This window comes from Trachurus trachurus (assembly GCF_905171665.1).
Source record: "Trachurus trachurus genome assembly, chromosome: 11".
NCBI classification, from domain to species: Eukaryota; Metazoa; Chordata; class Actinopteri; order Carangiformes; family Carangidae; genus Trachurus; species Trachurus trachurus.
The window spans coordinates 32,883,596-32,955,684 of record NC_139904.1 but is presented as its reverse complement, the minus strand read 5'-3'; the positions used below and the strand labels follow the sequence as shown (position 1 = coordinate 32,955,684).

The window sequence follows — 72,089 nt, the reverse complement described above, 5'->3', positions numbered from 1 at the left end:
GACTGGTTACCTCGCAACCGGAGGAGGAGGACCACGGGCAACTGCCCCAAAAACATAATGGAGCATCAGCAGCGTGTCGTCTTGGCCTTTTAATAACATTTCCTACACAAAACAGGAAAGCCAGTGGCAAAAAAGAAAGACGCAAACTCAAGCCATGAGTCCACCAGCATTGTGTGGAGGAAGCATCCTCCGCGGGCCATCAGCACCGGGCAGAGCTCCGCAAACAACCCCTAACTAGTCATACGCTGCCCGTTTACTAGAGAAAAAAAAGTCAAACTGTAGGTGTTAGAGCAGTGGTTCTCAACCTTTTTGAGTTGCGACCCCCAATTTAACATGCACTGCAAACACACACACACGCCGGTGTGAACGCATGATGGATAAAGCGCTGCGCTGTCCGCGGTGTTTTTTTTTTTTTTTTTTTGCCTTTTAGTTCTTGATCCCTGCACTGAAAAAATCAATTGGCTTATCAATTAAACTGCTGCTGTAGTTTTGTCTCCATGGCAAATGTTTCGACCTGGAGGTTTTCATCAGGGCAAAAGAACAAAACAAAGTGACGGAGTTTAAATAGATGCGGGTGGCGAGTTGATGCGGTGTCCACACACCCGGGCTGGTTTATGTGACATGCGGGGACCAGTCAGCGCAGGAGCGAGTGGAGCGGATGCAAGCCAATCTCCTTCAACCATGCACGGAAAAGGGGAATGATAAGAAAAGTTTTTCTAATTTAGGCCTATTAAGAAACAATGCCCAGGTCAGCAATGCATCTCTCTCTCTCTCTCTCTCTCTCTCTCTCTCTCTCTCTGTCTCTCTCTCACGGGCAGTGACACGCTCTGTCATTCATTCACATTTCAGCACTGAGACAGCGGACAGCACGCTTGGTCACACATAGGCTAATAATAATAATAATAATGTAGCCTAAACCTAGCCTACTACATTTGTAGCTATAGCACATCCAGGCCAGCCATAAACCAGTCAGCTTGGGCATTTTTTTAAATCGAACTTCAACTAAACACTCGTCTGCCCAAATATTAATAAGAAATTGAACCTCCTCACTACTGCAAGTCAGCCCGCGGTTCATTGTTGACATTGTTGCTGATCAGCTGATGGGATGTTGTTAGGGCCGTTGCTATGGCGCTGTTCCACAGTGCAAAGCGCTGTACCGTTTTAGAATCATGCAATGTGAACACAAACGGCCCAGAAAAAAGAACGCAACAGTTGTATCGGTTTAGTTGCTGAACCGGAACAACTGCAGGTGTGAAAACGCCCTTAATGTGTGTGGTGAGCTGTGTTTGGAATATCGCAGCACACCACACACAATACGATCAAAACTGTTCAATCACAGATTTTTTATCTTCATGTGTGGGGTCTCTCACAGATAATAAATCGGTTGAGATTTATAAAATCTTTATGTGTGTGGCAGTCTTAAGTGAAATTAACACGAACGCTAGCATAAGTTGACGAGTCTCGACAGTACCACAATTATATTAACGTTACTTACCCAAAACTGCGTCCAGTTCCTCAAAATAAGGGCATTTAATGGCCTCTGCCCCCGTCCTCAAGTTGTTTTTGAGGCAGTCGCGATACTTTTTACGGAGATACTCCAACCTCTCTTTGATTTTCGTCCAGTCGCCGAAATCCTTTGTGGACGGGCACCGGAGCAGGAGGTCACTGTAAATGTTCTGCCATGTGGTTGTGGACCATATTTTCAAACTGTCTCTGGTATTGTGGCTCGCCCCACACAGCTAGCAGCTGCAGCGTTTCTTCCCGGCCCCAATGTCTGTTTTTCCTCCGCGCCGCCATGCTGCTTTCTCACTGCAGAAGCATGGACGTGCACACACGACAATGGGTTGCGACATGCGCGCGGTTTTGACGTCACATCCGGGCTGTGATGTCAGTAAATTTGAGTAAAACACAGACTTCACTAATCCCGTGCGAATGCGCCGCAAGAAACACAGACGTGGGGGGGTAAAAAACAAATGACCAGAGGTCCCCAGGTAATACAAATCCCGTGCGAATAGGGCATAACTGTCTAACTAACTGACAAAATGAGTGACTAAATGGACATTATTTAGCCCAGATTGCAATGACTGGAAAATCAATTTTATAAATTTTTATATACACACACTGTTCGAAAAATAGAAAAATAAAGAGTTGTCTATATTGGTTGCCTATAGGGATGAGCGAGTACAGCATTATCTGTATCTGTATCTGTATCTGTTAACCATATGAATTATCTGTATCTGTATCTGTACTCGGAGTGGGCGGGGCCTAAACCGGAAGTGGGCGGGATTTAACCCAGAAGTGGGTTGGGTTGTCTTGAAATGGGCGAGGCTTTAACCGGTATGTTATTTTAAGCATGCAATTGATATGGGTTGATCAGAAATTGTTATAGTTATTGCTAATTAGAAAACTATTTACAGGACAGCATCAGCATTGAGCTTCAGATCAATGGTTTTAATCACGATAGCAAACAAACTACCTTCAGAGCAAGTTTTGCAACAATGAATACAACACATGCGGTTGCAATTATGAAGGAAAATGAACAATAGTTTTCATACTCAACAACTTTTTTTTTAACTTTAATTTTTTTTTAATGATCAGTGTGATTTTTATTTTTATTTTATTTTATTTCCACACCAGGTGTGTGTGTGTGAGTAAGAGAGAGAGACAGAGACAGCTGAGTGTCAGCTACTCTCTGTGTATCACTCATTATTCTGTATCACTGATCATGAGAGAGAGAGGGGAGGGGGGAGAGAGAGTAGCTTAATTTGTAATTTATACCACTACTATTTTTAATGAAATACAGCTAGGAAGTGTCAGACACTCAGTGCGTGAAGTTAAAAAAAAAATGGTTAGAGCCAGCTGACGGTTCAAAAAAACAAAAAACTCCGACGACCGGCAGAAAGAGAGAGAGAGGGAGAGAGAGAGCGTGTGAAAAAAAAAAATCTCCGACAGGCAGGGACGCAACGCAAGTCGGCACCACGTCTGAACGAACCCACGTTTACCAGAACTCTACTGGTTAATAAGTAAGTAACTGAAGTAATAACAAACCTGAAGCTGAAGAAACCCTAAACATTAAGGGTAAAGACCTGAGTGACTGAGGGAGAGACAGACAGCTGTCAGCTGTTCTGTGTGTGAGTGATCAGAGCGGGACACAGCAACACACCTGCATGTGTGTAGGGGAGGGGCTGTAGCCTATCACAGACGCAGACACAATCAGCTATCCAATGAGGATTTTCATTCAATCTTTTTTTTTTTTTTTTCCGAGCACAGATATTGACTCGTATTACTCGTTTAATACTCGTACTCGGCAAAAGTGCTTTATCCGTACCGGATACTCGTTTCAGCCGAGTATCCGGCTCAACTCTAGTTGCCTAGCAACGACTATTGTTATTTTTTGTAAAGTATGTGAATGTGAAGCATTACTATCCACAAGTTTCCGAACGTCATCTATGGTCAAAACTGGCTTCCGGTTTGCCGGTTTGGTGGAATTTTACGTTTACGTTTCCATGGTTTTCAGGCGTTGTCATAGTTGCGGTAAACGCATGGATCTATTAACGCTGGCTTTTAACACAGATGTCAATTTGTGTGATATCCACTGTTAAAAGCTGCTGCGATGATCCATGCGTTTTACCGATTTTCATTGGGGGAAAAAAAAATTAAAATCCATGCATTTACCGCGGCTACTGAAACCATGGAAACGTAAACATAACATTCCAAAACCGGCAAAACAGGCTACGTTTTTGACGTTCGGAAAAAGGTGGATAGATAGATATCACGTGACGTCACACAGCGGTCGCAGCCGGTCACAGCGCCATCTTGGGTACCGACTGCCAAAGGCAGTCCTATGGGCTGTGACCTAATACATCCATGGCTGTGACATCAAATCTCACAAAAATAGTGGATAAACCTTTTTTTATTACATGGCTCTATTGAATGTTGTATTCCGATAATTTATTGATATTTCTGATATTTATTTACATGTTGATTTTGCATTTAACAGTCTGTTATTCCTGTTTAACAGATCGTTGCTAAGTAAAATACACCGTTGCTAGGGACGCCGCTCTGATCAGCGCAGCACAGAAAAGAGAAACTATGCAGGATATTTACTTTCTGCCTCACTGTAACTCTACTAAGTGTGAGCAGCACGTACGTTCACGTTGCTTTCTTTCGTGAATTGTAAACAAACAGACGCCCCCTCGGTTTTAGCGTCCAGCAGTTTAGCGGCTAATTCAACAGCAGTGATGGATAACTGTACCGGAGAGGCTCCACAACTTCATGAGCTTCATTTGAGGAATAAACGGCAGCTTTTACCTGACGGGAGACCGACGCCTGAGCTACGGTAGCTAACAGCTAGCAGCTAACAGCTAGCAGCTTTTACCTACTTTTCCTCTCTCTCTCCCTCCCTCTCTTATACACGCACAGCCCAGGTTGTCTGTCGTATCTGTTGTAAACCTTGTAATAACAGCTTGTTAAGTACAGTTAAAACTATTGTTGCTTCGGTTTGAGTGTGGATTAATTATTAACGGTTTGTGATAACGTAACTGTGTAGATGGCGTGGATTGTGATGAGAAGGTGTTGCACATATTTTAAGACTTATCTGTGCAAACCATTGTGCAAAACCTGTTTGTTGTGACTTTTTGCGTGATAAGATGATTTGCCGAATTCTTCTTCCATTCCTGCAGCCTTTTGTCTCAATGTTAATGATGGCAAAATGTCCAGATATTTTATTACTTTATGAAAATAAATGTCTGTGAGTTAAAAAAGAAGTGGGCTACGCATTTCTGATTTGATTTGGCTTTTTGTGTATTTGGAGGAGAGACAGTGAGAGCGAGAGAGAGAGAGAGATGAGGAGGTCAGCTGGGTGAGCTAGATTAACTTTTAACGGGAGAGAGAGCGGCGCACCGCGCTGTCAAAGCTTGTCTCAGCAGAAATGGTGTGTGCTTTCAAGGCAAGGCCATCAAAATGAGAAATATCCATATCCAAACTACATCAGGCATCAGTCATTTCTGGTCAGAGAGGATGTGGCTGCACTGAGCTGAATAGAGGTTAACTCAGTGTTCGGTACCCAGCATGGCGGCGGCCAGGTGGAACGCATCGTGACGTCACCTACTGATAAGTATCTATAAAGCGTTTTGAACTGTGTGTCTGGCTGCTTATATAATATGGCTGTATAAATGCCGTCCATTTACCATTTTTGCATTAGAATGAATGGAGGTCAGAATGACCTCTTGGCGGTTCTAGGTAAAATCACTCTTTTTTTTTCTTCTCTTTTATACTAGAATCATGAAAATGCATAGGATGATGTAGAACACACTTTTAGGAAAAGTCATCGACTGGGAGACATAGGGTTTTTGCGCAAACAGAGTTACATGCATTTTAAGAAGCGAGAGAGGTCAAAATGACCTCACGGCGGTTCTAGTGTTAAATGAGGGTTTTGCGCGTGGTAATCGTTTCCACCATGGAGAGTGTGGACAGAGAGCTGGATGGCCACAAACGCAGAATTAAATTGTGATCCGATGGATATATAGATAGAGGGACAAATAAACATATTGTTGAGCTGCAGCAGAAGAAACGAGGGAGATTGTATATGTGGTTGGTAAAACAATAAGAGAACAAAATAAATTTTGGTTTATCATAAAACCTCGGCAAACGGGGAAGTGCTGCTCTGATTGGTGTCTAAACGCACTGACCAGAGGGATCACAGACGGAGTCAAGGCAGCGGTATCGTCTCTCAGTCCCGGTCCCAGAGCTGAGCAGCCAGGTACTGGAGAGGAGGAGAGGAGAGGAGAGGAGAGGAGAGGAGCGTACTGGAGGAGAGAGGTGCGGCGTGACTTTTAACACACCTGAAAAACTGCTACAGTTCACTGGAATGACCCAGACGCGAGGAAATGCAGAGATATAAGAGCTTTTGCCCTCAGTATCTGCAGCCATTTGTGGCAAAGCTGTGCCAGTTAACTCATTGAGTGCCAACCACGTAATTTCTCGTTTTTCGTTCCCATGCGTTGAGTTCCAAAAACGTAATTTCTTGTTTTTTGCTTCTTTTTTAAAATTATGAAACTAGACACTTTTAACACACCTTATGTGTAAATTTGGGGACTCTACGACGAGCAGAACTGAAATAGATGACGATTAAAAACTCATGACAGCTCATGATCTGGAAGTTTTCATCATAACTCGCCGTTTGCAAACGGAGTTGTGCATGTGGATGCAGCAGCTGCTCTGCTCTCACCCTCGAGGCTCCAGCAGCTCAGAGCAGAAACAGGAAGCTCTCAGCCGCCTGTCCCGCCAGGTCTTCATCTGGAGCAACACCGTGTCCTCCCCAAGGTCCTCCCGCGGTAAAATGTGATGATCCCTCGGTCAAAGCAGACCAGCACCACCGACCCGTACCACCCCGATGGTGGTTTTGTGAATATGTGACAGTTGAGGTTCCTGTCACTATGCCTCCAATTGATGATGCGCCCTTGGCTACTTGGCCAAAGGGATGTCCCTTTGGGTGATTGGCAAGCGCGCATGACTCTTACCCGGGAGGTGTGGGTTCAATCCCTGCCCGGGCCCTCTTCACCTTGCCACAAATAGAACAATTGTTGTATATATTTATCTTACACGAGCCCTTTGATCCAGAAATGCGAGTGTCAGAAGAGCGACAGGCACAAACAGAGCACCTTTCATAAAAGATGCTGCATTTCCTTTTCTAGAAAAAAAGGAGGGATTTTGGTGAAACCCAGCCATGTTTAGCTTGACTTTTATCAGGAACAGAGGCACGTAGAAACAAACGGTTTGTGGCCATTTGAAGCATAAAGTTTCACCTTTAAAATGAGCCACAGTATGTGTTGGTGGCAATAATATAGAATACACTATGGCTCTACAAAAATCGTCAAAAATGGTCTAAATTGCCGGTACACTTGACTAAAACTTTGGAAAGGAGCGCGGCACTCAATGAGTTAAGACTTGCCTTTCAAACGTGCAAAATAAAGACACAAAAACTGCCACCGCAATCTGTTTCAGGTTGGAAACTCGACCTGACTGAATTAACAGATGAAAGCGGGGACGGACTGGGACTAAAAAGTAGCAGGACTGTGAGGGTGGATGACTGCATGTCGCTGCTGTGTTTACAGCATGCACTGTGCCGTTGTGGTGATCTGCTTTATTATTTATTTACTTATTAATTTATTTGCGGGTGGGCGGCCTCACTGTCACGCGACCATAACGAAAAACTGAAAACAAACTATCATCTCTCTCAGCCAACCACAATCAGTGAATCAATTATTCACCTCCTTTATGAGGATAACAACCCTCGCCCTCAAAATGACTCCCACTCCCGTTTTTATTTTTTCTCTCATTGAGACTGACTATTTAACTACTTAAATCACAGTAGTATAAACTGATTTGTTGAACTCAGCCTGATGTAAACATTAAAACTCAATATATCCAGTCACACAATCAGCTCCATGTCCCTGTGTGATGTTCAGGGACAGGTCAGGACAGTCGGTGGACAGACAGACAGAGAGCTTTTAGAGGACAGTACACTTTAATGAACATTTCTGTAAGCCAAAGGCTAATTTACAACTGTATCCCCCCGGTGTGATGTTAAAAGGACCTCAGGCCATTATAATTCATAAAACAAGGACACGAAGGTCAAGACATCCATAAAACACAACATATCAATGCAGAGAACAGAATCCATCAGGCAGTAACACTAAATTCAAGACATCCATACAACTACACTATAGAAAACATTTTTTGTCAAATTACAATCTGGTACCATCATACCATGTTCGAAAGTTGCCTAGGAGTTTTCCATATTAGCCTATTGTATATATCGAATTATATACTATTTTGTTAGCCGTCTGTGGCTATCTGCAAGTTATTTAAAAACGTGCAGTATGTTGTTTGGTTGGTTAATCTCTGGCAATGGTTTAAACTTTAAAGTAACCTTTCTCATTGTTGAGGAAATATAGGATGACAACAGCAGAACAGGCAGATTTTCAACCTATTTACAGTTAGTTTAGTTACATACAGTACATACCCACACACACGTGCACACATACACATTCGCATGCATGCAGGCATGCTCGCACACCACGCATGCCTGCATACATGCCACATCCACACATACATATGCAGCACAAAGAGCAAAACCAGTTGCCGAATGTTTAATATATGCCCATTTGCAAGAGAACACTGTCCAGAAACGTAGGGCTAACTGGGATAACTCCTCGAAGGAGGCATAAACTTATTTAATGTTGCTATGAAGGAACAAAAGTGCATTCACATTGTCTGGATCAAGGGAGGTACGCCTCTCCTCGATCAGTCTCCCAGCAACACTGAAAGAACGTTCAGAGGGAGTACTAGTTGCTGGGATTGCCAGCAGCTTCTTGGCAACTGGCACTAGCCCACCTGACATCTCCTGCCAGACACCGAGTAGAGACTGACTGCGGGTCATCTTAGGGTTGTTCTGTAGCATTTGTTTTTTTATTTTATTTTATTTGTTAGGATCCCCATTAGCTGCGCTCTAGAACGCCGCTAGTCTTCCTGGGGTGGGAGCATGTACTGTAGCACCAACTGTCGGCCCGATGCCATCTCTTCTTCACCACCACTGTCCTCCCTCTCCTCTTCAACACAACTGGAAAAGAAGTTGTGAATGTGAAGAACCTCTGTGGTCCCTGTTGGCCCTGCCTCTGGTGGTGTACCTGAAGGGAAAAAAAGACAGATTTTTATAGAACAATGCCGAGTGAGCGAGCGAGTGTGTGTGTGTGTGTGTGTGTGTGTGAGAGAGAGAGAGTGAAAGAAAAACATTTTGTAATTATGTTAAGAATGTTCAGTGAGTGCTGCTTTGCTAGTGCTAGCGCTATTCACCCTCTTCCTCCTCCTCACGAACTCTGACTCTTTCTTCTGGCCCTGTCGTCGTGAGTGCTGCCAGGGTGTTGATTACCTCCTCATACTCCTGTGGGTTGAGAGTTTTCCTCAGGAAACTCCACAGGCAAGGAGAGAGAGCTGTGGCTGCCTTATGATACAGGTGGATTTTGAATTTCAGCTCCACTGCCTGGCCTAACTTTTCTTTCAGCTAGGGGGGGGGGGGGGGGGGGGGGGGTGAAATCAAATGCAATGGTGTCATAATGATATATGCAACATCATTATTGCAGGGCATAGACATTCTCAGGAAGACAGGTATCGTGCAGTTTATTATGATTTTTAAGATGCTTTCCTGGTTATAATGGATTAAGCAATGTTATTGGATGGGACCAAGCTCCTGTTAGATTCAGATTCAGATTCAGCTTTATTTGTCCTTTGCAAGGAAACTTGTTTTCACCCCCGTACGCAACACACAACCTCAAGATACATAAATACATACATTACATTACCCACCCATACACATTAAACAGGAACACACATTTAGCGACGCAATCTATTTAGTTCTGTTATAGCAGAGGGGACGAAGCTTCGGCTGAACTTGACCCTCTTCCAGGTCAGGGACCTGTACCGGCGGCCAGATGGAAGCAGCACAAAGTACGGGTTTAGGGGGTGACTGGGGTCCTGGGTGATGGTGAGTGCTCTGCGTGTTATGGCTATGGTGTTGAGGTCAGAGAGGATGGGGGTGGGGAGGCCAATGATTTTGGCAGCTCTGTGAGTGATTTGTGTCAGTCTTTTTGTGTTGGGGGATGACAACATGTTGAAGAAACAGGAGGAGCAGTAGAGGAGGATGGGCTGAATTATGCTCTTGTATAGTAACAGTAGGAGGTGGGGGGCCACTGAGAGAGCTCTCAGTTTCCTGATGGCAGAGAGTCTTTGTTGGCTGCGTTTATGGATGTCGTGGATGTGTGATTCAAAGGTGAGTTTATTGTCTATGATGAGTCCCAGGTATCTGAAAGTATCTACCACCTGTACGGCTTCTCCGTTGATGCTGATGGGGTTGTGGGTGGGGAAGGGGGTTGACTTGCTTGTGCTGGGGGAGATGATGACCAGTTCTTTGGTTTTGGACACATTGAGGTGCAGATGGTTGTCAGAGCACCACTGTGTGAGGTGAGAAATGGAGTTCTGGTATTCTGTGAGTGAAGTGTCTAAAAGTCCAACTACGACAGTGTCATCTGAGTATTTGAGATATGTGTTTGTGGGTGAGGGGCTGATGCAGTCATTAGTGTAGAGGGTAAACAGGAACGGGCTCAGCACACAGCCCTGTGGGGAACCGGTGTTAGTGATGGCGTATGATGATGTCACGCTGCCCACTCTGGTGGATTGTGGTCTGTTGCTGAGAAAACTGTGAACCCAGTGGATGAGGAGTGATGGGATGTTCAGGTGATGGAGTTTCCTGATCATCAGGTGGCGCTGGACGGTGTTGAAGGCGGAGCTGAAGTCAATGAAGAGAAGTCTGGCGAAATTACCGGGGGTTTCAAGGTGTTGGAGGAGTGAATGAAGGAGGCATGCCACAGCATCCTCTGTCCCCCTCCTCACTTTGTATGCAAACTGGTATGGATCCAAGTGTTGTTCAACAGATGGGAGGATGATGTCAAGAACCAGTTTCTCCAGGCATTTCATCGGAATTGAGGTTAGTGCAACTGGACGGTAGTGGTTGGGCTCTGAGGGGCGGGGTTTCTTGGGCACTGGGATGATGATGGATGTTTTCCACAGGGTAGGTACTGTGGCCGTCCTGTAGGACTCCGAGAAGAGGGAGTGCATGATGGGGGCGAGCTCCGTGGCACACTCCTTCAGCACCCGCCCCTGGATACCGTCTGGCCCTGGGGCCTTGCCAGGTTTACATCGGCCCAGCTGCCGACGTACATCCTCCTCGCTAAAAGGAGCTTGATGCACTGGCTCCGAGAGGGGGAGGGTCTCCAGCAGCGCTTTACACTCCTCTGAACAGTCCATGGTGTCGAAACGGGAATAAAAAGTGTTCAATGACTCAGCAAATGTTGTAGGGTCATTTATTGCAGCTGACTTGGGTTGTGGGTCCAGGCCCGTGAGTGTTCTCACCTTCTGGAAAGCTTGCCGGGTGTTCATGGAGCTGAATTCTAGTTCCAGTTTTTCTTTGTATCTGAGTTTTGCTTTGTAGATTTCATTCTTTATCTGTCGTGTTATGAGTTTAACTGAAACCCAGTCCTGCTGTTGAAATGCCTTCTGCTTTTCCTTAATTAATTTTCCTTAGTTAATACCTGCTACTTGAATTACCTCCAACTACAGTAAAAGTCAGCACTGCACAAATGTATATATTACCTCTTTTACAACCGCACTGTCCTCATCGTGGATCAACAGCCCCCTCAGGAGGGTTGCCTTGGACGGGAGGACGAGGTGAAGGGTAGGTGTCTTGTCAGTGGAGAGGTGCCTCGTAGCCTCATCAAAAGGTTGCAGGAGTTGGATGAGGTCCTCCAGAAGTTCGGAATGTATGTTGTTGAGGAAGCGGAGCTCTCTTCGGTGAAGAAAGATCTTGTGTAGCTTACCAGACTTCAGAGCGTTGTTTATAGATTGAAGCATTAGAAGTCTGGAATTCCACCTTGTCTCTATTGCTTGCTTCAGTGTCTGGTCCGGCTCCTTTTGTAATCTGAAATACATTAAATAGAAACAGTGCACAAGAAACATAAGGCTACAGTGATTACAATACCACTTTCCGAAATAATGATTCAATAAAAAAATATATAGAATTGCTGAAATTAAGCTGTAAATTGCAGCAGCTCATTTTTTATTGCTGATTTCACTTATACTTAAAATGTATTTTAAACAGCTGTCAGACAGGCAGGCCAGACATGACAGGATTTTGTGTCATCTTATCGTACCCTGCTTTTTTAAAGTGTGACACAAGCGTCTTGCAGTCCTTTAACAGCTTGATGTCTCCGCTGTGCAGTGGGTTGTCCTCCTCCAAGTGGTCAAATACATATTTGAGGACCAAGTTTAAGTTTTTATCATACCAAACACCAAAGATAATGTATAAATGAAAATTATGAGCTTACAGGTAAAATAGAAATTATTAGGCAAAAAGGTGAATTTAATTTCAATCTCGGCCTATTTGAATGTACGGCCCCCATGGTGTCTGTTGAGAAAGATTCTGGCCCTTCAACAAATATAGTTGATGACCCCTGCCCTAAAGTCATGTATTTAACAAAAAACCGGGTCCTGGCCCCCTTTGACACAGCGTTCTGCTGCATCTTCGGTGTCCCTTCAGGGCACCAGAGAAACTCCTCGTACGAGGCAAGGTATTTCTCTGTGAAAGGCATGAACAAACAAATGTAGCAAGAAATCACTTTACACACCTGCACACATATAGAATGTGTAATTTCTTACCAAGGGATGCCCCGAAGGAAATAGACCGTAGTCTTGATGCTTTTGATCTACCCTCCATGTATATTTTCAGAGAAGTTTTCATGGACTGAGTCTGGTGAGTGCCTCTGCCCCCTCTGGCTCCTAGGAAATGAAAACATTGTTAACATGTCATAAAATTGCTAAAGATGTCTAAAATTGTTGATGAAGCCAACCATTTCTTACCTTACTCCCGCCTGAGCCCTCACTCAGTACGTTTACATGACACAAAATTCAAAATGGCTGTCTAAACCGGTAGTGACCAGATTTAAACCGCCAGTGGGCCGATTTTGATGGATTTCAATCTGGTCCCTTCCGGTTTAGACAACCATTTTGAATTTTGAAAATGTCAGAAATGGATTCAGCATCATCAATAACCCCTAAAACCACTCCAATATTGCCCAGATCAGCCAAGTCAATTTTGCTGAAATATTGCCCATATAGGCAACTATGCTAATTTATGCTAATTATGTCTGTTGTGCTAATTGCCCAATATATATAAGTTAGCATCCGGCAGTTTCTGAATACTGGGGACCCATACTATATATTTACATAACATAAAACTTTGGGGTACTCAACATTTCCGGGTACTCATTTTTGGCAAGTAGACTACAGAGGTTCGGGCCCTGCTCTGCCTGCTCCTCCTCTTCCTCTCCAAGGTCCAGCTTGCTGACCATAGCAGGCACCGGATTTGATGCCCGCAGGTCAGCAAGCTGGACAATGGCGGACCCTTTTTTTTTTCTTTTTTTTAGAATATTTTATTTTTCAGTTTTCAATTTCAAGATATACATGAAAACACAAACACACCACACGAAAGACCTTCCCCAACCCACCCACAAACTGGAAAGAGAGAGAGGGAGGAAAAAATAAATAGACAAGTAAAATTAATAAATAATGAAAATAGTATTAGTAATAATGATATAAAATTAATTAATTAAAAAAAAAAAACACGGTCGAGAGGCAAGGAAGACAACAGTATGCACTGACAACAAAGAGCTTGCAAAAAAACTACAACCCGTCCACCATAGAAGCTGGCAATGTGTCCATATATGCTAAATAGGGCTGCCACATCTCTGTAAAAGTATTATAGTCATTCCTGAGTGTATATGTAATTTTATATTATATTTATGTATATTTATTTATATTTATATTTATGTAATTTCTGTGGCGTAAGATAGGTTTGATGAAGAAAGTTATAATAAGTCAGCCTGTATCTAGAATTAAGAGTGGCAGTTAGACTTTTTTGACACAATTCAGCCCAGAGCTCTGTACCCATTGTCACACCCAAGTCAGACTCCCATTTCTCCCTTGATTTATGTAAACCTGGTTTTGGAGCATCATCCATCAAGAGGGAGTAGACTTTTGAAATAAGACGGGGTGCGTTACCCTCATGAAGCAGTTTTTCCAGATCGCTGAGCATGGGTAAAGTCATTTCAGATCCCAAAACAGATTTAAGAAATTATCTTAACTGTAAATAATAAAAAAAAGTTTCTACTGGACAGATCATACTTCCTCCTTAGGTCCTCAAAAGACATCAGGCATCCATCCTTATAACAGTCCTCCAAATGATGAATCCCTTTCTGGTGCCACGTTTCCAGGATCTTATTATCCACTGACATAGGTATGAGTTTGTTCTGTTTCAATGGTGTGTAACAGTTCAATTGAACCTTTCAATTAAATCACTACATAAAAAACGCTAAAGGGGTTCTTTAAATAAATGTAATCGGTCAGCGCATAGTCTACATTGTTCTCAGTATCACCCTTTTAAAGTTCAGTTTCAAAGTAAATTCCCCTAATCAACCCCCCCAACATAAAGAGAGAGAAAACCACACAGCAACCGCCTTTCTTGCACTTATGGCTCTTTAGTAAATTATCCCTCAGCCGCCCCAAACAATAATAACCAATACATCAGATTCATCGATCAGTAAAAGGAAAAAAAAGAGTCCATAGTTCACTGTCCACTCCACGAAATTAATCCCGTCTCCTCCCGAATTTCCGTGTCCAAACGAAAGCGATTCCACGGATGAATAATCCACAAAGTATCAAAAATCAAAACCCAAAGTATCAGGAATCAAAACCCCAAAAGTCAAAATTAAACGTTTGCCACCGTGCCGGTACCGGGCTTAGTCCAACCATGCAAAAAAAGAGAGCAATAGTCACAAAATGAAAACGATCTCACCCAGGACCAACGGAGGGAAGAAACGTCTTTGTCCGGCGTCTCGGCCGGCGCCGCGCCGACGGGGAATCCGCTGCCTCCTCACAGCGCTACTACGGCCCCAGTCTGTGCTGTCTGGATCCGGGGTTCTGCAGACTTGGAACACTTGACAAAGGCCGTTTGATAGTCCTGATAAAGCCGCAGACCACTCAGGTGTCTGGCGCTATACCTCTTTCCTCTTTCCCCTTCTCCCCAACAAAGTCTTCCCCCCTAAATAACTTCCGCCCCCGTCACCATGACTCGCGGGCGCTGATTGGCCCAGGTGTACCAGCCCCCCTACGTTGCGTGCGTCAGTGGAGAGCGGAGAAGGCAGGACAGGTTCAACATACAATATGACATGATGTTTCATACACAATCTCAAAAAACACGATCATTAACCGTGGACAACAGTCAATGCCCCTGCCCTTGATTAAGACCCCCCCCTACTGTGGCGGTGTCACAGGTGTCCTGGGTGAAAATATATTTTTTATAGGGGTGTCACGATTCTCCAAATCCTCGATTCGATTTGATTTTCGATTTTAGGGTCACGATTCGATTCGATTCTCGATTTTTTTTCTTTTTCTTACAGCACAGAGGCCTATGCTATTTTCAGACTAGTCTAGTCTACGATCATTGGTTTTATTAATCAAATTTTGTACAGTAAATCTTATTTCAAAAGATGGGATACATATAGGCTAAGTGATGCAATTTCCATAATGTATCACATTGGGCACTAATGGTCACATTCAAATAATTTATTTACAATAAAGGTAACATGCCCCCAAAAATCATGATCCAGGGGCCAAAATTGCCCCCAAGGTTTTGAAACAAATATATTTATATCTGTACATTATCATAATTTTATTTCCATTAATTTACCGTTGTGTCTCATTATTCTCCTGATGTCGGTTTAATGTAATGTACACAAGATTGCGCTGATACGCGAGAGTCATGTGACAGACAGTGGGGCAGAGCTGCAGCTGCTGTGCTGCCATGGACCTGATGATCAGGTCCTGATCAGACTGGCGGTGGCCCACAGATCCCCGGAAAGCCCCCCGCAAATAATAGGCTACGTCGACAAAAAGTGGCAAGTTGCACCTTTTCGTCGGCAGGTTTTTTTTATTTATTTTTTTATCTTATAACGTCTCTCTGCAACATGCGGCTCTCAGTGCTTGTCGGTGTTGTGTAGTTAGAGCTGTGTCTCCCTCCTGTTCCCCAGGTAGGAGGGGGACAATAGCCCACCAGGGCTGGGTGATAAAACGCTATAAATTGTGAAATAACTTTTCTTCGATAGAAATATGAGACGTGGTCGATAGTTTTCATTCATCCATGTTTTGGCAAATAGCCAATGATATTGAGAGTTCCGCTGCGCCGAACCAATCATGTGGCTGGAATAGAGCCAGTCAACATGTGCATTTGTTTGGGTTGCTGCAGACGTGCACAGCAGCTGACATCGCCGGTAAAAAAAAATAAATAAGAGAGAGCGGGAGAGAGAGAGAGAGAGAATGAGTGAGTGTTGTCTCGAAATAAAAAGTAAAGGTCACAGATGCCACCTGGCGGTTGTTTGGGCACATTGCAGCTTCTGGTGAAAACACAATTACTCCGCCACAAAAAATCCGCGTGAGCCTCCTGTGACTCACGCGTGAATCTCGCGTGAAACCGTCCAAATGAAACTAGTACCCACTGTACATAAGAGTCACTGGATAGTTCAAGGATATGCAGGAATCGCTCTCCCTCAGAGTTAGAGGAGTTGTGGTGCTGCACCTGTAATCACCTGTGAGATGCAGGATTAATCACCTCCCGGGAAGTCTCGGAGAAAAGATGCCGCTGCTTCTGGTGATTTGAAGAACTTTTTCTCTCAATTAGGTAGGATGACTCTCAAGGTCGCTGGGTGGAGGAGGCTGAATTGGAGCTTCTTTGCGTGCAACTCCTTCTTAACATGATTGTATTCCTTTCTTCGCTTCACCAGGCAGTCCCTCCAGGATTTCGCGGGCTTTTTTTTGTGATTGTTGCGGCCTAAAATGCCTGATTTTGCGGCCACATTTTGAAAAAATGGCGGTGCATGTTGCGGTGTTTTAAGCGCTTTTGTTGCAATTAAATTGCGGGAGACAGCGCAAGTTGCAAAAAAAAGGTGCAGTTTTGTTCTGAATAATTAAAAATCAAAGGAAAATTGAAAATTTTGAAATGTCACAAAATAATGTGAGGTCCTGTTATACCAGCAATTTCCCACTTGTTAAGAAAGGCACAGGAAAATTACATAGAGTTGAAAGTTGTTTTACTTTTAATTAAAATGTCTGTTTAAAAATCATGGTAAAAGAACTGTTTTAAAATGCCATTAAAACAGTCCAGTCTTTGAATAAAAAGGGGAGGGTGGCTAGTGGCTACTCAAGTCCAGGGCCTTAGGATGGGGGAAGGGGCACCTGGCCGCCGGCTGCTCCGCGCCGGCCCTGCAGTGGCACACTCACTGGATTCCCCCTCGGCGAGTGCTGCGGGGTTGACACAGCCTCGGGTGGTCAACCAGGACAACTCACACACTCAACACGTTCAACTCAGTTTGTGTTCCTTTACTTATCACTTTGTGCACGTTGTATCAAGTTTCTTGCCGTCAGCCCAGCCACGCTGTTCCTCTGTGGACTCACTTTCAACCACCGCTCCGTCCAGACTCGCACTCTCTGCTGTGTAACTCGCGGAAAGCACCGACAATTGGTCCAATTTGCGGAAAAGTTGCGGTGATTGTACAAAATTGCAAGATCGCAAAAATTTGCGGGGATTGGCTGAATTTGCGTTAATTGTTGCGATCGCAAAATCGCGAATTCCTGGAGGGACTGAAGGTTTGCACTTAGATCTGGGAAAAACTGCCTCTCCCTTGAAAGTAATCGGCCCACCTTTTTCTCTGGATGTCTTAGCGGCCATTCGGAGGATTTTATCCCGGTCCTGGTACTTGAGTAGGCGGATGAGAATGGGTCTGGGTCGCTTATCTCCTGGCGTGCGGGATGTCGGGGACCGATGCGCTCTTTCAATAATCAGCGGCTCGGGAAAGTGCTGTCGTCCCAGCACAGAGGGGATCCAATCTGTAAAGAACCGCACCGGGTCGTTTCCCTCTCCGCCCTCCTGTAGGTTAACGATGCGGACATTATTGCGTCGGCTTTGATTCTCTAGTTGGTCTACTTTGTCCACGAGAAAGTCCTTCTCCTTCATGAGACGGAGGACATGGGAGTCTAATTCAGTTAGCTTATCTTTTTTTTTATTTTTTTTATTGGTTTATTTGGATGGGACAATGCACATTAATGGACATATAAAAACATGTAAATGTGCCGGATTGTAGCAGCTAGTGCTAGTTTCCATCCGGAGTCCCACAACATAAAAACAGTATACATTGTCAGAACAACAACATCAACATAGTATTATAAAAAACATAATGCAGACAACAACACACAACTTTAACGAAATAAAACATTGACATTTTGACAACACTTCCATTGACAGAGGGACCAAAAGGGTTTCTGAGAGATAAAGTGCAAAAGTGCAAAGGTGCCGGGCCAAGGTGACAAGTGATAAAGTGATTCAGCTGTGCTAATTCGCTCCTCTGCCTTCGTGATGCGTGAGCACATCCCGTCTACCACAATTTTCAACCCCGAAATAGAATGATTAATCTCAGCAGTTTTGGCATCGAGCTTCTGTGAGAGTGCTTCATTACCGCATTTTAAATCTTGTAGTATGGCGTGGCTTCCTTCCACTTCACGTTGCTCTTCCGCGGCCATGTTGTGCTCGGTGCTCGTTTCACGTGTTGCGGCTTGAGAAGAAAAATGGTCGATAATTGAGCTTTGCATCTTATTTCGAGGTCTCAAGTCCATATTTCACCAGTTGGATAAAGTTTCAGGTACAGCGGGCGTTATTTATGGGGACAGCTCTCCATTCCGACACACCTCCACTTCGACACCCCGCTGTTCCGAAATACCCCCACTTCGAAACACCGCTACTCCGACACCCCCCCCTCCCCCCCGCAGCTGTCCAAGGTGCTGAACCGCGTGACGTTGTTTACATTCTGCTTTGTGGCATGTCTGTGAAACGTGCGCTGCTCAGAGACTGGGCAGATCTGTCCCACTTGCTTTCTCCCCGACTCGGTTGTTGGAGATCTCCCACACAGTAAAAGAAATACACTTTTTTTCTTTTTCTCCCCCCCTGCTCCGCTCGAGCACGGCTGCAGCCGCTCGTGCTGACAGCTGACTGAGGGAGATGCTTTGGTTGGGTTTAGGCAATGAAGAAAGGAGTTGGTTAAGTTTAGTAAAAAGACCAGGTAGAGGCTAGACAGGCTAGAAGCACAATGAACATTATATGTCATTAATATGAAGTATTTGCTTGTTTTGCAGTTAATTATGCACATGATCCGTTTGACCCCAAAAAGGAAAAAAGGATCGATACGCACTGCGCACCCCAATAGCCTTTTCGGAGTAGAGGGGTCTTTAGAAAAAATAGAAAACCCCGCTATTACGATGAATGGAAGTCTATTGTCGGAAAGGCGGGGCTTCGGAAAGGCGGGGTGTAACCGTTATTTATAACTTAAAACCGAGTTTTCCTGAAGAGCTCCGGAGCACACGTCTTCCTAGCTCAGCTGCATCACCGGAAGTCACGCGGACCCTTTTCTTAAGGGCCGCTACCTCCCTGTCCGCCCTCGCCATGGTGATGGCCCTGTGGCTCATCAGGTTTTTCTCCAGGTGGAAGAGGTGGTTCGCACAAAGGGGGATGGGGCAGGGACCGGGAGGAATGGGGGTCCGGCTGGTGGCCAGTTGATTGAGAATGGTTCTGTCTTTGTCATTTTTAAGACCGTGAATGACACAGAGGTGTTTGGACACCAGCTTCAAAGATTTGTTGCAAATAGGGCAGTTGCCCCGCAATTTAGGCTTGGTCATCTATGAAGATAAAGAAGGAACGGGGGGGGTTTGACTGTGTGTGTGTGTTAGAGAATAGAACGTGGAGTGGAATTCAAGTACAAATCAACAAATTTTATTTATCTGTCAGAATTTTTTATTTTTTTATATGGCAAGTGGGGTGACAGCCACCTCTCTCCACAGGTTCAGCTTCACCTCAGAGTTGTCCTGAAAAGAAAGAAGAAAAAAAAAACTTAATGTGTCTTGTATAAAGTCATCAATTCATCTGAAAATAATGCATATACTTTACAAATTCATGAATGAAATTCATTGCTTACCGGTCTGAGTGTCACCACCCTCAGTGGGACCTCATCACGTCCCACTTTCACTGGCTTGATGGGCTCCAGCTGAACAACAAGAGCAAATTATAATAGGTTACATGAAAGCACAACATTAGCAAATTAGGCCTAAACAATGAGTCATTGAGAAATGATATAACTGACCTTGACCACCTCCCCGACCACTGTTATGAGCCCCCCCGTGCTGCTCCTCAGGTCACAGATTTAAGTTATGGTGGAAGGGGGCTCAAGGAGGTATTTTGCCTCGGCTTTGAGGTCCTCCTTCACCTGCAGAGTCCCAGTATGATTTATGAATATGAACTTTGTGGCCCTTGTAACATTGATGCTGTAGGGGGGGCCGTCCCCTCGGAGGCCATACCCCCGCATGACATACGGCATCCCCTCCCTTATCTGGCCCGAGAACTCTTCATACATCGTTATTTTGTCCCCATCAGTGATGGCCACGATCAATTTTTTTTTTTGCGTGGCGGGGACTGCCACGCCGTCATTAAATGTCCACCTTAGTGTTTTCACCACCTCTTTCACCCCAGGACCATTATTTGAACAAATGGGGGCCGGAAGAAGGGGGTGTCGGGCTGAAGGTTAACCACCTCTTGTAGTTTAATTCTGAAATAGATAGACAGAAAAATATAATTTTTTTTCCAAAGCCAATAATACACTGTGGGCAAAAATAGCACACTCTTAGGAACTTAAATGTAAAATAAATAAATAAAACTGCCCTAACTAGAAAATTTCCTCTGGGGAAATTTTGAAAGGCCCATGGGGCTACTGCCGGTTTTGCCATCTCTGTCTATATGGGAATCAAACCCATGATCTTAAGGTCAAGACAGAACTGATCAGACAGCAGTGTTTCCCACCCGCCACAGTCTCGTTAGGGCCCGCCACAATTTCTCACAGAAAAAAAAAATATATATATATTTTTTTTTCCTCACGTGTGTCTACGCGGGCGGAGATGAGAGCTGGTGAAATGCTAGCATGGTTATTTAAAACACCATCTCTGATCTCTGATCTCTGCCTGCACATAGATACACAGACAGGGGCGCACGCTAAGGGCCGGATTTACTAAAGGTTTGCGTGTATTCAAACGTGTGCAAACGTGATTGCACGCGCAAACACATGTGGAACTTGATCTACTAACCGGACCATAGATTGTAAAAAGAATGGACGTAGCGTCCGTGACGTCACCCATTGGTTTTGGGGAGTCGTTTTTGTGACTCAAATATGGCGGCCTGAACAGCGCCATGTTGGATTGGCCGGCAGAGAACCCGCCCACTGGCCTCCAAGCAGCTGTCCACGGAGCTGCTCGGACCTGTCACTCAACGTTTCCGCGCCCTAATTGGCCAGAGTTTTAAAACGGTAGAGTTAAAAAAAAAATTCACCCCCCTCAGAGTGTGTACGGGGGTAGAAACTATCGATTGAGACGAAAAAACGTTCTGACACCAGGCTTTTAACATGTCTATTGAGGATGCAAAATCGGCGATTTTAACATGGGGGTCTATGGGGAATGCTCCCTTCTGACACCAACCCCCAGAGGAAGCCGGGGGGATTGCAGTTTTTTGAACGCGGAAGTGAGCTTCACTTCTCAGACCGACAACTGCCCCCTTGAACCGGACGCACCGAGGATTGCGTCCCTCACACGGGCAGAATAGCACGTGCAATCCATTTAGCGTGTTTGCCTTGATGAATATGTAAATATGGGCGTTTCAGCCAGAACGCGCAGAATACTGGGAGGAGGAGATGCAAATCGATTTATTTAGCGTGTGCAATGTGATTTACCAAACCAGGAAGAGATTGCAGTGGCTGTTTTTGCGTCTTTATTTACCACGTCTGAAAACCATGTACTAACTGATACAACTTTGCCAAAACGTATGCGTTTATTGGTTTGATACCTGTCAGAGCCCCGTGATCTTACATCTCTGCATTTCCTCACGTCTGGGTAATTCCGTAACAGTTTTTCAGCCGTGTTAAAATCATTTACGCGCCGTTACGCACGTCTGTCCTGCAGTGCGCTCCTCTCCTCTCCTCTCCTCTCCTCTCCAGTACCTGGCTGCTCAGCTCTGTCTCTCAGTCCCGGTCCCGGACTGAGACACGTCACCGCTGCCTTCACCCGTCTTTGATCCCTCTGGTCAGTGGTCAGAGCGTTTAGATCCGTGTGTCCCACCTGAGCTCTCTCTATTAATCCACTGGATCATGGGTGGCACACACACATATTATAGGTGTGTGATTGTCGCTGCAGCTGCTGCCTGTCCGTCACTATATGACGAGTTGGGCCCTGTAGCGATTTGTGTTTATTTATCTAAACAGAGCGCGAGAGAGATGAACACACATGCTGTCATTGTATGCATCGGATCAAATGTCATTCTGTCCCTTCGTCCGTCCAGCTCTCTGTCCACTCTCTCCATGGCGGAAACGATTACCACGCGCAAAACCCTCATTTACATTTTGCGGTTTGCACGTGTTTTCATTCAGCGGGTTACTCTTAGTAGATCAACTGTTTTGCGTGCACTAACCAAACTCGCAATATTATAGCGGGCGCAAACAATATAGCGCCCGCTATCTGGGATCTTAGTAAATCCGGCCCTAAATGCGCTATATCGCGCTAATTGCTCAGCTGCGGCACTATATCGCCCACAAGTCGGACCAGCGACCCAACCCCCCCCCCCCCCCCCCCCCGGTCGCGCCATGGTCTCCTGAAATCCTGTGGGAAACACTGAGACAGACACATGATCATCTTTCTATAAGCACTGATATGGAGGAGCTGTAAGGGACCGTTCGTTATTTATGGAATGGGCCACCGGAGGAAAATGGGGGGGGGGGGGGGTCATGTCATAATATTCTTTGTTGAGGGGTGGGTCCACTAAAAAAAAAAGGTCAGCGAGGGGGGGTCATTCAACATTTTGTCTGGAGGACACTGCAATTAATCAAAAAAAAACAAACAAAAAAAACGGGACATTTCAAAGCTGCAAGCACAGAGAAACGGCCCCCAAATCACAACGTTATTTTATATTGCTCTAGTCTGATTTACTGACTCCGACAGGGGGGTCATGTAAAAAAAAAAAAAAAAAGTCCCGTGAATCCCTCCGGTGGCACTGATGATAAATAACGAACAGTCCCTAACCACATTAGGTTACGTGTGTGTGTGTGTGTGTCTGTGTGTGTAATCACATGAAGTTACCTGTGTGTGTTAGAGTGTGGGAGAGGAGTTCGTGCTTCCGCGCGCATTTGTATGTTACCTGTGTGTTTTGATGTGTGTGTGTGTGTGACACTGACTTGACACATGTTAGTAGCTGCATCCTGTGTCAGTCTGATTTAGCTGTGTCTGTGTTTATAAACATTTAAACAAGCACCAGGTGGATTGTTTATGAAGTTAACGAGCTCTGGCCTGAGAATCACAGAGGTTACCACGGCAACTCGAGGTGGTTACCACGGCAATAGGGGCCCCCCAGGCTGAGACAGACAGAAACGTGGAGAAAAAGAGTGATTTTCTGCCTCTGCACTCGTCTCGCAAAAGGCTTAGCATGACAAAACAGTAACTCCTATCAGAACAAAACACAGATCACGTTGCTCTAAGGACTTACTGAAAAATTTGGTACGATTTGGTGTTTCTACAGTAAATATTTTGGAGACGCTGGCAGTTTTAAAACATCGGTCCGTTCTGCTTCTCTCAGAAAATATTTGTATTGGAGTCAATGAGGAGCAGAGACAGACGTGGCCGCACTCAGAGGCTTATTCTGTAAATTCTGTAAGGCTGTCTTTACACTGCATGGTTCAAGTGGCCCAATTCCGATTTTTTTTCTCTCAAGTGGCTCAGATCGGATCTGTAACATGAATGTGTAAACGGGACAAATGCGCATGGAATCGGATATTGTCAGATCAGATTCAGGCCCCCGTTATATGTGGAAATAAATCAGATACAAATCGGATCTCTGCCAATGCGTCTGCAGTCTAAACAGACAGATCAGATCTTCCCTGGCAATGCGTGTCATACGTCATCAATGATAATATTAATTCACGTGCTCACGCGTCTCGCTGAACCTCTGTAGTCCGTGATTGACATGTGGGGCTGACCTGGACTACCGTGGCCAGCTGTGGCCAGCTGTAATCACTGTCACAGGCGTTACAGTGTTTAATAAACTTGTCGTCCCTGTAAATGAAGGAAACCTCAGTGACCAACGAGTTAAAATAAAGGTTTAAATAAAAAAAAAAAAAATGTTTGTGGTGTCCGCGCGTCTGTTTTTTTCCCCCTCACTAGTTCTTGTTTTCATATAGCCACTACAGTAACATTCATTTCTATGCGGATCGATACGAGGGCAAGCGAGGGAGCGCGAGATAAACACCAGATTTCACGTTTTCCTACCGGCAAAAACTGAACCGAGCCGATAAGAAATCAAGAGAGTAAAAACAAACATTGTATACAAATGTGTGAGGCTGTCCCGTCCTCACAACGTGAGCGACGGAGGATCAAACGGTGGCACAACTGTCGTCCACGCAGCGCCGCAGCCACTTCACTAACGTTCACTTTGTAAGTGACGTGTCGGATATAAACTCTGAACACCAGACTCACCTTTGTTTAAAAATATTATTATATTATTACGTGACAATTTCCTGAAATCACTAGTTTATTTCCAGCGGGTCGTTTCATGCAGGCACAGCAGGTGTAAATGCAGATGATCAGATGTGGGTCACTTCTGATAGAACATGTAAATAGACCGTCAAAAAAATCGGATATAGGCAACAAATCGGAATTGGGCATCAAGGCCTGCAGTGTAAAGACAGCCTAAGTCTCTCTGATATTTTGAGCAGATGATATGAGAGATAACAAGTTTGTCTTACAAATACTGAAAAAATCATGTGTGTAGAGTGTAAAATGTGGCCGGGCCGAGTGTGGAAAGAGAAAAAATCTGGAGTTTTTCTGGGCTTTCTCCCACTCTATCTCATGATGATACGAACATTCCGTGCAATACACAACCATTATAATCTCTTATTACACGGCTCTATTGAATGCTGCTCTCTGATTGGTCCAGCGCTGCGTTCTGCGGTCTGTTATTTCTGTATAACGGACCGTCGTCATGTATAACAGACCGTTGCTAGGGACGCCGCTCTGATCAGCGCAGCACAGAAAAGAGAAACTATGCAGGATATTTACCTTGTGTTTCATTTTTACCGTCATTAAACAGCGTCGGACTAATAGTGATGTTAGAGATAAATGATTTGTAACCTGTTACAAGTAGAGTGGAGGCTCCTTCCACATCGTGGCTGGAAACCAAACCTGCATCAGAGCCTCTGACCCGGTGTCAGCTCTCCTCTCGTCTCGGTGGCACCGCAGCTTCGCGACACAAACGCACCCCGTAAACAGTAAAGTTAATCTCTTGTTTATGACAGATACGACTACACACAATACACACATTTTAACACGTGTATGGTAATCTATCGATCCACTGATTGATTATCAAAGGCTTCAAATGCACGAACGGGAGGAGGCTCGGCAAAACAGCGGAAGTGACCGGTCTTGCAGATTCGCTAAATGCAATTTTAAATCGATGAAAGTCGTATTTTGGTCAACATTATGTTTCAAATTAATTATTTCACTCGTAAACCGTGTAATAAGCGGGATAATGTACAGTTGGTCGGTTGTTATGGAGAAATAAACCCCTTCATGTTGAATGAAACAGGTTCCATACAACCTGTCGGGGTTTATTTCTCCATAACAACCTCCGAACTATACATTATCCCTTACTTAGAACACGTCTCCAATAATTAAGCAATATCACACGAGAGGGAGTGCTGTTGTACTGTATATCAGCACGGCTGTGATTCGGTCGTAGGCACGAGGCCGCAGGCCGAGTGCCGCAGATAATCACACCGTGCTACAGTACAACAGCACGACCTCGAGTGTGATATTGCTTTTATACAACAGTGCTACGAGCGCATTTTAGAACAGTAATAAACTACAAGAGATTATGATTTGTTTGTTTATTCAATCATTTATTTAGCTCCGCCAACAGAAATAGTTCCGCAACTGGAAGGGAGACAAGGCTGTTGCCAGGCAACACAAACATTTCATACTAGCTTGCTACTAGCTACAAGCTTCTCCACCGAGCTGCTTCCAGTGCTGGTTCTGGTTCTGAGCCCGTGTCTGATCAGCACCGCAGCAACAGGACCAGCGTGAAGACATACAGAGACGTTATCGATACCGTATTACATTTGTTTATCATCTATGTAATCAATATAAACACAGTTGAAGCTAGTAGCTGAGCTACGTGGCTAACAACAGCTAATGCTAATATCAAAACACATCACCGTTAAAACGTAGTTGCCCCGCGGCGATTTTTTTTCCAGCCGGGTTTAGTAGAGATATATCGCCAATTAGACGGACCAGGTCAGGTCCAGGTTTTAATGTTCAGGTCCGTTTATAACTGTAGCAGCAGCAGCAGCAGCAGCAGCAGAGAGATGGGGCAGCTCCTGTATGGGGAGCCTGGCTCTGACTTAGCTTCTGTCCAGCTGAACAGCGGAGTGATTATGTCTGTGAAAAGTCCCAGTGCTGTTATACTGTATATCAGCACTATGGAATGTCTCGTTGTCCAATCAAATTGCTCGGTTGGGACTGGTCGGAACTAACTGTTGTATAATTAAGCAATATCACACTCGAGGTCGTGCTGTTGTACTGTATATCAGCACGGCTGTGATTCGGTCGTAGATAGCCGCAGGTCGTAGATAGCCGCAGATAATCACACCGTGCTGATATACAGTACAACAGCACGACCTCGAGTGTGATATTGCTTTTATACAACAGTGCTACGAGCGCATTTTAGAACAGTAATAAACTACAAGAGATTATGATTTGTTTGTTTATTTAATCATTTATTTGGCTCCGCCAACAGAAATAGTTCCGCAACTGGAAGGGAGACAAGGCTGTTGCCAGGCAACACATAAACATTTCATACTAGCTTGCTACTAGCTACAAGCTTCTCCACCGAGCTGCTTCCAGTGCTGGTTCTGGTTCTGAGCCCGTGTCTGATTAGCACCGGAGCAACAGGACCAGCGTGAAGACATGCAGAGACGTTATCGATACCGTATTACATTTGTTTATCTGCTATGTAATCAATATAAGGGTCATTCCATGAAATCGGTAACTTTTGTGTCCCCAAGAAGTAATCTGTCATAAAATTATGATAACAACAAATTAATATGTAATTCAAAAATATAACATTACCATGTCTTCTCTCCTTACTATAAAATCAAATTAAAGTCAATTAAATATAATTTTAAATAATTAAAATGACTTTTATGCTGATGAGGGTGAGGTTTTTGGCCTGTCCCTCACTGTTGTTGTTGTACATCAACAGGACTTTTAATTTGTAAAATGTTGGCAAAATGTTAAAATGTTCACATTTACATATTGTTATAAGTATGATCTTATTGTAAAACAGTGTTTTTGGTAATAATATATATTAATTATTATAAATATTTACCAATTTATCGGTGTCCCCTGATTTTATGTCAACCCTGTTACCCTAACCAAAAACCCCTAGCAAAAATAATGGTACATTCCAGATTTGACATGATTGACAGGAGTTTGCATCATCTCTTACCCAGGATGCTAACACCTCAGTGACAAGTAAGTTTCTCTCATCTCTTATGTGCTATTTTTGATGTTTTTTCAAGGTTGGACCGGGGGGGACGAGCATACAACGTCAACCCTGTTACCACTTTTTAACATATAAATCAAAACAATTTTCTATTTCTCATAATATAATCAATATCTACAAGTAATTACCTTTCAAAGTACATAGCTTGTGCTTTAGCTAGCATTTATTTTAGCTAGCAATGGGCAAATTAGCTTGAAATTGTCAACCCTGTTACTGTCAACCCTGTTACCTTTGCAGAGTAACAGGGTTGACATGTGAGTAACAGGGATGACACTGAACAGTGTTTGCCCTAGTTGTACTGTCTTTAAAGGTTAGCCTTATTAAATTAAAACATTTAGGTCATCATGTGAGCATTATTGAGCTAATATATTATTGAGCTAATATCCATATCATTTAGTAAGGTCAGCATATGAGCATCGGCTACATTTTTAGTTAACACTGTTCAGTGTTCACTGTTCACTGCTCCTATGGGTATTTAATGGAAGGCAGTAATGTTTCAGAACTCATTGTCTTATTTACAATCTTAACTTTGTCTTATTTTAACATTTATGTGTTGTGTGATTGTATATTTATATATAATACACTTTTACAGATGCAAGTAGTATGCCTCTGAGTGCGGCAGAAAAGCAAAGGCGCTACAGAGCACGCAGAGATGCAGATCCGGAGAGAAGGGCGGAGTACCTCAAATGGGAACAGAAAAAGTGGAAGAGAGACAAGGAGCAGGGGAAGAGAAAGGGAATACAAGAATGCAGCAAGAGACAGCAAAGGGCCCAGAGGAGAAAGTGGAGAGTAACCCAGACGAAGAACAGGGCAACAAAAAAGGCAGCATCACTTGTGATGAACAGTCTGTTCACACCTCCAGTGAGCCCAGACTCACAATCTGATTCACAGGAAGCACATCCATCAAGGTTAGAATTAGCTAATAAAGAATCTCAGCCACTCAGAATTGCCACACCCAGCCAGCTGCTGACTGCCTACCAATCGGATATACATTCGTATTTATTTATTTGGACGGGACAGTGCATATTAATGAACACTGAGCACATGAGTACTCACTGTAAATACACCAGACTTAGCACTGCTGCTAAAATTTCATCCGTAGTCCCCAAACAATACAATAATTGACATAAAAAGTCCATAAAAAACAGAGGACCGATACAAAATAAGTAGATTTACATGATTGCAGAAGGATTGGACATGATTCGTTGAGTTATAAAAACATAATTACACACACTCAGACTAGATATGATTACACCCAGGCGTTCATGGTTACATGACTGCACCCTGACTACATTATTGCACACATACCGGCCATAGACATTCACACATAATAACTATATACCTACATTATTGGACATGTACCAGCCATAAACATTTGCACATAATAACTACATAGCTACACATTCATTACATTCTGGTAAACAAAGGCCTGCCATGGACCAGCCAGCTATTCTAGGTGGCTGCAAGATCCATGACAGGCCTTTTCTTTTCTGAAGTGTCTCACAGGATAGGAGTTCTGCCAAGAAAAAACTAGGAGTGAAAGTTTAAAATGTTCTAGATATGTTATACATACAGTGTAAACAAAGCAGAGGGTAATACATGCAGATTATATACATAGAAGGCCGAAGGCATAATGTGCAGACAGCTTCAATAGTGTAATTTAACTTATGTATTTTAGGTAAGCCTGAGTAGCAACCGCTTGGCAACATCAAAGTCAATTTTTTGCTTATTTCTATGTTTCAGGCAACGTGATGAGGGGAGAAAACGTTCAAAAAGACACCGGAAAGCACTGAATGTATTGCTGCTACGCCTGGAAAGAGAGCTGAAAAAGGAGCAGAAACAGAAACAGAAATTCAAAAAGAGATATCAGCGGCTGCTGAAGAAAACACTGTCCCCTAGATCCAAGGTGAACCGCAAGCTGTCAACCTTGCCCAAAGTGGTTAGAAAACGTCTACTTTTTCACACTGCCCTTACAAAAGACCTCAGTAACCGATATCGCAATGCCAAAGGTGAAAAAGAGAGACAGATGATTGCCAAAATATGTGCCGGGGGAAAGATAGTACAGAAGTACAGGCTCAGAAAGTATGCAGAGATGGTTTTTGGGTTCTCAAACAAAAGGTGGAAGTATTCTGATAAAGACCCCTACACATTCACAAGAAAAAGAACCTCTACGACAGCTGATGCACTTAAAAGCTCTGTGAGGCTGTTCTTTGAGAGGGATGATGTGAGCCGCCTGACCACTGGTAGGAAGCAGACAAAGACAAAGAGCAAGCTTAAAAAGCAAAAACGATTCCTAATGGACACAATGAGAAATGCTCATAGAAAGTTTTTGGCAGAATATCCAAACAAAGTAATTTCTTACTCTTTATTTTGTCAGCTGCGTCCTTTTTGGGTGGTCAATCCAACTTTGTCGGAGAGAGAGACTTGTTTGTGTAAGATGCATGAAAACCTGGGCTTTATCGCAAACAAGCTCTACCACCTGAAGCTGCTAACACACTGCAACATTGAGGAGTTGGTAGAAGAGGTTGTGTGCAACTCCAGGAAAAAGGAGTGTATGTATGGTCAGTGTGAAAGGTGTAAGCTGAACAGCTTTCCAGTTACTGCACCTTACAACCCCACAAGCATGATCTCTTACTCACAGTGGGTAACAGAGCAGACAAAGAAGTCAGAGAGTGGCAACACTGTGTCATTTAAAATGACAGTCAAAAAACAGATAGAGAGCACCATGGAAGATCTCATCGAGCTGTTCAATCAACAGCTGATAAAATTCAAGAGGCACGTTTTTAACATCAGGCAGCAATTTGCCTTCACCAGAGAACTGAAGAAAGAACTGTCCAGTCATGAGTGCATAATACATGTGGACTTCTCTGAGAATTATGGCTGTAAATATAGTTCTGAGGTCCAGGCTGTCCATTTTGGTGCTTCGCACCAGCAAGCCACTCTACACACGGGTGTGCTATATGCAGGAGAAAATCCCACCCCTCTCTGTTTCAGCACAGTGTCCTCATCCAGACAAAAGGGCCCACCCGCAATTTGGGAACATCTCAGACCTGTGCTTAACTACATCAAACAGGAGTACCCAGCTGTGAAGGTGCTGCATTTTCTAAGTGATGGTCCCTGCACGCAATACCGGCAGCGTGGAAACTTTTACCTCTTCAGCACAGAAATCTATGCAAGAGGTTTCACCCAAGGGACTTGGAATTTCTTCGAGGCAAACCACGGGAAGGGTGCACCGGATGGAGTAGGTGGAGCTCTGAAGAGACAAGCAGATGACCTCGTCACCAAAGGCCTCGACATACCAGATGCTAGGTCTCTGTTTGAAGCACTGACCAGAACAGAAACATCCATCAAGTTATTCTACGTGGAGGAGGAGGATATTGAGAAGGCAGTGCAGGCCATGCCTCAGAACATCCCACCGGTTCCCTCAACAATGCGCCTCCATCAGGTTGTCACACTGACAAGAGGCAGCCTGATTTGCCGTGATGCTAGCTGCATGTGTGCAACTCTGAAGAGGCTTGACTGTGAATGCCATGATTCCCAGGTCTTCAGTTTTCCCAGTGACCAAATTCCAGTCCAACCCAGTGAAGTTGACTTGACCAACCCAGAGGTTGTCGGAAAGTGGTGTGTGGTCAAATACGACAGTGACCTCTACCCAGGGATCGTGATGGCAATGGATGAGTCCTACGCCCAAGTTAAGTGCATGCACCGCATAGGGGAAAATAGATTTTTTTGGCCTCTGCGAGAGGATATGCTCTGGTATCCATCTGACGATATAGTTCGTTTCATCCCTGCTCCCCTGCCAGTCACTGCCCGCCATGTGGAGATCCAGCGAGACATATGGTTGAATCTCAATGAGTAAAATGATGTAGCCTTCACTGTGAAATATGTTGAAATTGTACCCTTTTCACAGTGAAAATGAGGCCTTGCAGTGTAGTGTGTATGGCTGGCCTCAGTCTCTTAATTGATGAAAAAAATGTTTATGTGGTTATGTACTTCTTCTTTTTTTTTTACCTAATTCCCTTTGATGAAATTTGTATGGCTGTTCTAAATCTCTTTTTTGATATGAAATGTTGTTTTTACCTAATTGCGTTTGATGACCCTGATAACCCTGTCTCTTTTTTGATATGATATGTTGTTTTTACCTAATTGCCTTGGATTAAATTTGTATGGCTGTTCTAAGTCTCTTTTTTGATATGATATGTTGTTTTTACCTAATTGCTTTGTATGAAATTTGTATGGCTGTTCTAAGTCTCTTTTTTGATATGATATGTTGTTTTTACCTAATTGCTTTGCATGAAATTTGTATGGCTGTTCTAAGTCTCTTTTTTGATATGATATGTTGTTTTTACCTAATTGCTTTGGATGAAATTTGTATGGCTGTTCTAAGTCTGTTTTTTGATATGAAATGTTGTTATATGTTTACTACAGTTTGTAAGTTTCTTTTCCTCGTTGCCTCTGATGAAATTTGTTATCTCTTTCAAGGTGAAAATAAAGATTTTGATATTTGATAAGTTTGTGTGGCACTGCTGTTCTCTGTCTACTACTTTTAACCTGGCTACTGTGTTGAATGAAGTACTGTTAAATCATCTATCATCATCATCAATCATCTATCAAGTACAAAATAATATTACATAACTTGGGAGGTAAAACTTAATAGTGGTGTGCACTCTTGTCAGCCCTGTTACCATAACGTCAACCCTGTTACCATAATGTCAACCCTGTTGTTGTCATTAATTTGATAAAAATGTAAAAAATTACAATTCAAATGGGCTTCAACTCTTACCAATATAACTTAAACTATATTATATTTTAGACTGGGCCATTTTTCAACATTTCTCTTCTAAAAAATACCTTATGTAGCTTGGTACATGTGATCGCCATGCAAAATTAGGGTGCATTTGATCATCTGAATGACAAATATCTAATTGTAGAAAAAAAATCTATATCTGAAAATAATCTCAATGAAAACAGAGACTAAAGTACTGCTAATAAATGTACCATATATTACATATTTCTAATTAGAAATATTGTATATTGTAAATCTTATGTCGGTAACAGGGTTGACAAGATTATGAAAACATTAAGGAGAAAAACTGTTATAAAATATGAAATTCCACAGCCTGAGATGGCACGATATCATTTCTTGTCATTTTAAACTTTCTTTCATTCATGGCTACTTGAAAAATAGCAATTAAATATAGTCAAAATTTTAATTATTCAAAGTTGAAAAGTTACCGATTTCATGGAATGACCCCCAAACACATCTGAAGCTAGTAGCTGAGCTACGTGGCTAACAACAGCTAACGCTAATATCAAAACACATCGCCGTCAAAACGTAGTTGCCCCGCAGCGATTTTTTTCCAGCCGGGTTTAGTAGAGATTTATATCCAATTAGACCACACACAAGAGTGTCTGGCTGCAGACCTCCACCGTCAGGCTGCTTCAGGTCCAGGTTTTAATGATCAGGTCCGTTTCTAACTGTAGTAGCAGCAGAGAGATGGAGCAGCTCCTGTATGGGGAGCGTGGCTCTGACTTAGCTCCTGTCCACTGCTGAACAGCGGAGTGATAACGTCCGTAAAAAGTCGCAGTGCTGTTATACTGTATATCAGCACTCATGGAACGTCTCTTGTCCAATCAAATTGCTCGGTTGGGACCGGTCGGAACTAACTGTTGTATAATCAACAATATTCTGCTGTGTTTATTTCTCGATAGACCACCGCTAAGCGGACCGTTGCTAGGGACTCCATAGCAACGGCCGACTCTGCATGTCCGGTCATGGCCGCTGTTTTGCTGAGCCTCCTCCCGTTCGTGCATTTGAAGCCTTTGATAATCAATCAGTGGATCGATGGATTACCATACACGTTACGATGTATTTTGTGTAGTCGTATCTGTCATAAACAAGAGATTACGGGGCGCGGGGTGCGTTTGTGTCGTAGAGGAGAGGAGAGGAGCTGTGACACGGGTCAGAGGCTTTGATGCAAGTTTGCTTTTCAGCCACGATGTGGAAATAAGGAGCCTCCGGCCTCCACTCTCTCTGTAACAGGTTACAAGTTGTTTATCTAACATCACAATTAGTCCGAAGCTGTTTAATGACGGTAAAAATGAAACATAAGGTAAATATCCTGCATACTTTCTCTTTTCTGTGCTGCGCTGATCAGAGCGGCAACGGCATAATTTTACACGAATAAAATATATTTTAATCATTATTTTGTGTTACATTATTAAATGATTTAGTTGTAGGCCGTGTTCTAAGCGGGATAATGTATAGTTGGTCGGTTGTTATGGAGAAATAAACCCCGACAGGTTGTATGGAACCCCGACGCGAACACGTCTCTCTTGAATACTCGATTCTGATTGGTCAATCACCAATATTCTGCAGTGTTTCTTTCTCGATAGACCACCGCTGAGCGGACCATTGCTAGGGACTCCATAGCAACGGCCGACTGGAGGATCAATCACTCATCAATCAGTGAATCAAAATATTACCAGCTTACAGTAAAGATAAACTTTACCTTATGTTTCATTTTTTATCGTCATTAAACAGCTTGGGACTAATAGTGATGTTAGATAAATGACTTGTAACTTGTTACAGGGAGAGTGGAGGCTCCTTCCACATCGCTGCTGGAAACCAAACCTGCTGATCAGAGCCTCTGACCCGGTTTCACTGCTCTCCTCTCGTCTCGGTGGCACCGCGACTCCGCGACACAAACGCACCCCGCATCCCTCTGTCTGTGAGGACATGGAGTCCCTGATGTATGCTGATGATGCGGTAATTTTCACACATGAGAAAGACGCTGACACAGTGGCAGCCAAACTATCAGCAGCCATGGGAAAAATCACAGAGTGGCTCAGTGACTCATGCCTTACGCTGAATATGGAAATAACGGTAACCATGTATTTCTCTAATAAGAGAAACCCAAGTGAACGGCCAAATGTTGTTGTAAATGGCCAAATTATAAAAAATGTCTAAGAATTTAAATATCTGGGTGTCATCTTAGACTCCAACTTGACGTTTAAAAAACATATTAAAAAAACCGAGCGAAGTCTAAGCTCAGTGCAGCTTCGCCACGCCAACGAGGCGTGTCCAGGTCCATTTCGCAAGTTTGGTGGGCAGCGCGGTCCGACTTAGCGCCAGCGCAAGTCTTCCCCTCGTCCCTCCTACCGGCGCAAACGGCAAAGGGGGAGGAGAGAGGGCGGGAGGGAGACAGGATGAGGAGAGAAAGGCCGATTCAGATCTTCACCAATCAAATGAGCTCCTCTCCTCACCTTTAACTGCGCCGCGGGCGATGCGCACTGCAAGTTTGTCATTTTATACTTTGACATGGACGGAGGAGACAGCGACGCCAGAGGCCGAGCTCAGAGTGGCTGAATAATGAGTTTACTAATATATACTAATACTAATACTAATATCCTTAATCAGGTTTGATCTGATATACTGAGAACGGCTGCCCAGTGTAAAAAACAACAACTCATAAACTAATAAAGAAACTCACATTTAGTATTTAAACCCTGTGTAAGACAGATGAGAGGTGTACACTAATCACAACATAAACAAACACCATGGCAACAGGGATAGAATCAGCGTAAAGGACGCTCTCTCTCTCTCTCTCTCTCTCTCTCTCTCTCTCTCTCTCTCTCTCTCTCTCTCTCTCTCTCTCTCTCTCTCTCTCTCTCTCTGTCTGTCTGTCCGTCTCTTTTTTTTTCTGTGATAGAGATGCTGAGTATACTGTAGTAGGCTATATACTGACTATCTGATACCGAGGCTGTTGTGGTGGGCTAAGAGAGATGATGATTTGTGCTGATCTGCTCTTGGGACATCCACAGCTGCTTTTCAGTGCCAGTTCGTCCCTGCTGTGTTAATTTACAATTAAAATACTCGATTTAGGTTGGAACTGTGAAAAAGTCTGGCCTATTCAAATTCAACACAGAACAATATTTTGCTGTGTTAGACCCTGCTTGGGATAAAGCCTACACACTGTCCATTAGGATCAGGGAATCTGTTTCTTATTCTCCAAACACAGCAGCTAGGTATCACAACACGACGTCCACTTCCCAGTGACCCATACTGCCACACCACCCACTGCCTGTATGCAGCGAGTTCCGCCCGCTATTCAGACATGTCTCTATCTAGACATCTCTCTATCTAGACATGCCGGTTGTCCGACACATTTTGATACCGCTATTCCGACACGTCATCTTTTTTTTTTTTTTACAGCTGCGATACCCAGGCGCTAGTGATGCGCGGGCGCGGTCAACCCGCGGGGTGGGGCGGTGCGGGTCAAGAAATCTTTACTTTATTTGCGGTGCGGTGCGGGTCATTAAAAAAACTGATGATGAAGTCCAGAGTGTGTTATCAGGGCGCGCTGATGTTGACGAGAAAGCCGGCGGAGGTGTGAGGGAACCGGATGAGACGACGGCTGGGCGCATCAGCAGAGCGGGGTTGCTTTCACATAGAGCAGGGACTGGGGAGGATTAGAGGCGGCCGCCGCCGTGGCTGCTGCACGCTTCACTGTGACTCTCCCACTCCTCATGAGCTCCACAGTCCACACTGACAAGCTACCGGCAACACAGCACCTCTGTCTGCCCTTTCAAAGTAAAAAAGCCTGCTGTCTGACGTTTAATAGCAGCGGGGCGGGTCGGGGCGGGTTGTGAAAATAGATGCGGTGGTGCGGGGCGGGCTGGGGCGGGTCAGAATACTTCATAGATGCGGGACCCGCGGGTTGGAAAAAAAATTTCATTTATCAAAACTGTAAGTAAGCATTGTAAAACTGCTGCTACTACATTTTTTGCTTAGGCCTACGGCAAAAAGACACCCAAAATATTTATACCTTTTTCAGATCTATCAAACTGTGCGTGCACAACTCTCTGCAATTTCTCTTTGATAAATCAAACTGGATCCAAGAATGGTGCGCATTTGCGCACGTGAACACACCTCCGCCCCCGGAACGTCTAGACACAACCATATATGGTCAGCACGTGCATATTAATTAGCCATGTGCGCTCTGTGGAGCGGCTACAAAGTGACAACGAAGACAACGTGCGGAGGGGGGGAGAGAAAGCGAGACACATGGCATCGGGCAATAAATCAGTCAGAAAAATGATCTTGCATTTTAATAAGCTACAATAAAAACAAAAACCTCCCAAATCTCAGCTGCTGGTGTGTTTTTAAACTTGGCGGGTTTGTTTTTTCTTCTCTCTTATAGGCCTATGTATTTGTGTATGAGAAACAGTGTCTCAGATGAAAAAAAAATATATAAATCAGAAGGACACGTCTGACTATAAGGTAATCAATCAATGTCGGAATAGTGGGACGCTTGAAAAATAATGTTAATGCCGCTATTCCGACAATTAGAAGTCAATGTCGAAATAGTGGCATGTCGGAGTAGCAGCATGTAACCGTATGCAGCGTATCTGAACTGCCTGTTGCTCTCCCCTGGGTCCTGAGAATCCTCTAGAGCAGGGGTATTCAATTAAAATTCATTGAGGTCCAGTTACTAAACTTTCATCCAAGTGAAAGGTCCGAACCTGGTGTCTTATAGCCTATGTTAATTAAATAAAATCAACGAAGTGCATTTTCATATCTATTGTCAATTTTCAACACAGGAAACATCCATAGTGCACTTGTATAGTAGTAAACAACTAGCTTTTTTTAAAAATGTATTTATTTATTTATTTTACCATGAATAAAAGTAGCCGCCAGGCAAATTAATTTAAGGCCTGTATTTCAATTAAAGAGAATAAGACAGAATAATAAATAAGGGGTTTTCCCTGTTTGTTTTTTTGTTTGTTTTGGGGGGGGGGGGGGGGGGGGGGGTTCTCGCGGTTTCTCTTCTATAACACACATTCTACATGTCGGAGGCGACGTCTTCCCGCATACGGGCTTCCTTCTCCTTTCAAATGGGGCAGAGCTCCGCGTGAAAAAGTTTACAAACCGAAGGAGAACCGGGGGTCTGACACAACACCGGCGGAGAAGCAGGAAACAAGCACGTTGCACCGAATAGGCACCGCTACGGCGTCGCTTTCGGTTGTGAGCGCACATGACAGTAATGGGTTTGTGCGCGCAGGAGACGCACATCTGAACGGCCCCCGTGCGCGCACACACACATATACACACACGCTTAAACCAAGGGTTACACCCCGCCTTTCCGACAATAGACTTCCATTCATCGTAATAGCGGGGTTTTCTATTTTTTCTAAAGACCCCGCTATTCCGAAAAGGCTATTGGGGGAAACCCCCAGTGCGCAGTGATCCTTTTTGGGGTTGAAACGGATCATGTGCATAATTAACTGCAAAACAAGCAAATACTTCATATTAATGACATATAACGTTCATTATGCTTCTAGCCTGTCTAGCCTCTACCTGGTCTTTTTACTAAACTTAACCAACTCCTTTCTTCATTGCCTAAACCCAACCAAAGCATCTCCCTCAGTCAGCTGTCAGCACGAGCGGCGGCTGCAGCAGCCTCGCGCCCCTGTGAGCTCAAGCCGGCTTCAGCCGCGGGGAGAAAAAAAGTGTATTTCTTTTACTGTGTGGGAGATCTCCAACAACGGAGTCGGGGAGAAAGCAAGTAGGACAGATCTGCCCCGTCCCTGAGCAGCACGTTTCACAGACATGCCACAAAGCAGAATGTAAACAACGTCACGCGGTTCAGCACCGTGGACATTGGACAGCTGCGGGGGGGAGGGTGTTGGAACAGCGGGGTGTCGAAGTGGAGGTGTGTCGGAATGGAGAGCTGTCCCCTAAACCAAGGCAGCGGCGGCTACAATCGCCTGGCGGTTCGCCTTTGACTTCAGCATCAACTTTTTTTTTTATTTTGGAGCAAGGCTGTCATCACTCCGTCTCCTTTCTCTTTCCCTCTCGGACGCAGACGCACTGGCCACGCAGGGTAAACAAACGACCTGATTGGCTCAATTGAGTGAAGCTGTTGTATTGACCTATAGCTGAGCCCGCTGTCCCGGAAATAAAAGTAACGAAGCTCCGGACAGAGTTGCGGTGATTGTATCCACTTTATGATACGTTATGAAAACACATGAGTCTATCACAACAACAGATTTTCCGGGACAGATCAAATCCATTGGATCATCACGCTGATTATCCATAGGAGAGGTAGGCTTCCGGTTCTCATGGCCCGGACTTCTGACAATAGTTTTTTTTTTTTTTTTCTGGGGGCGGGGGTGTGTTGAGCGGACCCGTCTATAGAAACACACGTCTATAGGACAGGCTTTTATTTAATTCAGAACAAATCTTATGCTCAGCAAAGATGGAAAATATATAGTCTAATATAATTAAATGGTTCTGTTGTTCCAGTTTGAAAGAATCAGAATATAAAGAAAGAATCGGATCCAGAGCAGAATTCATTTACAAGTTTAATCAGCACTGATTAAACATTTAATAGCTCGGGTCGGGCCACGGCCGTGGGCTTCTTTTTTTTTTCTTCCTCTTTAAGTGTGCGCTCCGCTGCGCTCACCTCGCTTCTCTCTGACGCGTCGGTGCTCATGGTTGTGATTGGTCTGCTGCTTTGAATCCGCCCTTTATACGTGCGCGTTCACAGATTCACAGCAAGACAAGCTGGGGTTGAGTTACCAAGTTGATAACCAGCGTCGTGGTACCACTGATCCAGAGTGACAGTGTTGTGGAGGTTCAGCTGGAGAGGCTGACAGTAAGCCCGGGTAGGCTGAGCTCGCTTCGTGGTACAGGCCTCTGGTTGTGTTGACCTGCAGCCCATAGGGGGTCTCCTTGGCCCTCAGGTGGCTCACCTGGAGGTCTGTGCCAACGACACAGACCTCCAGGACCGCTTCCCGCCAGAAGCACGCAGTGATGCGTTTGCCATCCTGTGGGAACAGGAGCAATATGATGACTCACACACACACACAGCACCCTAATGGGACCGTTTAACATTGATGTTTTAAATAATTTACTCATCAGTTTTGTAACATACCTTTTCCAATGTTATTTTTAAGGGGTAGTCATCCCGCCCCCCCTTGAAGATTCTCTGCACCGGGGACACCTGAACAAGATAAAACGTGTTATTATCAGCTCATTTTACATTCAAGAAAAATCTTCAAAATAAAGTCCATAACATACCTCCACCACCTTGACGGTGGTGTTACCAGTGGACTGGACACCTGTATTTGTCCAATGTCCACTAGTGTTGACAGGGGCTCAATTAATCTGACTGCGTCCATCTTTAGGGCGTCATCAACCTGGATGGTTGAGGACCGGTAGAATCGTGCAGTTCTGGGTATATGGAGGGTGTACGGGGGGCGGGGGGCGGGGGGGGGAGTCTCCTCTGAGACTGAACCCTTGGAGCAGGTAGCTCCGCCCTTCAACCACAGAACTGATGAACTGCTCCAGAAGTGTCATTTTGGCAACAGTTTTCCCATCTGAGATGGCAGCCAGGGTGTTGACTTTTGAGGCTACTGGCCTCACCTCCCCATCTTCAAATGCCCATTGTAACACAACGGTCTCTGGCGTGCTGCCAGCACAATGATTCTTATTGGGTCCAGCCTCTCATACGGCCCCCTGCTGGTTTTGGTTTTAAGAAGATCTTGTAAAGCCATTCTGAAATGATAAACAAAGAAAAAGTCAAGAGCTCATTAGGCTATCCTGTAAACTGACTGATAGCTAGGCTTACACACACACACAATCTTGAATGTAACACAACACCTATATGAAGGACTAATAGCCTAATTGATTCTCATTTCTTCCACTTACAGAACTGAATGAATGAATGAATGAGTTTATTTTGATCACAGCACCAAAATGATCATCACAAGTACTATATAGCTGGTCGAAAAGGGTTGCGGCTGAAGCAAAGCTTATAGCTGCCGCACCCTCATTTCTCATTTCATTATAAAAAACCATAAGCAGTCTGATCGGAATGGCGCATATGCATACACACATACACCTACACAGTACGTCCCCCACCGACCATCCTATATCCACAAACCTTCACAACTCAAAAACAAAACAGGTCGAAATTTCCTAGGTTACATTACACATCCCATATCAATCCTCAACTACAAACATACGCTAAAAAACAGTCCGAATCAAACAAACGAGAAAACTTCATGTTTGTTGCAAAATTAAGTTAATTATTTCCCTTTGTTGCTCTCAACATTTTCACTTCTGTACTTTTCAAAAATGTTATTTTTAAACATTGTTTTTAAATGGGCAACATTTTTACTATCTTTAATATCTTCTGGTAAGCTATTCCAAAGTTTCACTCCACAGACAGATATGCACATACTTTTCAGCGTGGTACGAGCAAAAGGTTGCTTTACAGTGGGTACTAGTTTCATTTGGACGGTTTCACGCGAGATTCACGCGTGAGTCACGGGAGGCTCACGCGGATTTTTTGTGGAGGAGTAATTGTGTTTTCACCAGAAGCTGCAAAGTGCCCAAACAACCGCCAGGTGGCATCTGTGAGCAGCAGATCGCCTCCATAAGAGAGCAGCACGGAGCAGTGAACACGAATGGGGAATGCAATATAATAATAATACAGTATAGTTTTTCAATGAGAAAAATGTAACAACGGCAGCTATACGTCTCATTCTCTTTTATCGATCCTCTTGTCAGCTCCAAACACACCCATCTGCACCGCGATTACGGACCACAGCGTGGTTTTCCACACAGCAGTTAATTAACTCAGTGGGCGATGCTGCCGGTGTGTTTTTAAAATGAGCCAACTACTGTACAGTAGTGTTCATTCCCCACCTTGTTTGACTGAGAGTGTAGCTGGATGATTTCTCATGAATGAACGGGCAATAGCCTATGTCACTTTCGGGCTGGGCGATAAAACAGGATATCCTGAAATAACTTTCCCTCAATAGAAATAGGCTACAAGATGTGTGGATATAGGTTTCATTCATCCATGTTTTGACAGACAACACAAACAACCAGTGCAGGGACGGACTGGCCATAGGTCAATATGGGCAAATGCCACAGCAGCCGCGACCAAAGATGCAGCCGTGCTGATGTGACCGCAAAAAAAAAAAAGTCAGTCGGGGTCAGCTGGTTTACAGCCGGCCGACTCTGAAACACTTGAGACACAATAACAGCACTCACCATCCGCCATGAAGGCCACTGAGGCCTGGAGCACCTCCATCTTCTGCCTCACCTGGAGGAGCTCCATTTGTAAGGCCTTTATTTGGCCATCTTTTATCGTCAGTTTTTTGCCTTGGGCCCTAATGACCCTCTCTTTTTTTATCAGCAACTTGATGGCCCGGTCGTGCGCCATGTTAATCGCCCCATATCTGGCTGGCTTGGAAGCCTGGGGGTCCTCTGATGTGTACTGCACACAAAAAAACCATCAATATTTGAATAATTAGCACAGATACACATTCAACAGATAAATGATCACTGAAACATGAGACAAAACAATTATTTTACAAGTAATGTTAATATTTACATTAGGAAGACATAATAATGAATGTTTCTAGATCACAATTATGTTATATAATAATAATCCACACTCGGTGAGGGCTGATAAAAAAAAAAAATGAAAGCCTCACTTATCTTTTTCTCGTTTTGGCAACGGTTGGCAATGGTCACATTAACATGAATACCGGTAGACTAATTGCCTGCCCGCCGCCGCCCCCCACCCCCCCTCAGTCAGTTGGACGTCGAAGATAATTATAATGTAATGTTAATATCAACCTTGCTAATATGGTGAGTAGAATAATCATCTATGGACAAGTGGCTTAACATGTTGGTACACGGACATTAACTTCATTAATGATAACTGAAATTTTTTCATGCTCAAGATAGCCATGAGCTGACCTCCAGCAAATTACCGCCAACGGCTCAGTGCCTTCATAAATGTATTTCTTTTGTACTCAGCCTAAATTCATTTAATGTTTTAATTTTCCACATATTGCACAATAAAAAAGTTAATACTCACAGCGGCTATGACCAGGTCCTTCCGGACCTCCATTATTTCCGAGTCATCCAATACCGCGTACTTGCTAGGAGAGTCCATCATCTAAAACACACACTAGCATTCTATAGCCTAATTGCAATCAGTGAAATATATGAAATCAATATAAAACACAATTTAAATATGAGAGTTGCTGTTGCTCTAGTTTAATAGCGCTGCAGCTGCATTTGCCGTGCGCCCCTGTCTGTATGTGAACCTGTGTCTGTCTATGTGCAGGCAGAGATCAGAGATGGTGTTTTTTAAATAACCATGCTAGCGTTTCACCAGCTCTCATCTCCGCCAGTCAGCCTCTCAACCTGCCGCCTCTCTCGCGTGCGGGCGCACCGCACGTAAACACACGTGAGACGTGGACACATCTATTTATTTATTTATTCTGTGGGAAACACTGATCAAGCTGTGCGTACGCACAACTCTCCGCAATATTCCATTGATAAATCACACCGGACCCAAGAATGGTGCGGACATGAACACACCTCATGCTCCACCCCCAGAATGTCTCAGCACAACCATATATGGTCAGCACGTGCATAATTAAGTAGCCATGTGCGCTCTGTGGACAGACAACAAAGTAACAACAAAGACAACACCCGGAATGATGCTTCGGCGGACCTGCCCTCGCTTTTGAGGTCGGTTGTGAGAAAAATGCCTACTGTCCAGACAACTGTGTTTTTTTTAAAGCACCCCTGCATTACACAAACACACACATACGGTATATATAGCCGCACATATAGGCTATATCAGTGATCATAATAATGATGATAAGAGAAAATGCATTGTTCACTAAAACTGCACGTTGGCATCCCAGACTGAAATAAAATCTTTGCTTATAGTGAGAGCTGCTCTACTAAGTGAAATATACCTTTCTTGCGTTACTAATGTTATTGTGTCTCGAGTGTTTCAGAGTCGGCCGGCTGTAAACCAGCTGACCCCGACTGACTTTTTTTTTTTGCGGTCACATCAGCACGGCTGCATCTTCGGTCGCGGCTGCTGTGGCATTTGCCCATATTGACCTATGGCCAGTCCGTCCCTGCACTGGTTGTTTGTGTTGTCTGTCAAAACATGGATGAATGAAACCTATATCCACACATCTTGTAGCCTATTTCTATCGAGGGAAAGTTATTTCAGGATATCCTGTTTTATCGCCCAGCCCGAAAGTGACATAGGCTATTGCCCGTTCATTCATGAGAAATCATCCAGCTACACTCTCAGTCAAACAAGGTGGGGAATGAACACTACTGTACAATAGTTGGCTCATTTTAAAAACACACCGGCAGCATCGCCCACTGAGTTAATTAACTGCTGTGTAGAAAACCACGCTGTGGTCCATAATCGCGGTGCAGATGGGTGTGTTTGGAGCTGACAAGAGGATCGATAAAAGAGAGTGAGACGTATAGCTGCCGTCGTTACATTTTTCTCATTGAAAAACTATACTGTATTATTATTATATTGCATTCCCCATTCGTGTTCACTGCTCCGTGCTGCTCTCTTATGGAGGCGATCTGCTGCTCACAGATGCCACCTGGCGGTTGTTTGGGCACATTGCATCTTCTGGTGAAAACACAATTACTCCTCCACAAAAAATCTGCGTGAGCCTCCCGTGATTCACACGTGAATCTCGCGTGAAACCGTCCAAATGAAACTAGTACCCACTGTAGTAAGGTCAAGGAGACTTTTCCTAGTTTAACTAGTAAGATGCAAATCCTTACTAGTCACACTAGTGATGATTTTGGCTCTTACAAGTGTAACTAGTGTAAAAAAAACTAGTCAGAGCTTTTGCAGCTCACTAGTTCACTAGTAAGACTTTAAGCATTACTAGTTGAGTCCAGTGGGCCACTAGTCTGTCAAAAAGCTGACTAGTTTGGATTTTGGTGCCACTAGTGTGGCTCCTGGCTTCACTAGTAAGGCTTAAGTTGTTACTAGTTTGACAAAAGTGTCACTAGTTGCTGAAAAAGAGTGACTAGTAAGACTCTTTGTTCAACTAGTTGGACAAAATGTCTAACTAGTGTGACCAGATGTCCAACTAGTGCTGACAGTAGTCAAACTAGTGAATGACACTGACGCCTGATATCAAGGATATGGAATAAATGCTGAAACGGCTTGCCATACTGATCTTGTTGAATGTAACCACTGTGAAACAATGAAACAACAACATTGATCTGATTGACCGGCGTAGCGGTCCCTCTCTCCATCCACTCTCTAGCTCTCTCGACCACAGCTGCAAATGAAGTACCTATGGCCTATGAACAGCGCCACTCTCCATTGCAGCTACGTTGTGGTCAAACGTGGAATTATCCCAAAATCTGTTGAGCTGCATCTCAGTACGATGCTTCCACCTAGTGGCTACAATGTGACCTACAATTTCACACAATGCGTGAATCACGCTTTCCGTGAGGGAAACGTCCATTTGAAACTCGTACCCACTGTACTTCCATACTATATATAAAACTTTATGTTCCTATACTTACTAAATAAATAAATACCTCATAAATATTATTTTATAAGACTTTATCGATAAATAACTAAATAAATACATTCCTAATTATACTACAATGTCAGTGTTATGCTGGAACTACATCCGGTCAATTTTTGTAGTAAAGATTACACCTATTGAAAGGTTTTTTCCTCCCCGCCCCCAGGCTTGTGCACTGGTGTGACCATCCTGGAGTGTGGAGTGTTCCTGTCAGACAGCGGCCTGCTCGGTGGCACCCCAGATGGGATGGTGTTCGATGACTGCATCATCGAGGTGAAATGTCCCTATTCAGCCAGAAAGAAGACCAACCTGCAGGCAGCGGAGGGAAAGTCACTGGCTTACTGAAACTGAAGCAGACCCACAGCCACTGGCATCAGATTCAGGGCAACCTGCACTTGACAGGAGCCAACACATCATTTGGTGGAATGGACTCCTCTTGACCTCGTAATCCTCCTCATCCATGAAGACCCAGCATGGACTAGTAACATTAGCATTTTGGCAATTGACAATTTATGCTACAGTATTTCATGGAGGATTGTTGTCTGAACATTTGTGAGACACACACACACACTTTCAGGATTTTGTTTGCATGGTTCTTATGCTGATATGGGATGTGGGACAAAATGTTAAATGTTTTCAGGCACTGAATGGAACGCTCCACATGGATTCTTGCACTGGGAACAAGTCTGTTGTGGTTGACTTCCTGCATTGTGAATTGTCCGTTGACCAGGAATGTTGGGATGTTCAGCGAAACATCTGGAGGCAAAATGTCACCAATAGTGAAGCCCTTGTCGACCATCAGCATGTCACCTGGTTGTAGTTGTTGGAGTACTCCGCAGTCAGCTGTTATCGCCTTGTCCGATATACTTCCACTGTATAGGTCACTGGTGAAGGTTATAACTCCATTGGGAGCCACACCGATCAGAGCCTGTAATGACTGTACAGATGACTCTGGGTGTCCAATCTTTCAGTGTTACAGACGGCCACTTCGGTGCAATCAAGCACAATACGACAGTTGGGAAAGGGTTGGAAGCAATCTGGAAGGGATGTTAGATTCTTGACTCTGGAGGGGATGTTGTTCTCCATCATGCCGTCATACAAAATGTCATACAGAGCACTGGTGATGGTGGTGAAGATGTTGGTCACACTGGCACGGCAGCAATTAAACCTTATAGCAAGGTCAAGGACACCATAATTCAGTTGGAGCGTCATCAAAGTCAAAAACAGCGGGTCGATTAGAGGCATTACTTGGACATTCCACTCAAAGTGATACTGGAGATCAAATTTGGAAAGAAGGGTCTTCAAAAATTGGGCAGTGGCAGCATCTGGCAAGCCAGTGTAATTAACTCTGTCAGGGTGGGAGGAAATTTGACTGAAGGAAAATGTTTGTTTTTGTTTCTCTAATTCTTTTTTCAGTTTGTCATTTTCTTTTCTTAGTAATTCGTTCTCAATTCCAAGCACCACAGCACTTCAAGTAGTAGGGGTTTGTGCCTGCGTAATAATGTCAAGAAAGCCTTTCCCTCATTTTTTTTGTTTTTTTTTTTATGTTAAAAAATGTAAAGCAGGGTTTGCACTACCAGTTACCATTACTTTGCACCCCTTTCCACACAGTTATAACTCTACTCGACTTGGTTTAGGTGCTTTTCAGTCACAGCTGAGTGCTTCATTCCTCCTCAGTAAAAACGAAACTTATCAACCAAGCGCATCCAGCGCTAATTAACGACTCTGTGGCGGCCGCGACGCTCTCTCTCTCTCTCTGGCGCACACACACACACTCACTTACACACACACACACGGGCACATGGACAGTTTGCGCTGTGACGGTAATAAACATATGCGCTAGACCGTCCGACGTGGGAGGGAGGGAGGGAGGGGGGCGGGGGGATCCGAGTATCTGAGTAGTGAAATGGCACTGGGGGGGAGGGGGGGTTGTTGCCACTACTTTAAAAAATCCTAGAGGAAACACTGCACATAATATTGTTTGCACTTGAAAAAAAGAAATAAATATTTAATTTATATTAACTTTTATAAATTTTAGTTTTAGTTTCAATTTGTGGAAGAAGAAATGTATTTAAAGCTCATGCTTACATCATGCATGTAAATAGTTACAATAAAACATTTCAAAATGCATGTGCAACTCGGTTAAATAAAAGTCTGTTGGTCCAGTCATATTTTGTCATTGTAGCTTACTTAAAATCTTGTCTCGTCTCGTCTCGTGAGATGAGTGTATCGTCACACCCCTACTATTTACTGTTAATACACTGATTTAAATCAAGTTTGAACCAATCTGCTCAACATCAACAAAAAGCTCAGATGAAGTTTGAAGACATGAACACTGAAAGAAAGAAGATTGATTTTCCTGTCAACATGGACACATTTGTTGATGAAATTCATTCTGACATTTGATTGGCCTACAATTAAATATCATATAGAAATGAATATATTTACATATAAAATAAGCTATTATTTGACTTATAAACAAGAGACAGGGTGCGTTTGATTCGCGCAGTCGCAGTGCCACCGAGACGAGAGGAGAGCTGTGACACCGGGTCAGAGGCTCTGATCAGCAGGTTTGGTTTCCAGCAGCGATGTGGAAGGAGTCTCCACTCTCCCTGTAACAAGTTACAAGTCATTTATCTAACATCACTATTAGTCCCAAGCTGTTTAATGACGATAAAAATGAAACATAAGGTAAATATCCTGCATAGTTTCTCTTTTCTGTGCTGCACTGATCAGAGTGGTGTTTTTTTTTTTTTTTGTTTTATGGCGCTCCATGATACATGATATTTTTTAGAACATTCCATGCAGGCGACTTCCACGGTCCCTGCGGGCACCAGGTTGTTGACCCCTGGTGTAGATCAAAGCATTCACTTGATTTTGCTCTGCTTGGGTTTCCAAACCTGAAGCGATGCGAAATCTGTCGAATCATTTGATCCATTTTGGCCAGTCTTATGTTTTAAACGAGAATTTCTCCGGTGGAGCAACTTGAAACTGGTTCATGATGAGCGCCGTTGATCTGTTGCCTTGGTAACGTTGTCACCTGCATTTGTATCAATTGATCTATTGATCATATTATAAAAATTGACTGAAAAGAAGCACATGAACACCATGATTCCTTTGAGTGTGTGTTACTCCTTTTCCACCTCCGCCACCACCCCCTTTCAAAAACTGTAAACCTTGGAATCACTGGAATATATGGAATAATACAGAACTTTGTACTTAAAACTTATTTATTTTACCTATTTCAGTCAGTGTAACATTTTATGAAATAATAAAAGTGCAGTAAACAGTAAAGATCACATATATTACAATATAACAATATGAAAAAACACATTCACAGGCACATGAAAACACAAGAACAAAAAACTATTTACATGCAGGCCATCTGAGAAGTCCTCAGGCCATTGCCTTTGAAAAGAATCTGAAATGGAGAGCATTGCAAAAGAGGTTTTAATAATACCATATAAGTGAGGTTTTGTGTAACAGTAGGGCGCATAACGTCTGTCTTTCTCCGACCATACATTTCTTTATTTTTGCGTCCATTAGTCCGACCTCCCACTTCTCCGACTTAAGTAGCCCTAACCCTTAACCTTACCCTAAACCTAACCTTAACACTGTAGAATGGGTAGTTGGAGAAATGAGCCGTCGGACTTTTGGGCAGTCGGACTGATGTATGCTCCCCGTAACAGTAACCTGTTGCTTTGTATGAAATTATAATAATTACCTGTATTTTGCTGATTTAGGGCCAACGTATGGGTCCCCAATCATGTAATGTTGTAGGAACCCCAGTGCCTGCGAGTACATCCTCGGGTAGTCAAGATGTGTTGCATAATACACCCCCAGGAGGACTGTTGTCGCATCTAAGATGGTTTTTGCTTGTGTAAAGATGATGATGCCGTCCGCAACCACAAACGGCTCCTCTAGGTGATCAGCCTCCATGTGCAGTACAAGCCGGGGAGCCTCCATTGCGTTTGTTGATGGTACGGAGACAGTTGAAACATCCTACAAAAATATGGGACAAAACTCATTTTTTAAACAGATTTTTTTCAAAATTAGTTACAGGGGAAGAATAGCAGAAAGCATTTACTTTGATAAACCCCCACACATGATGAGCGCTGTCGATCCGTTGCCTTGGTAACATTGCTGTGAGCTACAAAGTTACAAACCATTTCCTTCCGCGCAGCGGTTGGCAACACTAAAGACTAAAAAGACACTTTTCTATAACAAACCAGCAGCTGACGACTCACTTGGCTTCTGATTATCTTCTGACTGATAAACTTCTGACACCATGTTGTAGCGTTATAGCCAGGGCTTGAAATTAGCGGTCGCCACTCACCAGATTCAGACCCAGATTCCTCTGTGGCAAGACAGATTTTTAGCTGTCTCGTCACTTTTGAAACTGAGAAATGAATTAATTGTTTGCAAGTGTAACGGAGTTAAAAGATAATTTGATTCCACTTGCCATAAAAACTCACCACACAACACAAAAACTTGTTTTTCCTATGGTAATTAAATGCATCGCCCCTGCGGATTAGGGTCGTGCACCCCGGGGGGTAGCCGTAGTCAGACGATGCTATTTCCCTGGTAGGTGCACAAGCTACGAGCTCCGCTATTGTTTCATATTAATTACTTTAATTTCAATGCTAAGGGGTGGTTTAAGTTGTATTTCTTAAGCATATAGCTTCCAAACGGTCAAGCATGTCCTTTTCCATATAAAGTTGACGGTGTTTTTCTTTTATTTCTGTTTACAACATGGCTAGGGTTACATGTGGTAGCTAACCTGCACTTTCCTTTCGTTTTACATTTTTCAGCCGTGTGTGTGTGTGTGTGTGTGTGTGAGAAAAGAAGAGCTGGACTGACTGTAAATGTGGATTTCTCTGCCAGGTCAGTCCATGTGTGCACAATAAACGGCGAGGTTGCCAATGGTGAAGGTCTGACTCGTATGTTAAAACTACACAACGCAAGGATGAGTACCAAAACCTCTACACAAGATTAGAAATAGTCGCTTTGATTGCTTATGAGCCTGTCTGTTGTGATAATGATCACTCGTCAGTTGGTCATCATCTGTGAGTTTACAGTAAAATTGACAGTATTTTGGCCGAATAATTTCCTTCGGGATGAATAAAGTTTTATCTAATCTAATCTAATCTAATCTATTTTCTGTCCACCGCACGTGACACGTCATAACTCTTGTAAATTAAAACACTTGGTTTGATTATTTTAAATTTAGAAACTGAGAAATGAATTATTATTATTATTTTTTAATGAATTAATTGTTTGCAAGAAGAATCTGAAGAATCAGATATCAAATCTGTGGAGAAGCAGGTGTCTGAGTTCCTGGCTGGCAAAGACATCGTTGTGGATTTCAACAATGTGGAAGTATGTCACCTCTTACCCCGGAGGAAAGATGCTGGAACACGAGCTGTCGTGCTGAGATTCACCAACAGAAAATACAAGACTGCACTTCTGAAGCAGGGCAAGAAGCTCAAAGGCTCGGACGTCTACATCAACGAGAATCTCACCAAAAAGAATGCTGGCATCGCCAGAAAAGCTCGCCAACTGAAGAAGGGGGGCAAGATTCAACACACCTGGACGGCAAACTGCAGAATCTACATCAAAACGAATGGATCATCATCAGAAGAAGTCCAAACAATGCAAATCAGGAGTGAGGACGAGCTGGAGAAATTCAACAATTAAGGTATGGCTCACGAACACTCCATAACTTCAACACAGCAAAGCACAAGGGTTCTTACACAGACTGAAAAGATGATGGAAATATCAGAGAGGATTGCTGAACTTGAAAGTGTGGAGCTGATTATAAATCAAGATGTGAACCATACCTTAACAGACCCCAATGAAGGAATTGACCCGGATAATCACTTTTACCTTAACATGACTGAGAAATGCCAGTATTACACTGAAGATCAATACAATCAGAGCATTGGGATGGATGGAAAACTGTCTCTAATTCACTTTAACAGGAGTCTATACACCAACTTTGACCACATCAAGGAATACCTACAACACTTCAAATATCACTTCAACATCATTGCAGTGTCGGAAACATGGATTAATGAAGACAAAGGCGCAGATTTTTTCCTGGATGGATATAAACTTGTTTGTGTTAACAGAAGAAGCAAAGGTGGAGGAGGAGTGGCCCTGTTCATTGACAATGACATCAAGTATGAGACTGTACAAAATATGTCTAAAGCTGTTGACCACTTAATGGAATGTGTGACAATTGAAATATGTGTGACAAATGGTAAAAATAAAGTTGTAAGCTGTGTTTACAGAGCACCAGATTCATCACAATGAATGTGTGGGAGAAATATTCTCAGAAACTAGCCAAAAAAGGGTTTTTATCTGTGGTGATGTAAATATTGACTTGCTCAATCCAAAACAAAACACGGTAATCGATGAATTCATTAATATGATGTATTCAATGGGGTTACAACCTCTCATCACACGCCCTACCAGGATCACAACACACAGTGCTACTCTAATTGATAATATTTTTACTAACGTTAACGACATAACAAGAGGACTCCTGATAAATGATATAAGTGACCACCTACCAATCTTTGCTATCTATGACTGGAAACACACTGCGAGACAGACACCGAGCAAAAACATTTACATTAGGGTCAGGACCGAAGAAGGAATGAATACTTTGAAAAATGAACTACTGAGGCAAAACTGGAACAATGTTTACAATGAAACAGATGTGAATGATGCATATGACTCCTTTTTGCAAATATTTAAAACACTGTATGACAGACACTGTCCTATGAAAAAAAAACACACAAATCAGAAGAAGGAGGGGAAACCATGGCTCACAAAACCACTGATAAATGCCTGCAGGAAGAAAAACACTCTGTATAGACAGTTCCTGAAATTAAGAACGACACAGTCAGAAGTGAAATACAAAAGATATAGAAACAAACTACATAGCATTCTAAATGAACGCAAGAAAGAATATTACAGCAATCTATTAGCAGAAAACATGAATCATACTAAAAAACTATGGGATATTCTAAACAATGTGACTAATAACAAAAGGGCAAAACCAAGCTACCCTCCCTACTTCAACTATAACAACATGCAGGAAGATAACCCGGGAGTCATAACAAATAGATTCAACCAGTTTTTTGTAAATATTGGGCCAGAGCTAGCCAAGGACATTCCTGACTCACCCCTGCACTGGGACCACTTTGATAAGGACGGAGACAGAAATCCCAACTCAATGTTTCTCACACCAGTTAAGGCCACAGAGATTACACACCTGGTCAACAAGTGTGTAGGAAAAACATCTACTGATATTAACGACTTTGACATGAGGTTAATCAAAAAAGTTTTACCAGGTATCATTGCACCACTAACATACATTTTCAATCTGTCGTTTCAAACTGGGACATTTCCCACCAAAATGAAAGTTGCCAAAGTTGTGCCACTGTTTAAGAATGGGGACACACACGAGTTTACCAACTACAGACCAATCTCAATACTGCCACAACTGTCAAAAATCTTAGAGAAGCTTTTCAACAGTAGACTAGACAACTTCATCAACAAACACAAACTGCTATATGACAGCCAATATGGATTCAGAAGAAACCACTCAACTGCCTTAGCTTTAACCAGTGGCGTCATTTGGGTATGGCGGTGTATGGCACTCGCCATACCTTGACTTTGGTAGAAAATGTTCGGAGTACTGGCACTTATAGATTTTAACCCCTGGCGTACCGGGACTTTTTACGGCGTACCAGGACGGCGTACTGTGTCCTGTTGTAATTCTCTCTGACCGATTCGCGATAGTGTTGCCTCTTTCTCACTGAACACCATGCTGTCGCTCCTGCTCCTCTCTGCTCCTTTCTGCTCCTCTCTCTCTGTCTCACTGAGGGGCGGGGCTGCCCCGCACCGTGCGCTGTGTCTGTGAGAGCGCGTGTACGAGTGCACGCCGCTGCATCATAGATGTATCTCTCTCATATGACTGTATAACTCCATGTGCTGCAGACGTGAATGTGGAGCGACTAAAACCTTTGTGAGTTATAAAGCCATCAACATGACTTCCCAGTGGTGCCTGCTAACAACTATTAGTCATATTTCAGTGCTTGTTTGGCTAACACTAGCTACTTAGAGCACAGTAATATGAAAGCTCTTATTTGAGAAACACTGTGAAGCTGCTGCAGTCATCTCAATATCCTTTATTTAACCAGGCAAAAAACTCATTGAGATTTAAAAACCTCTTTTCCAAGAGTGACCTGGCCAATCTTGTTAAGAACAGGCTAATGACAGCTGTCTGTGAGTGTGGAGGCTGTTTATCTTGTCACAAATCACAAAAACTTTTAATTGAGACAAACAAGTCCCAAGCAGGCCCCTGTCTAATGTAGTGAATCACAGCAGCAACAGGAGGAATCACTCATTCAACTTAGTTGTTGTGAAAATTTTAATTTGTTCCCAGATTAAATTTACTCTGATTTTGCTGTTAAATTTTGCTGTTCTTACTGTAGAAACGTGTACTGTAGATTAGCAGTGAATAAACTCAGACAGGATACAGACACCTTTTACGGAGTGGATAAACTTCAAATAGCGATTCATTTGTCTTCAGAGATTATTTACAAATGGATTTTAACAAGAAAATACTTGTAAATACTTCCCACGCGTCCTCGAAAACCTGGAAAATGGTTATCCAGTCATGGAAAACACATGAAAATTGAGAAAAAGTCTCAAAGGTCCTGGAAAAGCTTGAGTTGTCCTGGGAAATTATTTATCACACTGTTACATCAGCTACCAGAGCTCTGTTTGACTTTTTCAGACCCCACTAATGATTTATTTTCAAAAGATAAATAAGTTTTATTGTGAACCCTTGTGTGGGGTATTGTGAGTATCATCCAATCCATAGTATTGATAGTGATAATTCAGAAAGCTTCGTGATTTTGCTCTGAAATCACACCAGATTGCTGCATTTCAATTTACAATGCGCACAAATTTTCGGCCGGGGGGTTCAACCCCCCGGGCCCCACGTGAAGGGTTGGTCCTTGCCATACCTTGTCTAAAACTGAAATGACGCCACTGGCTTTAACTGAGTCTGTGGAAATCATTACTGACGCCATTGACCGGAAACTACATTCAATAGGTATATTCATAGACCTGAAAAAAACATTTGACACCATTAACCATGATATTTTAATAGCTAAACTGGAGAGATATGGCATTAGAGGTGTAGTTCTGGAGTGGGTCAAGAGCTACCTACACAAGAGATCCCAATATGTTAAAATAGGTGATAACACATCAACTTGCTTGGACTTAATCTGTGGGGTCCCACAGGGGTCAGTTCTGGGTCCAAAGCTGTTTATACTATATATAAATGATATATTCAAGGTGTCTAATATTCTGAAATTAATATTATTCACGGATGATACAAATATCTTCTGTTCTGGTGGTGACTTGAGCCAACTTGTGGAAACAGCAAATCTGGAAATGGCTAAGCTTCATGTGTGGTTTAATATAAACAAATTATCACTGAATCTAGGGAAAACTAAATACATGCTATACGAGAAAAAAGGTTGTAATAAGAGTATTAATATTCAAGTAAACGGAGTGAATATTGAAAGGGTCAGTGAGAATAAAGTACTGGGAGTGATTATCGATGACATGTTAAGTTGGAAACCACACATAAGGCACTTAAAAAGCAAATTGGCCAGGTGTAAATGGACTTGCACTTATATAGTGCTTTTCTAGTCACTCAGACCACTCAAAGCACTTTACACTGTAATGGTCGCATTCACCCTTTCACACACATTCACACAGGTGTGTGTCCATACTCTGGAAAGCACAAAAAATAATAAATCAAAAAGCACTTCATCTGCTGTATGGCGCACTAGTCTCTCCACTGCAATACTGTGCAGAGGTGTGGGGTCACACATATAAAGGTTCCACATATCCCTTGTTAATACTCCAGAAAAGAGCTTTGAGAATCTTGCATTATGCCAACTATAGGGCACACACAAACCAGTTATTTGTCCAATCAAGAATACTCAAACTATATGACCTAATAAACTACCGCACAGTGCAAATGATGTACAAGGCCGCGAGTAAAAGCCTCCCAAGCAATCTGCAAATACTTTTTCTAGACAGAGAGGAGAGATACAATCTTAGAGGGAGCAAGACTTTCAGGCAAAGAAAGGTTCGAACTACATTAAAATCCTTTTCCTTATCGATCACAGGTGTCAAACAATGGAATGCATTAGAAGATGAAGTCAAAAAATCTGAAACACTGAGTGTCTTCAAGAGAAAGTATGTAAATTCAACTATTGACCAGTACAGAATAACACATGAGGGCTGATAAAGGTCAGAGACACGAAGCAGCAGACACTGTGCTGAGACGGCATGGGAGTATAACAATAACATTCTGAATGACACACTGTACCCAAACAATACGTTCAACCAGAGAAACTTGTATGCCAAAGGTCTAAGTCAGGCTGTGTATAGCAGGATGTTGTTTTAAAGTTTATCAACAAGGTGGAGATAAATTAGGGTACTAATGCATGCTGTGACATTACTGTGAGAGATCAGAGTACTGAAGAATTCAACTGAGTCCTGTAAATCGACAAGCTAAGATCAATCAACTGGTCCACGATGGATTTGCTGAGCTGGTCACTGAATGCCATTGACAGAGTGTTCTCAACAAGGCGTGCAGGTTCTGGGGAGCCCAAATGCCCGGACGGGACCTTTATCTCCTCTGCCTTGCCGCACTGGATGTGGAGGATGTCGAAGACGTGTACATATTCACGTTCATGACAATTGGGATGTTCACCCTGGAATGCGGAATTTTCATGCAATATCAGAAAGTGAGGAAGATCGCCTCTGAGCAGAGCAATGCGAGGGCGGACAACGCCACTACTCGAAGTGCTGTGGTCGGGATGCGACATCTCAACAGTTCGTGAATTCGTGTCAATAATGCGAGCTGACATGGCCAAAACTCGGGAGGATATGGCCAAGTTAAACGCGGCAAAGGCTGCAGAGGAGACGGATGAATAAAAGAAAATGGCAAAAAAGGGCTCTTACACCACACCATCCCGACAAATAATAAGTACACTGGACTTTGCTCTCTGTCGATTGGACCATTCTGTGACTTTGTGACATGTCAGGCTACAAGATGAGACTGTTGTTCACTCATGATGGACAAATATGGACACATGTGCAAACACACACGTAATCTATATGTACTGTCTAGAGCTAGACTGCAGCTCTGTGTGCTACCTACTGCTGTAACATGTTATGTCAAAATGTCATAAGTAAAAGAATGTTATATCAAAATGTAAAAAAGAAAAAACAAACTAAAATATTATATGATCTGCATACTACCTACTGCTGTAACATGTTATGTCAAATGTCATAAGTAAAAGAATGTTATATCAAAATGTAAAAAAGCAAAAAACAAAAGAAAAAGATTATGATATGATCTGATTATGAAAAGATTTTATTCTGTGGGTAATGGGGGCGGGACTAGATAAGCTTTTGCTTCTCCCGCTTTCCCTTTCGGCCATGTGTATTGTATTATTTGAACTAAGATGAAGTGTGATGATGATTATTTAAATTGACATGCCCGAAATAAACAAATTGATTGATTGATTGATTGATTGATTGATTGATTGATTGATTGATTGATTGATTGATTGATTGATAATGATCACTCGTCAGTTGGTCATCATCTGTGAGTTTACAGTAAAATTGACAGTATTTTCTGTCCACCGCACGTGACACGTCACAACTCAACCCCCTCCTCCTCACTCTGTGCAGGTCTGTCAACGGTCTCATTCGGCCCTCTTCACTTTCACGCCAAGGTAAGCCAAAGAGAGATTTTCTCGGTAAAAATATTAAATAAATATTAAATAAACGTTCATGTTAGTAGATTGGAGTTAACGTTCGCTAAAGTAGGCTATTTTACTGTGGTCGCGCGACTCGCTAGCTACGTTAGCTTTAGCTAGGTTGGTCTGTTAGCTGCCGGTTGTACCGTTGTTGACACATTAAAAATAGCACATGGGAAATATGGCTTTATATGGCAATATAAAGAAGTATTGTTTTTTTTTTTTTAACCTATTGACCGCGAAAATATGGCTTTATTTCACTGGAGCAGACGGGTAAAGAACATGCAGCCACAGCTAAAAATGTCAGTCTCTGCTATAAGTCCCGCTTTTTTTTTTCCTTTTTTTTTTTTAAGTAACGTTAGTTTTGCTGGCCATGCGACCTATATTTAGAAGCGACTTGTCATCTATGACCACAGGGAGGCTTTTATTTCTAAATTCCTCCTCATTCAGTAGCTCATCTTCATCCTTGTCACATCCCACATAGCAAGACGGGTCTGGCCCAGTTCTGGCCCACATGATGTACTAACATCTGGCCCACATACCGCAAAGAATGACGGCCCTTTACTGGCCCGGATCTGGTTTACCAGAGCTGGTCCACGCGTGGGCCAGCTCTGGGCCAGCTGTGGACATACTGTTTGGCCCTGAGCTGGCCCATGTGTGGCCCACGTCTGGCAAACCGGATCTGGGCCAGTAAAGGGCCGTCATTCTTTGCAGTATGTCGGCCAGATGTGGTTTGCCATGTGTGGCCCAGCTCTGGCTAAATGGATGTCCGCCTCAAGTATGCTTTGAAAAAAATGTCTCAGCACCTGTCATACATTGTTTTTTTTATTTAACACTTATGGTTTAAGTACATTTCATTTCATATTTCAAGTTTTTTTTCCCCCTCAAAACTGATACACAAATACCATACTACACAAATCAAAGTCATCCATATAAGACATACATTTAAAAATATATATATCATCATACATCATAAATACATCATGCATCTTGCCCTTGGTTGATCAAGAGTAATGAGTCACTCAGTACGTTTACATGCAGAGCTTAATCGAGCTATGCTCAAAATTCGATTTTGGCGTCAAGTCAGACTTCTGTCCTTGTCTCAATATACATGCAACTGAAAAAACCGAATAACTGACGGGGTCCGCCCCCTCATGCGGCGTCACCCGTTGCTTCAGCGGGTTAATACGCCCCCTGTCCTGTTGACTTCTCTGTCACCTGGTAAAAAACTGAATATAAACAACTTATAAGCTTAATAATAAATTCTCAACTGCAGTTCCCGACCAGACGCGCCAGTCTGGGCTGGATGCGCGGAGAATAGGATACGGGCTTCCTTTTTTCATCTCTCTCTCTCTCTCTTTTTTTTTTAATAAATAAAACACTCTTGCTGGTGGCGCTGTGTGAAATGCATTGAATCGGCGCTGATGTTGGGTTTTTTTCTTTACTTTGCCGGGTTCGGGCGGCTTCTCTGCTCCACTTGGTGCCGTCTCTACGGTTGTGGAGCAGCACACATGCGTTGTCCAGTTCTACTCCGACTAAGGTGTATACATGACGGAGAAAATCGAATTCCAATCGCATTATCTGGGTGTCTTAATCGGAGTTCTCAACTCCGATTTCAGTCGGACTAAGGTGTTTACATGCACTTCAGTTGTCCAGTTATAGTCGGATTAAGGCAATAATTCCGTTTTTTCAAGTGTCATGTAAACGTACTGACTGAGTCCAATCTTGGCTGTATAGGGTGCTCAACATGGTGTTCAAGAAACTGGAACTAAAAGGATTCGCCAGTCACCAGCTCTGCTTGAGACCTGTTGTTCATCAGGTGTTCAGACTGGCACGATCCTCTCTGCAATGAGAAAACAGAAACAATGCAAAAGTTAAAGTGCTGCAGTACCTGAGCATGGTGCCCACACAGAGATAAACTCAGCAATCTGTTGTTAAATTGAGCACCAATGAGCTAGCTAAGACAACCTAAATACATCTCCTCAAACAACATACATACGTACAACGTACATAACTGACCAGCTGTATTAGCTTATTAAAAATTGATTTTTTTTTTGGCATTTGGCAACTTAACCACTGCTTACCTGTAATCAGTCTTGACAAGACTGGTGTCTGAGTCACTGGGTCCAGACTTGAGTGAAGACAGGTGGGACAGAGCATCATGCGATGTTCAGGAAACTGCAACTTTGAGCGGGTGTTGTCATCAATCCTGCTGTAGATTCCCAGGGTCTCAATCAGGTGTTTACTGTGGATCTGCAACCAGACGAAGAACAACAACAAAGAAAAATTATTATCAGTCATAATTTAATTTTATCTATTTATACCCAGGGGGTAAAGCAAAAAAACAGACACGGGCGTTGTAAAAGGTTTGACAGCAGAAATTATATCTAGGAACTTCAAGGATTAAAACCTGGGATGACAACCCGGTCAACTAGCTGCTGGAAAGCTACAGGGGCCAAAACCCCTTTCTTGGGCTATAAAATTGAATAATAATAAAATATAAAAAATACTATAAAATTTGGCACAGAGTATCTTGATGCATAGGGGGAGGCATGAAAAAAAGATTCTGGGGTTTGTTGCAGCTCAATTTTAAGATATCACCCTCAACATCCCAAAAAAGACCAAAAAATTTTTACTGTTCGCCTGACAAATTCTCATGAAAATTATTGTTTTTCAGCACTTTATGGAGAATATCTATGCTTAACGTGTATATAGAAAACTTCCTTTATTCATAAGCTTCCATTTTTGGGGATGTTGAGGGTGATATCTTAAAATTGACTTGCACCAAACCCCAGAATCTTTTCTTCATGCCTCCCCCTATGTGTCAAGATACTCTGTGCCAATACCTAAATATGTGCACTTACATAATTTTGCCAGCAAAATTGCCCAAGAAAGGGGTTTTGGCCCCTGTAGCTTTCCAGAAGCTAGTTGACCGGGTTGTCCACCCAGGTTTTAATCCTTAAAGTTCCTAGATATCATTTCTGGTGTCAAACCTTTTACAACGCTCCGTGTCTGTTTTCCAAAAAACTGGAATTTTGCCCCCTGGGTATTAATAATTTCAATTTAAATGTACTCACTGAAGCTGAGTGTTGATAACACTGATAACGCGATGTACTGGCCATGCCACATTCCTACAAAGTAGGCTAGCTGCCTTGCATTCTCCAGCTGCACCATGCTGAGGAGAGGGAAAAATGATTTTGTAGTGTTAAAAAAAGTGTACAACTAAGGATGGGATGGTTCTGTACAAATCTGTATGTTGAACACAAACAAACAAATGAACTCATGCAACTTAACACTTCAGTAATAATGATAATGGACAGAAGTAAGTTAACTACATGGATATCTGAACAAGGCAGTTTTAGGCCGGTGTATTTTCCCTTTTCCTCAGCGGGCAGCCCCGGTTCGGGTCCTGCATTGGACGGCCCTGTCCTGCATGTCGTTCCCCCTCTCTCTGACTCCCCATTTCCTGTCTTTCTCTCGACTGTGCTTTCCACTGAAGGCAAAAAAAGTCCCAAAAATATAAAAATGCTGGCTATGCCGCGACGAGCATGGAAAACTTCACAGCACAGCCCTCCAGGCTCCTGTTGCCAGGGACGACCAGGTGTGGGCCGGACACTCCAGGGCTGTGTTCGAAATCACCCCCTATCACGGATGTAGTGCACTATATAGTGTGTTCGCCATTTTGTAGTGTTGTTCGAATTCTCCGCGATTAATTTCATCCACTATGTAGTGGATGACAAAACACCCACAATGCACCGCAAAATTGAGTGAACAAGCGATGTACACTACTTTCTACTCCCGTATCCCACAATGCAATGCGGCCGTGTTTTGCCAGAGAAGAAGAGGAAGCTAATTAGCATGTTAGCTACGATTTATTTAGGCAATTTACCAAAAAAACTCCTCAGACGTATTTGCCTTCGCTCCGTTTGCCTCACCCGAGGAGCAGGAGTTTGGCAGCAGCATCCGAACATTAACAGGCAGCATTAAATCAATCTAATAAAGAAACTGTAGTAGAATATGTAGTAAATACGATCTGACGAGCTAAGCTAATAGCCACAGAGCCGCTAACGGCTCATGGTCGGGACACACAACAGTAGTTTACCAAACCAAACTTCCGATATTTCAACAGTTAATTGTCTGAGTAACACAACCACACAGAATCACATCCTAAAATGTTCCCGCAAGTGTCTGGTTTTTATTTTTATGTGTCCGGTTTGTTTCATACATCCATGGTTTGTTTACATGATTCTCGGCGCGTCTGCTTCCGTCACAGCAACACCTGGCGCATCAGCTGACGCAACTACGTCCAGAAAATTACCGTCTAGTGTCCGAATTCTCCTCCCGTCATTCCCTACATCATGTACATGATGTAGTCCACTATATCATATACATGATGTAGTGGATAGGGAGTGAGTGTGTGAGTGGGTGATTTCGAACACAGCCCAGTGCTTCACGCAGACTGTGTAAAAATAAAAAATAATTTAATTTAAATGTAAATATCAAATTAACATTCTATTCTGAATCCCAACTATCACTTTAAGATACGTTTTCACTTACCACAGTTGGTGTCCTTGGTATCTGGGTGCATCTTCTGGTACTGGCTATGCTGGACCTTCACGTGAGCCTCAATGGAGGATGGGTTCTCACCATGAACGATTGATGCCATCTGAGAGTTTTGAGAGGGAGAGAGAGAGAGGGCGGGGGGTTGCTTACAAATATATCTGACTTTAAACAGTAATCATTATGTCCAAATTATAGCTAACAACCAAGTTAACTGTGTCCTTGACTTGGATTGAGTTGCGTTCTTTTTTATCAAGATGGGTTGGGTGACCTAAGACATGTTTTTCCAGCTGGTTCTTGCAGTTTCTACCTTTTGACAAGCTTCGTTACAGACATATAAACATAACTAAGGAAAGCTCTGAAAGCATCATGCACACACTCACCTTGAAGTGACTGGCCCCTTGAGATTGTTGATGAATTAACTGAATTTGATCTGCTTTTTCAACGACCCTTGAAATGGGCACCATGGTGTCTGAAAGGCCTCACTCAGCTGTTTCACCATCCACATCATTATCTGAAAAAAGTAAACAGAGGGAGATGAAATAGCTGCACACTTGACAGGAAAGTAGTCAAGATAAACTCAGCTAATTTAACTAGGGAGATATTACTAGCTTGTCCCTAACCAAAGCATGCCTTAGCTGTGATAAATTAAATTCAACAACATTCAGTATTTCCTCTATCATATTTTATCCAGATCAACAGTTTGAGAACCCACAGCCCACGTTTTGTTAATTTTTCAAAACAACACTATCATTTGATTAGTGTATTATATAAATGCCTATGTATCCACTTCAACCTTTATACAAATCATAAAACAGGCGACGTTGTGAATGGAGAACTTTGTCCTCCTGAAGCTGTCATACATCTGACAGGCCACTGTCCACCACAGGAAACACTTGAGGACATAGTTTATAACTAGTCTGACAGCTAGTCACTGTCACTGACACAGTCAAACCAAGAGTTTAAACTTTATCGCTCCTGGTGGGAGAGGCACGGCTCTTCACACACGCAGGCAGGCACGCGCGCGCGCGCATGCACACACACACACACACACACACACGATCCAAAAAGCTGTCACATGCGCCGCCAGACTTTTTTTTTTCAGAGGTCTGAAGCTGCATTTTACATTAGCTGACGGCTAACGTTAGCGCGAATTGACATAACGTAATGTTACTGAGAGGAGGAAAATCTTTTGCAAGCAAGCAACACACTGCCCCACTTTGAAAACCAAGTTAGGTTACGTTATCTTTAACTTAACAACGTTAACGGGCGAGCTACAGGCCCGTTTTGTGTTGCCAGGCAATAATGTTAAAGCTAATGCTAACGCTAAGTTGCTAACGTTTTGTCAACAGACATGACACTCCAGTTAAATTTAATTAACTTAAATTTAGTTACCTCTGAATCTCTGCGCCTCCTCTCCGGTCACATCCACGCCAGTTTCACGCATCCTTTTCCATGTTTCCTCTGTCAAAGGGACAGCGAGTGCCATTGCTGATGTTTCTTCTCTGCCAGCTGCTGAAATGCGAAAATCCTCGGCGACCGTTGGTCGTTGGTCAACTGCCAAGTCCAACAGCCAAAAGTAGAGCTGGTTACCCAGCAACAGAGAGCAGCCCCTCCCCCCGGAACGTTTGTTGGACGTTGCCTAGGAGATCTGTGGCAAATCTCGCGAGAGTGTGTTGTTGAGCCAGAGGCAGGCCTGTGACAAACATGGATCATTTTCTCCTGATGTGTCCGTCTGAAAATTGCCATTTTAGTGTCAAAATGTTCAGAAGTGATGTCCTTTCTTGTTTTTAATTTTCTTACAGTCAGTATTATATCAAAATTACAGAATTGACTGGATAATTTTATCAACATTGCTTCATATCTGCTCCAAAAAATATTTCTATTATTTCAAGGCTAATTCAACTGTAGCTCAGAAGTTAAAGCAAAATTAATATTTTATTAACATGTTAATATTTACTTTAAAAAAAAAAAAAAACCTTCTGTGGTAACTAAACATAAGAAACAGTAAATGTTCCTTTACTGCTTGGGAACATACCATTTTGGTCCTCAAAAAGCCTACATCCTAGTTACCTTGAGGTCCAATAATGAGTCCTATGGAGTAAATTAAAGCAGATATCAGCTTCACGGCCGTTTCGGCTAATGCTGCGTTCAAGGCAGGCTTTTGAAACCGTAAGTTACAGCTTCAAGTCACAACTACGACTTGGTAGCGTTCCAGGTAACCCGTAGCTCGTGTTTTTACCATCCTGTTGTCTGTGAAAGTTCCCTATAACGGCCACTCGTAACTTCCGACCCGTGAACTCGTACCAGATCGAACTGGTATGACTTCACAGGAAGGAAAAACACAAAGTACGAGTTTCTTTGAACGCACCATGAGTTAGCAGCCCCCGCCCTTGTCAGGCATCAATTGGTCCTCGTGCTACGTCACCACATTCACGCGCATCCCTTGGCTGCACACACAGCCCTTCATGCCGTTCTCTCTCCTCATTGGATAACACTTGTATCCCACAAGGAAAATTTTCTCCTCGGGTTACAGCAGAGCAGAGTGACGGAGAGACTCGTGTTTAGGCTGAAATACTTCATGTAAGTGATTGCTGACGGAAAATAGGACTATTTAGGACTTATATTAACAAAAACATTCCACTGATATCTGCTTTAATGTAGATTGTTGTACCTGAGGGGACAGAAATGGACTCGTACTGTAGCTATTTCTGAGAGTGTACATTTTGTGGTCTGTTAAAAAAAAACTACAGAAAGAGTATAATATGCTACAGTTATACTATTTAAAATTATTTTAAAAATACTATGAAAACAAACAGAAAACACAGTGATACTTTAACAAACATCATAGTAATACTACACATCTAATATAATAACACTATAGGATTACTTAAGTAATGTTCTATAGTGTGCTTGAAAAACAATTACAGGAACACTATAGAATGTACTATAGCCATACTATTTAATATACTACAGGAATACTAAAAAGAAAAGTTACTATTGGAATATTTTAAAACTACCATAGCAAACAAAATAGCACTATAGAATAAACTATAATAATACCAATGCTGGCAACACGTACCATAGAACACTATAACCTCACTATAGGACACTTTACAATTATTATAGTGAACTATAGTAACTCTTAAGTACATTTTCGTAAGGGAGAGATGTTTGTATTTAAAAAAAAAAAAAAAAAAAAAGAGAGAGAGATGTTAACAGTCTGCTGCGCTCTGTCACTGGGAAAACACAGATCCCCGCCCAAAACATAGACACAGCAGAACTTAGGTTTTGAGAAAATCCTTCAGACTAAGGCAGAATATTTCCAAGAAATAAAGGTTTTGATGGATAGTGGGTTGATGCACTAACTTAAAGTAACAAGTGGATTATTGGGGTGTGAGTTATGGGCCACATACACTCAAACATAACCGGCCCACATCTGGCATGCCATACATAAACCGTGCCACCATTGCCACATCTGGCCCACATCTGGCATGCCATACATAAACCGTGCCACCATTGCCACATCTGGCCCACATCTGGCATGCCATACATAAACCGTGCCACCATTGCCACATCTGGCCCACATTCGGGCCACATACCACTTGCCATGCCAGCAGTGGGCCAGAAGTGCCGGCTTGCTGCCAGATCTGGCCCAGACCCGTCTGCTATGTGGGATGCTGTTCTCCTTGTTGCGCTGTCAGACCTGGGTCTCTGTCTCCGTACTCCCATTTGAGTCAACTAAGAGCATTTTCACAACGTGCGCTGGTCTGTCTCTGTCAGACAGTGCAAGGCTGTCCCTCTCTACAGCCATGTCAGTCCACACAAGTTGAAGGAGTTCCTGATCAAATCCCCATCAGTTTGTTCCAGGGCTGAGTTGTTTTTCTTTATCCTTTTTTCTTTTTTAACCTAGTTTGTAGCGGGTTATTTAATTAGTTCCGGCCTTTATTCGTTCATGTACACAAAGCCCCGACCATTATATGAGACCTGGCTATTAATTAAATGCCTCAAAAATGTTTTTTTCCTCTTCATTTTTTTACGACTAATTTGACCGAGTTACATTCAAGAACCAGCTGTTTTCAATGACTGAAAGTCACTCGGTGATTTATTTTTGATCGATCAGCTGTGTTTACCGTTTCAGGTGTCATAGATGGTTAGACAGATGCATTAGTCCTCTAACACATCCTAAAGTTTGACTTGTCAGAGTTTTTCAGTAGAGAAGCAGCTCAGGTTAAGTGTCGGGAGTCACTGTGGACGAAGGAAACAGCTGTGATCTCGTCCCTCTGCACATTAATGAGCCTGTCTGTCATTGTGCCGCACCGCAGTCACACTGTGTGTTACAGGATTAATTAAAACACACAACGTAAACAATGCGACACCACCACTTTATTTTCCCAAGATCCATTGCGTCACACCACAACGGAAGTCTGTTTTCAACCCCATAGTAGCATTCTAGCGAGCGGCTAACTGGTAGCGTTAGCCACCGGTGTAGGCACCAAATGTGGGGGCTCCGGGCTGCCAACATCGCCCTGACTAATCTGATGTTTGTCTGGTCTACAAAGCTAATTACCGAACAAACACCACCACTTCTGTGTGCACGCCTCTGCAACTAGTCATGGTTATCGTAGCCGTTAGCTTCGCTGCCGCTGACAGCTAACAGCAGCAGCAAACCAACATCAGGACGTCAGCTGTTAAAACCCTCCTGTTGTCGGACACGACATGAAACTACTCCAGTTAGCTCAGTCATGTCTCAATCAACGGTTAGCCCAGCTAACGTTAATCTAAAATGTAATGAATAGAGTGTCATGGCGACACCCAGCGTCGTTCTCCGGAAAGTGGTGGATACATGTGTAAATACTACGGGAGGAGGCAGAGACCAGTGGGTCGCGGTATGTCACAGAGGTAAACATTACTTAGCTAGTCGCTAAGCGCTAAACGTTAGCTCATATAACGTCTCTATGTAATTTATAAATGTGTGTGTTTTTTTGGGGGGGGGCAGCAATGAATAACATGCATTGCTGTATACGTTAGCAGCAGGGGTTGGACACGGAAGTGATTCGTGACATGTAGAGTAAGATGAGATGTACTGTATTAATCCCTGAAGCGAATATGTTTTGATACTTTTGAATCAAAATGTGTTCTGAAATTACAAATATTTATTAAAATGTATTTATTTTCTAATTTATTTATTTAATTAAAATATTTTTATTTGCAGCCAGTTCAGTATTTTTTTTTTTTTCAGATAATTGTTCATTACTCATAACAGAGGTAAAAAAAAAAAAGTTAAATTAATCTTGAATTTTGCAATAATCTGATGCAGTTTAGGGGTGGAAAATAAGGGAGAAGGTGAAAGAGACAACAATGGTGAAACCCTAATGTGCTGCAGTTCACAGGAGGGGAGGGTGGAGGTCGGCTCCTAGTCGGTAATTTCTCCCGCTAATCAGTGAAGTAAAAAAGTGAGAGTGACTATCTGGCAACCCTGGCCTGCCTGCACGTATGAGCCCGGTGACGTGACTGTCACTCGCTGGAGGCAGATGGCAGATACCGGTACGTAGTAGCGTTGGGTCTCCTGCAGCTGTTGACGTCGGCACGAACGGACCTGTTGGTCATATGTTGGTCCGCCGCCGCGGTCAGAGCGGACGTAACGGCGCGCATTCGGTTTCGTTTTTTTTTTACCATGCATGTCCGCGGTGCACCGCTGCACGGACAAATAGCAGAGGAAACGGGCCCTTGAATGGCGGGTCCAGACCCCTAGATTAATGCCTTGAGATTTGTTTTTACTCCCCACCAGTTCTGAGTTCAGTTTAAGTTTCATACACTCCAGCCATTCTTGCCTTGTTGCCTTACAATGGAACCTCAGTCAGTAGGCCTACTCAATGTGTTTTTTTTCTATCTGAAACAGAGTACACCAGAATGAACACCAGAGTACACCAGAATGTTCTTCTCAGAGTACACCAGAATGCTTCATTTATGTGTTAAAATCACAATTTTTTTCTGGGGGGGATGCCCCCATACCCCCCTACAGGGATTTGGTGACTCACCTTTTTCACCACTTCAGAGCTTGCAGGCAGTGTACATCTTCAGGTTTATGCATAATGCATAATCATTTATTGAAGAATCAAAGAAACAACACTTTTAGAACAAGATTCCTTCATCAGGTTTAAAATACAAGGCAAAAATGACAACAATAATGCACACCAGACGAAAAAATTTCAGTCAAAAGATTTTTTTTTTTTAACCCCTGAGTCTGTGTTCAATAAAACCAATATCAATGTTTTCAATTCTTTTTTCTTTTTGAATAATGGAGTGAACAGGTTTTGGACTCTTGACCATTGACACTACCTTGGACACTACAGGTGACTCCCTAGAAGCCTTAGTAACCATTACTCTTCAAAGCTTATGGTACTTGTTTTATGGGATTGCCATGCATTCTTTTTTTTTTTTTTTTTTACTTGCTATCACTATGACACTTAATTGTGGTATCTGTGAGGTCACAAGTGCCTCAGTGTCTGCCTATTTAAAACATTGCAGGACCCATAGAAACATTAGCCGGACTGTTTTTCCTTGTGGTTTTCCAGATTGTGGAAGAAGCTTTACCTCTTACAATTCCTTTAATGTGCACTTGACCAGAAATCACCATGAGGGGAGGAAACAGTCTTTTAATCATAACATATCTGCACAGTTAAAGTGTTCTTGGGAATTTTGTGGCAAAGAGTGTGGAAGCATAAAATGTCTTGTAGCTCATCTTAAATTTCATATCAAAGAGGGTCTTGAAGTTACATGTCCTTATAGTGGATGTGGAAATAAGTTCAAAATCATATCAACTTTCACATCTCATTTGTCAAGATGTCACAAGCAGTGTGATGTTACACATATTTGTCAAGGTCATATCAGTGAGACAGAGTATGTACATGCTGATTCTGATAATGGGCCAGGGTCATACATTGATGGTGAAATCCACCATGATGGTGGAGAGAGTGCAGCAGGGCAGCAAGATAGAGACACTGACCCAGGGTCAGCCGAGGATAGGTACACTGAAAACATGGCCCTTTTTTTTCTTGGCTTACAAGCCAAGTATCTTGTCCCGGCATCTACAGTCTCAAAGGTTGCAAGTGAAATGAGAGTGCTTCAGGACATCCAGCATGAATTTACTATGGATATGTTTTCAAGAGGTCTCCAAGAATATGGTGTACCTGATGAGGCTTTACAAAATCTAGGGCAACATGTATATGAGCAAAGCCCAATGCAGAACACACTACATACAAATAATGGCAGCTTAACCACACATCACAGAAGACTTCAGTATTACAGGAAAGAGTTCAACTTAGTTGAACCTATACAGATAAATTTAGGCTATGATGACACTTCATTACGTTCCCATCTTACAAAGCTTAAAAGCTCTCTTGGCAAATGAAGGTGTACAGCATCAAGTGCTACATCCCATACCTGCCAATGAGAACATGCTACATGATATTGGAGATGGGCATGTTATCAAATCAAACGTTTTGTTTTCATCTGATCCACACGCTCTTCAGGTCATGCTGTTTCAAGATGCGTTTGAAGTAGCTAACCCCTTGGGGTCTGCCAGGCAAAAGCATAAAGTTCTTGCAGTGTACTACAGTCTAGCTAATGTCTATGCCCATAACAGATCCACTGTTGATTCTATCCAGCTTGTACTACTTTGTTTGGAGAGGGAACAGTGGCGGCCGGTCAATAGGGGGCGCTAGGGCGCCGCCCCCATCAAAATTTCAGGAAAAAAGTGTAGACACAGTAAACATAAATAACATAATAAAAAGTAATTACCATATCTGTTCAGTGTTCACTCATACAATGGGTTTTACTTTGAAATTCGTAAGCCTTTCCATTCCATATTGGGTTTATTCTGGGTTGTTTCATACATTTCAATAGCGAGGGGCGCCGGCCTAATGAGTGTGTATGTGGGCTCTTAAACTTTTGGCTTCCATGTGACTTCATGCTGGTCTCTAATTGGTCACTTCAAGATTCTCCTCCGGGCGCAGCTCTCTGCGCCCGTGGCCAATCAGCGCGATTGGGTCATTTTTTCATCCAATCGGATTGATTCATGATACCTGACCTGTCAATCAAAGTCACTCCCCTGGCAGCGGCGACGTGCCTGTCACTCAAACAGTTACAGACGCACCCGCGTGCACACGGAGCAGACACACAACAACAACAAGACAGGAGACAATGGCGGCCGCAGCAAAAGAAAAATCAGTTGTTTCAGGTTATGTTCAGAGTTTCATCCTAAAATTGGCTATAAAGGCGCCACTGTTTCACTATTTAGCCTAACTAATTTTCAGCTGCATCACCTTTACTTTGAAAGTCCAGTGGAGCTGGATCAGAACGGAGCGTTTGTACGGAGGGAGAGATCAGCTGATCCGCAGCTGACTGCTGTTTACTGCTGGATGTGAAGTTAGCAATGCTCTTTATTTATCTTATTTATCTGACGCCCCCCCAAATTTATTTCAGCACCAGCCGCCACTGAGAGGGACTGTAAATGGTTTGGACCTGACACAGTTTTTGACACTTTGATGTCAGACTTGAGTGACTTGGAGACAACAGGCATTTGTGTTGAAGGGAAAACCTTCAGAGGCAGTATTGCCTGTGTCATAGGAGACAATCTTGGGTCCCACTATCTTGGAGGATTTACTGAGAACTTTAGCAGTGCAGAATATTTTTTGTAGGTACTGTCATGTTAGAAAAGAGGACTTTCAAAGAAATCCTCTTTCTACAGCCACTCAGAGAACACCAGCTAGTTACAGTGAATCATTGCAGGAGTTGCAAAATAACCCAGATCTGAAAATGCATCAAGGCATCAAGTCAAACAGTGTTCTTAACAAGCTCACACATTTCCATGTTTGTGCACCAGGACTGCCACCCTGCCTTGCCCACGATTTATTTGAGGGCATAGTTGACTATGATTTGGCAATGTACTTGCAGTTCCTAGTAAAAACAAGGAAATGGTTCAGTTATAATGTACTTAACAGCAGGATTGTGACCTTCAAAGGAGAGAGTAAGAACAAGGCCAATGTTATACCTACCAGTGGGAAAAAACTTGGCGGGCATGCTGCCCAAAACTGGTGGCTGCTTAGACATTTACCAATACTGTTAGATGACAGAGTCAGAGACCCCAAGGATGAAGTCTGGCAACTCATACTGCTACTGAGACAGGTGGTTGAGCTCGTGTGTGCTCCCACACTATCAGAGTCACAGGTTGCATACATGAAGGTGCTCATTGAGGAGTATCTGGAAACGAGACATATCCTCTTCCCTCTTACACGGCTGAGACCCAAACACCATTATCTCTTACATTACGCAGATCTCACACTACAGTTTGGACCTTTAATTCGCACATGGACAATGAGATTGTCGCAGCCCGAACGAGCGACGTGGGCCCGCCCTCCCGTAGGCCCACCACCCGCGGGAGGGTACATAAGGGGCAGGTGCCGTGTGATATGGGTGGCAGCCGTGGGCGGGGGCCCCGGCGACCCAATCCCCGGATGACGACTCTGGCCTTAGGGACATGGAATGTCACCTCGCTGGGGGGGAAAGAGCCTGAGCTTGTGCGGGAGGCTGAGAGGTATCGAAGCCCCTTATGAAAAAAGTAACAGCAAGGACGTGTACGTCGCCCGGACTGGCGTTACCGGGGCCCCACCCTGGAGCCAGGCCTGGGGTCGGGGCTCGCAGGCGAGCGTCTGGTGGCCGGGTCTTGGCCCACGGGACCCGGCCGGGCGCAGCCCGAACGAGCGACGTGGGCCCGCCCTCCCGTAGGCCCACCACCCGCGGGAGGGTACATAAGGGGCAGGTGCCGTGTGATATGGGTGGCAGCCGTGGGCGGGGGCCCCGGCGACCCAATCCCCGGATGACGACTCTGGCCTTAGGGACATGGAATGTCACCTCGCTGGGGGGGAAAGAGCCTGAGCTTGTGCGGGAGGCTGAGAGGTATCGACTAGAGATAGTCGGGCTCACCTCCACGCACAGCCTGGGCTCCGGAACCCAACTCCTTGAGAGGGGTTGGACTCTCTTCCACTCTGGAGTTGCCCATGGTGAGAGGCGGCGAGCTGGTGTGGGCTTGCTCATAGCTCCCCAGCTCAGCCGCCATGTGTTGGAGTTCTCCCCGCATAACGAGAGGGTCGCTTCCCTGCGCCTACGGGTCGGGGATAGGTCTCTCACTGTCGTTTCGGCCTACGGGCCAAACGGCAGTGCAGAGTACCCGGCCTTCCTGGAGGCCCTGGGAGGGGTGCTGGAAAGTGCCCCAACTGGGGACTCCATCGTTCTGTTGGGAGACTTCAACGCTCACGTGGGCAGCGACAGTGTTACCTGGAGAGGTGTGATTGGGAGGAACGGCCTCCCCGATCTGAACCCGAGCGGTGTTTTGTTATTGGACTTCTGTGCTAGCCACAGTCTGTCCATAACAAACACCATGTTCGAGCATAAGGGTGTCCATCAGTGCACGTGGCACCAGGACACCCTAGGACGGAGGTCAATGATCGACTTTGTAGTCGTGTCATCTGACCTCCGGCCGTATGTCTTGGACACTCGGGTGAAGAGAGGGGCTGAGCTGTCAACTGATCACCACCTGGTGGTGAGTTGGATCCGCTGGCAGGGGAGGAAGCTGGTCAGACCTGGAAGACCCAAGCGTATCGTGAGGGTCTGCTGGGAACGTCTGGCAGAATCCCCTGTCAGGGAGGTCTTCAACTCCCACCTCCGGGAGAGCTTTGACCAGATTCCGAGGGAGGCCGGAGACATTGAGTCCGAATGGACCATGTTCTCCACTTCCATTGTTGACGCGGCCATCCGGAGTTGCGGCCGTAAGGTCTCCGGCGCCTGTCGCGGCGGCAATCCCCGAACCCGGTGGTGGAGCCCGGAAGTAAGGGATG

At 43.5% G+C, this 72,089-nt stretch overlaps 1 long non-coding RNA gene across 1 annotated transcript; it reads right to left on the bottom strand.

Moving 5' to 3' along the window:
* Nucleotides 1–57,390: 57,390 nt before the first annotated feature.
* LOC310993974 lies at nt 57,391–62,765 on the bottom strand. Its single transcript, XR_014595764.1, has 6 exons — nt 62,587–62,765; nt 61,575–61,705; nt 61,189–61,297; nt 59,709–59,806; nt 58,716–58,884; nt 57,391–58,474 (listed from the first exon to the last, which is right to left on the bottom strand). It is a non-coding gene; the product is annotated as an uncharacterized lncRNA (long non-coding RNA).
* Between the last annotated feature and the right edge of the window lie 9,324 nt (nt 62,766–72,089).